A 72089-nucleotide genomic window follows, 5' to 3' on the forward strand; every position below is an offset into this window, starting at 1 on the left:
TGTTAATAAAAAGCATTTTGCACCACTCCCCATGTCTCCCTGCCCCCCACTTGAGCGTTATTGCAAAGATCTTATTTTTGCTCAAGCCCCCAGAGGCCCAAATGTCTCTCTCGAACATTTCATAGCACATAAGCAGTGAAATTACTGCTTATTTCCTTCCCTTGTTTCTAACTTATGGTTCCCTAACATTTGCAATCGAGTCTCCTGTTCATTTCCTCCTCTTTTTATCCCCAAACACTGAGCATCCTGATGTCTGAGGAGCAATGAACTTATTTCCCAAATTCACAATGCTATTATAAAGAATGCAATTATTTCTAGAACTGCAGTTGGCTACCTATTTATTTTCTTCCTTTGTGATCTGCACTCAGTCAAAATTCTTTCATCCTATAACTAATTATTTATCTAATTAAGAAGTTTTACTCCCTCCCATAATTATTAGCCATGCAGTTATTACACAGTCCTGTAATAATTTTGTAACATGCAGGTAAACTATGTAAAGGACTTGCCAGATGCAGATATTTCAATAGGTTTGGGTCCTTTTTACAACCCCCATCTCATTTGTTTCAAATACTGTTATCTTCAGAAATTCAGATTTAACAATGTCTTTTGATGCTTGTCCTTAGAAAGACAGACAAAATTTTTTAAATGTTGCTAAAAACATGTTCTACCTTCTCTGAAAAAATGTCACTATTATTAAAAGGTCTGACACTTTTCTTTGCCAATTTGTTTATGGATGTAAAATATAATCTCTTTTAAACTCCCTCTTTGCTTGTATCTTGTAGCTTTATCTTTCCTACCATCTGGCCTGCTAGTTACTCTCCACCCATGCCAGATTTCTGTTCTTCTGTACCTGGATGATGGGTTTGGATTAAAAATCTGTCAGTTGCATAAAAACAAATAGAAGCAAGGAGGGGAGAAAAGCCCTGGAAGATTTTTTGAGTGTTTTGGGTTTGTTTTTTCTTTTTTGTTTATTTTTTCTTCTTAAGGGTTTGGTTATGTAACTTCTCTAAATTATCACATGCACTTTCTTATGAATTTACTTGAATCCTTTTCCTAAATGGTAAACAAGCATTAGACACTCATGCACCTCTGACAAAACCCTTTGTGTTGTGCATGGGAGTTTTGTTTGTTGGGGTTTGCTTTTGTTGAAGTTTTTAATAGACGCACCATCTTATCCCTTTGTACAACAGAGGACTAAAACACCCCATGTGCTTTAAGTTTGCCATCCAGTCTCCAACCTGTGCCTTTGACAGACAGGTAGCAGAAGCCATAGAGCAGAGTTAATTCATTTCAGCCTAGTGATTTGTCTTCAAAATACTAGATGGTATGTTTCAGATGACAATAAGGAAATTTCTGTTTCATAACGCTGAGTCAGTCACCAATATGTGATAGTTTGATTGTTTTTTTTTTTTTCTTTATAGTAATTTTAGGATGTTTCATTACAGAAACTCACTTTAAAAAAATCCTGACCTTTTCCTCAAAGGGATACAGGCTAATTGAAATTTTTGGGCTCAAACCCCAAATTCAAGTTCCTCGATGATTTGACCACATTAGATTTCTTAAGATTCATTTTCCCAACAAATGAACAACAGTAACAGGGAAATACTAACAAAATACCTATCTGCAGCTCCTCATGGAACCCCAGTATAAAACTGCTATTCAAATAGAGTAGTAGGCGTATTGCACTTCAGATCTGTATTTTTGCACTACTCTTTTTCAAATAAGAAATTGCTTCTCTTCCTCAGCCTTTGCTTATCTCCTCAATCAACAGCCGCAAAAAAAAAAAATAAAAAGGAAAATACAGAAACCAGCTTGCAACTCAGAAATAACACTCATTTCATCAGCTCTGACTACTACACATTTATCTCCCTTCTTTTCTACTATCCATTTTTTAAGCATTCTTGTTCATCTCAACTAAATCTCTCTTGTGAGATGCTGGCTGACCTGAAGACAGAAGATGCTATGGAAAGGAATGTTGTAATCCACAGCCATGCGGATCATGACCTCCCCAAGCACAAGTCATTGTAAATCCCCTCTTTCACAGTGATTCTCTTCAACTCAGAGCTACTGCTCCTGTGAGCAATCTCCTTGTCTTGCATCTCACGATAACGAAATTTTCCCATCACAAGACTGCAGTTCCTTATCTGCCAGGCAGTGTCAGAAGCTGAGGCATTTAGTTTTACATACAAGGTTTCCCTGGAACAACCAAAACACTCTAGTGAGTAACATGTATGTGCTCCTCCAACAATTTCTTCAGAATAAAACAAAGGTTAACAAAGGTTTCCAAACATTTCTACCACAGCTATTTAAAACTAAGAATATTTTCAACAGAAATTTCACCCACTATTTTAACAAAATTGGTGTATTATCTGACCAATCATTAATACTCTTCCTCAGAGTCTTCCTTCTATAGACATTTGAAAAATACCTAACACCTACTTACCCCAGACAACTGAAAATCAAGTTTTTTGTATGCTATCTCATAATATGAATGCTTTTTCTCAAGGCCCAAGTTGTCAGCTTTATGAATACTTCAAGTTATCGGTAGTAGACAAGACTTACAAAAGCTTTTACAGTGGATTTTTAGAAGGATGGAAAATCATGCTTCTGTGTCAGCTGCTGGGCAGGCAAGTACCTTATCAGATGGATGAATATGCTTTTGCTATCTCTATTAACTCTCCAACTCCCCCATGACACATTAAAAGGACTAGTTCTAGTGCCAGTTTTTTGATTCTAACAGAAAAATAATTATTGTCTGAGAAAATTAAATCTTCCATGCTGAGACCCTGAAAAGTTGCAAAGCTGATCACTTGCGAACTACAACCCCTGCATGTGAGTCAATTTGTTCTTACACTGAAGAAGTTCGGAGTACAACCTCTAAAATTACCATTGCTGGGAAGGACATTGAAAGTATTAAGGCTAATTAAACAATAGACTTTCTGGCAATGTGAAAATAACATCTCCAGGACTGCCAATGATACTGGGTTTTAAATGTAAACAATCTGTAGTATAGATTTTCTAAAGAGAACGATACAAGAAGCAGCTTCTGAAAAGTCTTTTTGGTAACACAAAGTCTCCTATAACATGAATCTCCAGATACATCTGCTCTGATGTCTTTTGCTGCAGCACACCTCCTCTTAATACTTTTAATTGTTACCTTTCCCTTCCAAACACAAGATCCCTTCTACTTTCCTTAAAGATATACTTGTCCTTTTGAAAAAAGGTGAAGAAATCTTAAAGACATGAAAGACAGTTTGGCAACTAAATAACTCCCCCACCTGCACAGCCTTCACTCTGCCCCTCCTACTCACTCATCCGCATTGTGCTCAGTTGGAAATTTATTCCCAGTAAAATTTAAAGCAAGTACAGAAGAACTAGGATTGAAAATAGGCAGGAGTATTTTAGTATCCAGATTGTAGGAACAGATTTTCCCACAATGTGAACAATAAAGTCATGGAACTTCTTCAGATAAATCTTCATTTGAGGGATGCTCACTTTACAACGGTCTAAAACACACCCGAGTCATGTATCAGCAAGATTTCCCCCAAACCTTTGAACAGATGATCATGTTTACAGCTCAAATAGAAGCAAACTCAAAACTTTCAAGGTGGGATTTGATTACTGCCTACTGATTACATAGGGAAAGACACAGATATCATCAGTCAGGCTATAAGCAGGAAGCAACAGACCTCATCTTGGCAGATACTTTGTTGTTTTGTTTGGGGTTTTGGGTTCTCTTTTTAATACCTACATGATGCCAGTGAAGAATGGGAAATAAATAAATAAATGAATAAATAAATCAGTTGCATGTACACTTCATCGCCTAAATCTGATGCTTTTTAACCATGAAGATTAGCAACATAGTCCCAGCACTGATATATATATTGTCTTGCAAAGACAAAATAATCTTGTTCTGCAATGTGCTGTTAAAAACTAGTTTGCACACTGCCCATCTTCTTCTAAAAGTCAATGCCATTGTAGCTTTAAAAATCCTCTGCAAAGACCTGAATTTTCCTGCTTGCCTCCTGTTGCTGAGTAAAGGATTAGTCCAGTAATAGAGGATAAGTGATTTTGTATCCAGGATTTAGGAAGGCTAAGGAGAACGAGCTGTAAAGCAGCACAACCCTACTAAATTAAGTACCCCAGAGCTGTTTCTCAAGACCACATTTAAGGACAGACATCCCTGCTTCCTAAGTTGGGATCCAGCCCTTCAGCCTGGCCAAAAAGCAGTGAAGCAAGCAGGAAGGGGACAGAATTGCAGGGCCAAACAATGCCTGAAAGATTTCTCCACCCTTCAGGAACAGAAGCTAAAAACTGTCAACACAGCAAAAATCTTTTCAAGATATTTTAACAAACAAAGATTTGTGCTATTATAATACTGAAAAACTTTTGAGCACAGTATTTTTAAACCTACAGCATAGGACCATAGAATGGTTATGGTTGGAAAGGATCTTAAGATCATCTAGTTCCAACCCCCCCTGCCATGGGCAGGGACATCTCACACACTAAACCATGTCACCTAACACTCTGTCCAATCTGGACTTGAACACCGCCAGGGATGGAGCATTCACAACCTCCCTGGGCAACCCATTCCAGTGCTTCTCCACCCTCACAGGAAAAAACTTCTTCCTTATATCTTACCTGAACTTTCCCTGTTTAAATTTAAACCCATTACCCCTTGTCCTATTACTACAGTCCCTGATGAAGAGTCCCCATCCAGCATCACTATAGGTCCCCTTCAGATGCTGGAAGGCTGCTATGAAGTCTCCACACAGCTTTCTCTGCTCCAGGCTGAACAGTCCCAACTTCCTCAGCCTGTCTTCATACAGGAGGTGCTCCAGTCCCCTGATCATCCTTGTGGCCCTCCTCTGGACTTGTTCCAACACTTCCATGTCTTTTTTATGTTGAGGACACCAGACCTGCACACAATACTCCAGGTGAGGTCTCATGAAAGCGGAGGGGCAGGATCACCTCCTTCGACCTGCTGGTCACGCTCCTTTTGATGCAGCCCAGGATATGGTTGGCTTTCTGGGCTGTGAGCGCACACTGAAGCAGGCTCACGTTCATTTTCACATCAGCCAATACTCCTAAGTTCTTCTCCACAGGGCTGCTCTGAATCTCTTCTCCACCCAACCTGTAGCTGTGCCTGGGATTGCTCCGACCCAGGTGTAGGACCTTGCACTTGGCATGGTTAAACTTCATAAGGCTGGCATCAGCCCACCTCACAAGCGTGTCAAGGTCCCTCTGGATGGCATTCCTTATGCTTAGTGAAGCCATGCTGGCTGTCACCAACCGCCTCTTGTTTTTCATGTGCCCAGCATGGTTTCCAGAAGAATCTGCTCCAAGATTTTGCCAGGCACAGAGGTGAGACTGACTGGTCTGTAATTCCCTGGGTCATCCATTTTCCCTTTCTTGAAAATGGGGGTTATATTTCCCTTTTTCCAGTCATCGGGAACTTCACCTGACTGCCATGATTTCTCAAATATGATGGCCAGTGGCTTAGCAACTTCATTTGCCAGCTCCTTCAGGACCCGCAGATGGATTTTATCTGGTCCCATGGACTTATGCATATTCAGGTTCTTAAGATGATCTCAAATTGATCCTCTACTACTTTCTCACAATCCCTGCATCTGCCTTCTAAATGGCTAGATCACTTGCCAGTGAAGACTGAGGCAAAGAAGCTATTGAGAACATCAGCCTTCCCCAAATCCAGGGTAGCCAGTTCTCCTGCTTCCTTCCAGAGAAGGATATTCCACGAGGGCTACAAAAAGGGAAAGAAATGTTTTGACATATACTACTCAAGTGTGAAAGTAACCTTTAGCTTTAATGGTTTATTCAGGAACTATCCTGAAGTTTTTAATTAGCTAATGCTTCACTAAGATCTGCAGTCCCCCAAAGAACATAATAGTTCCATAAAATGGCTCTGTTTTAATTTCTGTAGTTTTAATGTAGCACGCAATCTCCTATCCTATATCCCAACTGTAATTAGCATAGCTATTTACTGAATCGTAGTTGCAGTTGCTATAATAAGTACATTTAGTGTATTCCTAAGTACATTACTGGTATTACAGAATTTATTATGAAGACAGAGTAAGGAAAACAGGGTGCCAAAGCCATTTCTACTCAAGGGACTGGCAGAGGAAGGTGAGGGGATGGGAAAGTTGTTCTTATGGAAATAGCAGATTTCTTCAATGAATTAGGTGATTTGCAGAGTCCCAAGTGTTTATGAAATTGTTACATAAAAATGTACTTATCGGAGGGGTAAAAAAAAACCAAACAAACACACAAAAAAACCCAAACCTCCTCAAACAACTGGTAGAACACAAATTTAAAACAACTGTCCTGAAAGTGAAGAAAAAATCTTTAAAACACATCAATAATATTATTTCCTGACAGAGCCTATAAAGTCCAAAACCTATTAAAAATGGTTTTCACATCTTTTGAGATCTGATAATAAATTCCAAAGATATGAAATCTGTTTTTAATAGGCTTTGGATATTAGCAGTAATATTTCCTTATAGTAAGGATATAGATATAGATGCTGAATTTACAGATCGCAAACAATTTTAGAATGAGCCTACAAGGACCAGCTCTCCTCACCCAGATCTGTGCAACAGATGAATCAAGTGAACGCTCTAAATTTATCTTGCACTGATAAATATTAATTGGTGTCAAAGGTCACTTAGATGTACAGCGGAATACTAACCCTCCTTCCTTGCAGCTATATCATACAAACTACCCCAGAGAGAAACAAGTATATCAATCTAGCTATACTTTGTTAAATGAAAGTAAAAACAAAATTAGAAATATAGCAGGTAGTGCTACAGTATCTTGGCCCTCCTATCATCATATTCATGAATTACAGATACTCAGTTGTACACCTCTGAACTTGCTTTTTCTTCAAACATAAAGCAACTTTAAGACAGTACCATGGCAAGAACATGAACTTAATAGCTAAGTGTTTCAGTAAATACAAGTAACCAAATCATGCCAACACAGATTCAGCTTCAAGTCACCAGTACTGAAAGACACATCTTCTGGTGAAGGAAAATCTCCAGAATAATTTCCAAGAAAGAATAAACAAACAAACAAACCGAAAGCAAAACAAAACCAAACCAGCAAACACAACATACCACACAAAAAAGACAAAGAAAGACCCACAGACCTGCTGCAGCAACCTCTCCTCCAGTCTCACCAGTTGGAGGAAAATCCTGGCTGACCTGGACACCTGCAGTTACCCAAAACCAACTCCTGCTACGTGGTAAACCCAATGCTATTTGCTCTAAAGCCAAGAGAAAAACAGCAACAGTAGCTTCATGACACCATGTCACTGCTTCCTTAGGGGAGTACTTAGCAGTGGCAAAAGCAGGCACTTCTGGACAGTGTGATGAAAAAACCTTGCAAATCCATGAAACAAGATTTCTATTGAGCAAGGAATATGAAAAGGACCTCATTCAGGAGCAAACTAGAAATGGTAGTGCTGCACTTCATGACATGAGCAAGGGTATCTCTTTCCAAGGGTATTTTTAAATAGTACTTGCACGGCTAGTTGGATGTACTCAAAAGCATCCTGCTTCATTCACACACCTGCCCACTCTGCCCTCTGCAGTCACAGCGATGTGGATCACAATCTATTCCATAAATTAGCATTTTAATTTATTTTAAATGAAGCATGGCGAAGAGAAAGATGAGCAAAGTCAAGAAACTACTAACAAGCTTGGCCAACTTTTCAATACCCCATGCTCCAAAGCAAGATTTTGAAGCAAGACAGCCTTCTTCTGTAGGGAAAAGTTCCTGAAAGGAAAGGGGGTGGGGGAGAATCTTTCTCCCATTGCCTCTCTCCCTTTGCTTTCCAAAACAAGAAGCCTCACTTTTACTAATCAGTAATTAAAGCGTGCACAGCAATGTTATCATTAAGTCTATGTGTATATGATAAAAATAATTGCTTGCTACTCCATGATGCACAGTTGTCCTGTGCTCTAACTTGGAAGTAACAAGTAAGACAACTTAATTTCAACAGAAGATGCTCACATGAAGCTTGCCTCTCTAATAACTTAGTGGGAAAAACAAAATAGCATTTTAGTTCAGCATTACCACACTGAATAGAGTATCTGTTTTCATTAACAAGTCACACAGAAATATTCCAGACCAGTAGCAGTTACCTGTACGTTGCTTTCATCTCACCAACAGTAAATCCATTTCTTAGTCCTATGGGGATCTCTATCAGAAACTGTTGGTCCAGCTCAGCTTTCTTTTTCTGTACCGCAGAACAGCAGAACCCTAAAAGCAAATGGCAGCTCATGTCTTAAGTAAATCTTGCCCTTATCTCCAGATGGCAAGAGTAGACCTGGCTCATCATCTGCACTACATTCATTATAGTCCCTTTCTGTTTATTATTGTAAAACATTTTTAATAGGAGGGAGGGGGAGTGAGGAAGATTATTACCGTATTATGTTGACTCTGTATCAAATTCTTATGCAAGCAGCCTTTTTCAAGAACCAGGTGAAGTTATGCTTCATTGGAGAATCCTTTGGGTATAATGCATGGTTAAAACTATGAAATGGGGCAGCAAGTTGTGACATTTAGAGTTAAGATGCTGAACTGATTAAACACCGATTTTTTCAAAGTGTCAGACATACAAGATTTACTAATTTTCTCATCTAGTATGTCAATAATTCTAATTGATGAGCCATCATTAAGCTCATTATCAAAATTGAGATGCAAGTTGATGTGGAAACATTAAAGATTATATAGAGCTTTTGAAATTATTAAAGAAAAAATTCTATCAAATGCAAATATTTAAAAGTTTAGCATTGAAGAAACAATGTGACTGAAGAACTGAAGCATATAAAATGTGAGACATCAAATGCATAAATTCTTAATCTCTTTAAACTATTAGAAGTATCTAATACATCCCAAAAATCTGTTACTTCTCACACGTGCTCTGGAGCATTTCTAATGCAAGTTACAATTTTGTGATTGATTTTTAATGCAAAAGTTTATTTTTCCACTCAATCTATTTGGGGGATTCCCATAAAGTCACAGTAACCCAGTGACCGTTTAAGTTCTGGGGCATGAAACATTCACAGCTAAATGCAAACTACATTGGTTTTGCTACTACTACAATAATGTAAGTGCCAGTTATCCCTGACATCTGGATTGTACTAGCACAGCTACTGAACCTGAAAATTGTGCTGATATCTGGGATCCTACAATGTTATCTTATGCCTTCACTGGAAAAGACCGGATCTGCTTGTTGCCAAGCAAGCATATTAACTCTTGCAGTAACTCAGCCCCAGGATGGGATAACTATGGATGTGTCAATTCTATAACCTTCCCACATACCCACCGAAGTGCAGCACTGGGAAAGGCAGAAGTCAAAGATAGCCATTTTGACCTGCCATGAATCTATGGTCTTTCAGATGTGTTTTCCATTATTCCTGAACGCATGCTGCCTTTGCCTGGAAGACTAAACAGTTCTGCAACTCTGTTGCTTTTTAGCTGTGGCATGTTGGCAGCTTTTAAAGAGAGACCATCATTGTGCCACATATTCCTGTAAGACCACTTGCTGATTCAGCAGAACACCACTATCTGGGAGCTTTAGAGTTGAACACCACCTTTCATATGGGCCAAATCATGAAAGCTCTCCAAAAAGTAAATCACAAAGCTATAAACTACAAGCAAACACACACACAAAAAAAACCCTGTAATAGTCTATAGCTGCAGTTCCCCTTCATGTCTCTTACTTCTGCCAAAAAGTGTTTCATGAATTGGAGTATTTTATCCATTTGTGCTGAAAACAGCACAATGCCCTATATTAAATAGTAAGCAGGAATTCTCATGCTATCCAGCACGAAGCATGTCCTAACTTGTTATTACACACAGCAATAGTCTACAGCAATTCTTCCAGATCTAGATACACAGCTGCTTTCTCAGCTCTCATTTTACATTAAAGGGTCACTGAATCATTGATTCTCCATCATTCAGGTATCAGTCTGCAGGAAGGGATACATCACAGGGCTACCATGCTCCACAAAGAAGCCTTGCACAGGAGTGTGCAGTGTGTCCAGCCATCTGCAGGAACCCATGCTCTGCATGCTGCACTTTCTATAGGTGTCAGTTCCTTTCCTTTCTGTTGCATTCAACTAGTAAGAAATCAGCAAATGCCTTGAGACAACTTGCTTGGAGAAATATTCATTACTAATTTTGTCTTTGATGACTATAATTTTAAGAGTCCATACTCCTTCTTATAGCATCTGAAATTCTGATTTATTTTATCCTTAGCCTGGAACAGGAAGGTTTTTGTCTCTACAAACCTTTGCTTGTCACTCATTTCCCTGATGCTGCAGCCAGGCCAGCATCAGTCATGCCATCTGCCACAATGCCACAGCAGCAGCACCTTTACATTCAGACTGTGTTTACTTCTCTGTTAAAGGTGTGAGTTTCTGATAAGAGCAATCTCTTGACTAAAGCTCAAAATACCAACCCTGACTTCCTTCCTCAGTGTCTCAGGTAGTGGATGGAGACAAACTGAATAAAACATTCTATTCTGCAGTCGCTGCTTTTGTCATCTGCATGAAAACTCTATGGAGCTATTTTTGTAAGAACTAAGTAATACACCATTTCCCTCCCTCCCTTAAGAACTTCTTCTGAAATCGGATTCTATACTGGCAGGGCAGTCAAATTAAGATTTTCCTAAATAGTCCACACATTGTATGATTTTATAATACAGAATCATAAAACCCGATAGAGAATCATGTTTTCACCAAAACATTTTTCCTACCAAGCCTCAAAGAATTTACAAGCCCCAGTATGTGATTGCAGAAACAGAGAAGTACACAGAATGCACTGGTTTTCACAGTTTGAGTTTAATAACAAAGTATTTCTTGGTAAATTATCCATGCTGAAAAAAGTTTTCTCATTTAAATAGTCAAAAGGTGAAGAGATTCAGAAGTACAAAGAGTTTAGTACTTAATTCAAAATTGCTTTTCTCATTAGTCACTGGGTGTGAAGAGAATCAGTTTCTCAGCTCTCACAACTCTACAGACCAATTGAGCTACTGACTTAACAATGAAGGTATAGACATATTAATAGCTCTTTTCAGAAAAGAAAATTGATAATGATAAAAAATACTGAAGTAGCTCCTTTTAGCTAGTGTCTTGCTGACAGGCCTCCCTTTACTATTGCAGCTGAGAAGGTTTTCTCATGAGCCAGACTCTTAAGCGCCACATTAAAGAAGGGAGAATGACATTTCAGGAGTTGGCACCAGTTTGCATAGACAAAACTATAGGTTCAGCAAGACTGAATGTACTTTACATGGATATTTGCAGATACTGCCTGCTACAATTGTCAGGAATTACTGAAAGCCTTTATGACAATGCATGTTGGGCATTTCTCAGTATCTTCTTCTGTTTCAAAGCTTTGTATAATAGACCAGCAGCAACATATAGAAATAGCAACGTTTTCATACAGTGTGACAGCTTTTTAGTAATTTATGGCTACTTATGCCTTCCTAGCATATAACAGGCTAGGATTTTTTCTTTTTTCCCATTATTATTTGAACAGTTAATCTTAGTACCACAAACTGTGAAATCTGCAGAGCACAATTCACATTTTGTTCTGGCATTTCTTCCAAACATCCTCCAGATTCAGGAAGAGCCTGTCTTCAGAAGGCTGAGCCACCATGAAGGGCAGGTTCTGATCACAGATCTGCCTCTGCTGATCTTTCTGCAGCTAACTGCCATAGATCAGCCACCCTGTATTGTCTCATGAGGAAATTTACACCTGTGCACCGCATTTCCAGCCCACAGGTGCCTTCCCATCCCCCTGCTGCTCACCTGCCTCCAAACAGAAAGCTCACATCAGCACGAATAAGAAAGCACAGAAAAAAATAAAAAGTAATCCCCTGCCTTATACTGACCCTTCTGACACAGTATGCAAATTCTTCTCATTTTTCCAGTGTCTTTTTTTTCCTGAGCAGCCAAGTTATATCCATTCCTGTCAGCATAAGAAAGCCTCACATTTTATGATTTTTTAAAATAAAACACACTCTAACCAGCTGACAGTGTAAATTTCAAAGTGACAGTAAACACTTCTAGCATTTAAAACCCACTGTTCTTGAAAGTCATTCGTTTTGTGGAAGCAAATGAAAGCAGATTTACTTGCTGTGTAATTCCACACAGTTTTCACATCCTCTGTGGGTTTTGTAAGTTCCTTTAGTTATGAAACTCAGACTTGAGTTTTCTCAGAGCCTACCTATGTTAAAGAGAATTTTTCCAATTACTTAAATAGGCAGTGGATTAGGTTCCACATGAGACATACATTAACAGAGCCTGATTAACAGCAGTACTGCACTTGAACCTGGTCTTGTGCTGGTGTCGATACTTCATAGGCAGGAGCTCTTCAGCAAGAAGCACAGCTGCTAAAGAGGGCAAAAATAAACAGCAATTTCCCCCACAATATAACCTGTGAGGAAAAATAAATAAATAAAAGGAATCATGGAAAAGATCAGCTTTCCGTGAATTCATTCAGTCTGCACTGCAACACACAGAGGAAAAACCGACTGAGAATATAAGCTCTTTATCAATTCACCTTTGAACATTTGCTGCCCTAAAATAGATTACTACTGTTTTATGGGGAAATATGGATACGCCTGGTTGGAAGAAATATATATTACAAAGGTAATTTAATTCATTTAGTGATATAAAATATCTTTTTTTTTTAACTTCAGGAATGAAACTTAGATTTAAAAAATAATTTAAGATGCTAGTCTATTTTAACAATAAATGTTATAGCCAGCATCTGAGAAGCTGCTCATCCCACCACACTGTCAGGCTCCAATCTGGCAGAGGTCTATAAATGTACTTGTGTGCACTATGAGTAATATCACTGATTCACAGGGGTGGCTCAGACAATATTGCTAAACAGATGCACAGATTTGGGGCCTTAAAATACACGTCCCTCTGGTAGCTCAGAGACAGTTTGAGCTTCTCCATATTTCAAAATTTGAGTGTTCCTGGCTGGCTTAAAAATTGCAGTGACAACTTTGCTAACATCAGTGAAATGCATGAGGAAAACGTGTACATAAGCCCCAGTTGGGCAAGGGGTATAAGAGCACAGACCTGGAATAAAAACATTAACCGAGGAGTCAGCCACATGGGACCATCATGTCCCTTTCCACTGCACAAAGAGCTCTATTACAGTCCTCCCCTTGCTAAGACCATCAGGATCACCCAGAGGAGGTCATAAAGGTGCTCAGAGGGCTGAAGAACCTCTCCTATGGAGACAAACTTAGAGTTGGGCTTGTTCAGCCTGGAGAAGAGGAAGCTCCAGGGAGACCATAGAGCAGCCTCCCAGTACCCTAAAGGGGCTGAAAAGAAATCTGAAGAGGTGATTTTTACAAGGTTAGGTAGGGACAGAACAAGAATGAATGGCTTTAAACTGACAAAGAGAACAATTCAATCAGATATTAGGAAGAAGATCTTTCCTGTGAGGGTAGTGAGGCACTGGCACAGTTTTCCTGGAGAAGCTGTGGCTGCCCCATCCCTGGAAACATTCAAGGCCAGTTGGATGGGGCTTCGAGCACCCTGGTCTAGTGGAAGGTGTCCCTGCCCTTGGTAGGGGGGGTGAACTAGATGAGGTTTAAGGTCTCATCCAACCAAAACCATTCTATGATTCTATGAGTTGGTAAAAATAAAAAATAACCAATATTCTCCCTCCTCACAGGCTTTGTTATCCTGAAGAGACCAGTTCAATGCTCCCAGCACAGTGTCTTCATCAGGTCTTACAGCCTCCTAAACTCCTCTTTGAGTCAGAGCCTCTGAAACCTTTCACTGAAGACAGAACAAATACTTAATGGTAAAATGTTTGCACAACAAGAACATTTCCATGAAGAGTATTACAAGAAGCCATTTTTTGTTCCACAGACCATCACTACTTGACATGCATTACAGATGATAATGTTTACTAAAACGCTATTTCCATGACACTAGTGTTTAGCTCCTTTTCCCATGCTTGCCTGCACATGTAGTTAACCTCACCCAGTGATAACAACTGCTTTTAAAGAAATAACTTTCTGTATTATTTGTATATTGCATCATTTGCAGTCATGAGGGAGATCATAATCCTGGAATTGTTGAAATTACTTTAGTTTTTTTCTGAAAAATTTCAGGTTCAAGTTATTTGCAAAAGGAACCAAACAGAAATAGTGACTGATTAATGCAAGCCTTTGAGGTAAGTAAACAGAACAAATTACGTATCTCCCCACGCCTGTGGATTCAGATTTTTACTTGATTTGCTTCACTAAATAGTTTTCCCTGTAACAAACAGCAAATAGCCAAGTTCACTTACAGGGAGAATTTCAATATATGTGTTTGCTGGAGAGTGTAATCACATCAGAGTCTGAACTACATGAAAGCGAATATTTCTGTGGGTCACAGACCATTCTGCAGCTGTGTTACTTCACAAATTCAGTTTATGAAATACCTCCCATGGGGCTAGAGCAGCAAGACTTTGACAAAGGCTGCAAATACACATTTTCCATAAACCTGCAGAGATACGTGAAGTTCTGATAAGCTGAGGAATTCCTTCATGACCAGCAGAACCACTTACCTTTCTCTTTTTGGTTATGCGTGGTTATAGTAACCATGAAATCGGTGTTGGACTTCTTAAAAAGTATTAGGAAAAATCTAAAGGGATCATCTCTATTTTTGTATTAGACATTCAAGTAATGTTACTTTTGAGAGTCCACAAAAAGTTGAAAAAAGTTGCACTGAAATATAACTAAAAGCTAAATAAAATGCCATCAATCTTCTACATGGTTCACTAAAATGAATCTCCTGATTATACAGTTAAAATTTTAAAGTATCACACACCATTTTAATGTAACATGTTTTGGCATTTAAATTTCAATTTTTACCTCCTCATAAATGGTGAAATTTCTTTACCTTGGAAGAGAATGGTTAAAACCTGAAGTGTGAGCACTGCAGATTTGGATGGGAGCACTGCATTCTGAAGGAGGTGAGAGAATGAACATAGTTCATTAAATAATGTGAGTAGTAATGAGGGCTTACACAAATCAAACAGTGTGTCAGGTAACTGTAATGTTGCTTTGTGGTAAACCACCTGTCAGGAAGCACTTCCAGTTGAAGCTACGGTGCCTCTAGATGATTTCTAATTAGTGTAAACTTCACTGGCATGGAATAAACATATTAAAAAAGTACCTGGGGTTTGGTTTTTGTTTTGTGTTGTTTGTGTTTTTGTTTTGTTGTTTTGTGTTGGTTTTTTTTTTTCCTGTAGCTTCTTTCACCCTTCTCCTAGCACTGTGGAAAAGAAAACTCTTTTACAGAGAGTACTAAGAGAAGCTGTCCTGGGTTCAGCAATAGCAGTCAGTTTTCTCCTTCTTGGTAGCTGGTGCAGTGCAGTGTTTTGACTTTCGGCCTGGGAACAGAGCTGATAACAATGATGTTTTGGTTTGGCCAAGGACTTTCTGAGCCTCATGCTCTGCCAGGGAGGAGGGGAAGCTGGGAGGAGGCAGAGACAGGACACCAGACCCAAGCTGGCCAAAGAGGTATTCCATACCACAGCACGTCATGCCCAGGATGTAACTGGGAGTTAGCTGGAAGGGCTGGGAGTCTGCAGGGTTGGAGGAGGTATGGGTCGGCGCTTGGTCGGGCTGGGGAAGAGGAAGGGGGGTGAGGTGAGTGATCGGTTGGCTGGTGGTGAGGTGCTGTATTCTCTTCCCTTGTTATTTCCTTTATCATTATTATCATTGGTGGTAGCAGTAGTGATTTGTGTTATACCTTAGTTACTAAACTGTTCTTATCTCAACCTGTGGGAGTTGCATTCTTTTCGATTCTCCTCTCTGTCCCTCCGGGAGTAGGGGGAGGGAAAGAAGGGGGGGAAGTGAGTGAACAAGCTGTCTGGCTGGGTTTAAACCACGACAGAAGCCTACCACACTCATCTAAGGAAAATGGCAGTCCTTCATTCAAACACATGAAGAAAAACTGAGCTCTAGAAAAGACAACTCCTAAAAAGATTTGTTACCAAATCGTAGAACATAAAACTTAACTTCAAAAATTTAAAACAGCACCTACCTCTGACACTAACATGAAAGGGCTCCATATCAATAAACATCATTAAAGTTTTCTGGGGTAGTTTTTAAAGATACCAAACATTTTTAAGTGATGGATGTTCTAATAATAATCAAAACCTCCAGCCCCTCAAAAAACACAAGGTACTGTAAAATGCAAAGATGAGTAACTGAGGGTAGTCCTGCCTGCCTCATCCACAGGACAACCTACAGGACCACAGTGCCACATCCATGAACCTGGAGAAGGCGAAAGCCATACCCTGGCACACACACCATCCCCTTTCAAGAAAAAAGGAACTGTGAGGAAGCAGAAAGTCTGTATTTAAAAAGTACAAGTGTATCTTCTGATATACAATTTTATAGCTTCAGTCTTCTAGCAGTTTTCTTCCTTTATTCCATACCTGGTTACAAAAAAAAACCAACAAACTAAGGTTACAGCAGCGGCCCCCTCTACCTGCCCCATGCTGCTTACTGCTCAGTTGCCAGGCTGCTGCCAAGGAGCTGCCAGCACTCTCAACAACTAGTTTCATAGCAGCAGGATCTTCATAGCTCTTCATCAGCCAATTGACCAAAGAAACATGGATTATATGCCCCCAATTTTGAATAGGTTTGTTGTTTTCTGAAGTAATTAGAGGAGCATGGAACACCCTGGTACTTTGAAAATTAATAAATCTTTCCTCAAAATCTATACATGCTATGCAACGACAACAAAAAGAAACAAAACACAAAACCCAAAAATACACACACACTCCTAAGCAAACAAACAAACCAAACAAACAAAAAAAAAAGGGCAAAAGGGGTTGAGCAGATGGGATAACAAGGTCCAATATATCAAACCAAAGAAAAAAGACTGAAAAAGACTGTTGTCAAAAGGCCATGGAAGGTACAGTCAAACAAGTGCTCTTCAACGAGGAATCTTCAGGTTGGATGTAACCTGAAAACTTTTGGGTTTATTAAAAAAAAAAAAAAAGAACAATCTCCAGATACAACATTCTCTACCTTGGAGCTCAGAAGAGAGACGTAAAACACTGGATAGAGTTTCCTTTTTTTTTAGTAACTGAAAACACCCCTGGAAATACAAAGGTATTTGGATAAAACAGAATCCTGTATGACCATTCATCCATGCTTTAAGTCATCTAACCCTGTCTGCTGTGCTGTTGAAGCATATCTAACACTTCTTTTGCGTTCTTCAGTACTTCCTTATTAGAAATAAAATAATAAAAAAAGGATTAACAACCAGAGTCTAGGAGAACATCTGTTCTAAAGAAACTTTCAGACACAATAGAATTGGAAAGCAGAAGTCTTTCAAGAAACTCGAATATGTCAAGTTCACCTCTTTTTCATTGTTAAACAAGAATGGTAGCATGAACATTAGTTTTTATTGAGTTTAATCAGTGTGGTAAGAAAAATCATTTTGCTCAAACTTACCCATTTTATCTAGATATCACTTAACAGAATAACGATCAGATGCTATCAGATTATTTACTGGGTTATTCAAGTAATACTGCTAATAATTACAAAAAGCCCAAGTTCCTCGAGTCTGTGTAATCTACCTTACCTCTGAGCACAGAGACAGCTAGCTAGCAGTAGGTAGCTAGCTGAGGCATAACAAAAGCTCTCCGAGTTTTTCTTCATCCCTGGAAAGCAATCAAGATGTGTGTATGCTATGAGTTTTTCCAGAATGATTGGTTATGTTCATTAACTTAAGCTGCACAGAGAGTATCTTTCAGTCAATTAATCTCAAAGCATGGGGACAGTACTTGTGAATCATCTTGCCATTTCTCATTGCTTGGTTAGCTATAATTTTATGCTCCGCTACTGCTCACTGTTCAGAGAAGTTAAAAAAATGATGAATGGCAGCAGCTCTCATTACAACCACTTTGGCATTCTTGCAACAACCAAAAATAGGGTCTTTCTAATTAAAGCTCAAGAAAGTAAAGCTTCTCTGGTAATAATAGATGCCGTGTGCTCTGGCAAATAGCTAGATCTGCTCTAAGTTAAGTCTGAACCTGCATTTCTCAGAACACAGACTATTAAATTATTTTAATAGGTCAGCATGTAAGTTCCCACATCCCCAGATACCTCACTTGGATAATCTGACTCAGTTTTGAATTGGTACCTCACTCATTCCCCAGGAAGTAAAAAGCGAGCATCTGTGCTATGCATAAAATGCAACATAACAGCAAGTAGAAGCAGAATGCTGGTTCTGTAAGTATGAGAGCTGTAATACTGAACCAAAGGAAAAACAGTGCCATTGCTTCTAATTCCATAAGAGATAGTAAAAGTTGTCACAGAGATCAGCTGAACCATCGTGCTGGAATTGTGCCAGTCACCTTCCCTATTCCACCACTTTTCATCAGTAAAGAGGCAATTTTTTTCTAGGTACACAGGTGACAGGGTGGAAAAGGCAAGCACTATTTAGTATAGCATCTAAAGAATACATAGCAAGAAGTATGAAACATCCACTTGAACAGACCTACTTATATTTCAAGAAATTAAATACTAAAATGGGAGTTCTCTGAAAGTCCCACCCTCACTTTTGTTTTTTTTTATGTTTTAAAGTTAGATGAAGTAGAAAGTTGGGGATATTTTCTTTCTTTTCAAGTTAGGTGCTGATCTCTTTAGTCAAAAGTTTCATTTCAGAACACAAGAACTGCCAGCAAAGGGTCTGTCCACAGGGCCTCTACAGCAACCTACAACAAGTACCTTTACAAACTAAATTGATCTGAAATAAAGTACTCCTTTTTGTCTATTTTCATGTTGATTATGACTGATAACATAATTCTTGTTTTGTGACATAACAACAGTGGATTTGCTTGTGGCCCTTTCTTTAAAAAATCCAAGATTAAAGCTTCAACCACACAAAATTACTTACATCATGCCCAAATTTCAGGTGTAATAATGCATTTCAGCTATTTGAATTGGTTCAAGGAATCTGCATTTGCGCAAAGCTTCAAGTTCATTCAGTGGCCTGGAGTTTCTGGAACAAGCAAGTTGTGCTCGCTGTCTTTACACACAATCTCACTCCCTACAAAGTAGCACAGCCTAAATATGTAGGAGTAGAAACACAAATATTAGAAAAGTGGAATAGTAGAAATAAAGGTGACAGTTGTTAATATCTTCAAGAAAGATTTTAAATGGGCTTTTAAAATAAACTAGTCCACCTACTACATAAACCAGCACAAGCTTGGCTCTAAGAAGCAACTGATCATGAATTTTAATCATTTTCAGCCTGTGTAATTTTCACAGAAAATTATTTACAAGCTATACAAATTAATCAATCCAAACAGCAGCTTGCAATATTTCCCTGCTCATAGGCAATACCTCTATTTTACCTAGAAAGATGAGATGTAGGTATGTAGCCATCCACTGCAGAGCAGTGATTTGCATACCTAAGTGTGACAGCACCTGAAAACATCCTGGACCAGGGGCACTGTTTATATCAAGGCCAGGGCACTTTCCCAGGCACAGCCTTGGCGCCCCAGGCAGCTTCTGGAAGTTCATTCACAAGTTATGATGGCATTGTGGTGCCAGGATACTGCCGCAAACCCAATAAGAGAGAGATGGAGCCACAAATGAAGCACGGCTCTCAATAATGCAGATCTGCATATGACCACAGCAGTAGTTCCTAGACACAGCTAAGGTTTCCTCACTGCAGGAGAGAACTTTGATCCTCAGCAGCAGATCAGGCAAATCCCAGGATCCCTGAAAATAGTTTTGCAGATTCCCCACCACAGAGTCAAGTAAGAAGACGAATGAGCCAAACATAGCTCAACAATGACAGCTGGATATAGAGTTCATAGTTTAAAAACTTACATCAGTACCTCTCAAGGTCTATTTAGTAAAGAATGGAAACAGAAAGGAGCCCAGTTCCTCACCTGGCACAAACATCCACTGAAGCCAGTGATCTGTAGAAACTGTTTCTGCCCTGCTTTTCCACACATACTTTTCTTGTGGAGCTGCTAGGATCCAGACTGTAATTTTGCCTGACACCCAGCTTCAGCCCACACATGAGGAAGTTATCTGCTTCAGAGAAGACAACAATAAACAGAAGGGACAACGTTTTTTTACAACAGCATTTCATTTGCCAAAGTTGCACAGGAAAACACTGCTATGATATCACAAGATGATGAGAAAATGGTATTTGAAATTATTCAACATGTTGTGCAAGGAACTGTTAGATAAGAGGGACAGTACATCCCAGTGTGAAGATTAAAACTTCCACTTGATAGCACTGAGTTTGTCTTGGTCAGTATTTAAGACAATCTGCTGATATTTTGGGACATGATCCCCTCCCCAGAAATTTGTGGCGTTCCAGGTATGTGACTTTAAGATACAAGGGTCAAACCAAAACCAAACATTTGCCAGATTTAGAAAATGCATGCAATCCCTTCTTCATATCATTCTATCAATGGCGAGACATTGCCATCAGTGTTCCTTTTAAAGGTCTCAGTCAGGTCTATCACAAAGGGACAGCTGCGAGAAGCATCATCCCAAGAGACTCAGGGAGCATGTCACTACAGACAGGAGCACAACAGGTTCTTGGTGCCAGAGACACAGGCCCAAACCAGGCAGCAAAACTTCACAGAATGGAGCTTGAAGGCATCAGCTACTAAGCAGCAACAGCTCCCTCCACCTTCTGGAAACAAAGGCCATGAGATAATTGTGGATTTTCTGGAAACCCAGTGATGTCGCACATCATGTAAACAGCTTTGCATAATACAGTTCTGATTTACCTTGTTGCACCTGCCACATGCACTATTGCTTTAAGGGGTAAGGCTGGGACATGAAGTGAGAAACAAGAGCCTAGGAGAGAAGAGTGTGTCTTTTGCAGACAGCTCAAATTATGGGAAAAATCTCCCAAGTTCTGGTAAACCCATTATGCCTTTATCCTTTGTACTTCCAATTCTTAGTGTATAGGGAAAAAAATAAAAATAAAAAAAATAAAATCAACCTCTGCAACATTATCATGAGCTCAAATATCTTAAGCTTTTAATCTACACACAGGAATCAGTACAAGACAGAACATATTTGCCACATACACTGCATTACAAAAAGCCAGCAGAGATTGAGAAACAGAGGTAAACTAATACAAAAAAAAAATTTAAAAATCAAGAGGTACAAGAGATACCACTATCAGAAGCTGCCATAATTCTTCAAGATGACATCTAGAGCAGAACAGCACCCATGTAACAAATGGGAACTGAGGGGGATGTACCTTGTTCCTTATTTAATGTCTCAAACTCTTCACAGTGACACCATGTAAATAACACACTCTGAACCATCCTACCTCAGAAATACATCTTGCTAAGTTTTGAAACACAGATAGCACAATGATAGGACACTTTTAAGTCAGAGAGTGATAAAGTGATATGAATGAGAAAAATAAAAAAAATATCCATGGCCCTTTTCCATTCATCTGCCAACTTTGTGCAGAGTAAGACAATGTGCAATATCCACTGCCTAGCAGGGGAGGCAAGGAGAAAGGAAGGTTGTGTCTAAAGCAGAGAATTTGGTATCAGATGAAGAATTCTCCTGAAGCCCTTATTGAAGCCAGAGGACAAAACTTCAGGAAAAAAACAAACTTGTTCCTCAAGTGATTTAAAAACAAAGAAAACAAAAATCCCCAAACTTTTCCTGTAACCGCAAGCCAGCCTCCTGCTTTCTCCACATGAATGAGAAAGAATGAGAAACCAGAACGAGACTTCCACCACAATACTGAAACATAGGGGGGTAGTAATATACATTTTTAAAAGCTCAGACTCAAATTAAGGCGCATTTCTCTCCTGAAAATAAAAGTTAAGTCTTCATTTTTGTTACAAACCTGCATACACTAAATAAAATACTCTATTTCACAACAGCTAGCAATTACCTATTTAGTGTCTACCCAAGCTAAAAACACAATCTTTACAGCAGGGTTGGCATGTATGCATTTTTTCTATAACATCCAGCACACGGGCCTTAAATAGAAGGCTGTTGTTTCCAAAGCGACAATAAAATCTGGATTTAGGTCAGAACTGTCAGAAAACCGATACACCACATTTAAGTGTCAGATTTGGAAAAGAACCGTAAGCAATACCAAATACCTTGCATGCATCTGAGCAAATTCTTTAGCCTTTTACTTGTCATGATAAAGACCTATGCATAGACTTTTCACCACAGCCAGCAAGTCAAATGTATATTTTGAAACATACGTTAAAATGTTATTTGGGAAAAAAAAAAGAAAAAAAAAAGTAATCTAGGAATGTATTTGAGTACTGAAAATATGAAGAATTACCAACAATGATGCAATGATTACTTTCTAGTACATAATCCCTCCCATGCTTGCTTTGCCAATAAACACCATTTGTCTGTGACCTAGTTCTCAGCTTCTGTGCTTTGTACAGTTTTTTTGTCTGGGATGCCATTCATTTTCTACTGTATGACTCTTTCACCATATCCAGTGGTCACGATTCACAAAAGTTATATAGCCCACTTGTCTAGCCAGACTTTTGTTTTCTTATGACTCTAACGCAAACCATGCATACATGGAACAAAAACATAAAAAGAAAATAAAAAAAAAAGAAAACAACAACAGCAAAGTCCAAGCCACTCTGCTTTCACCATTCAGTTAATTTGCTCAGAATTAAACCAATTCATTACAAGCAACATATTTTAACATTTCCTTTTAGGTAATTACTTCCTCTACAAAGATTTTTTTAGCACAACACTTGTTAAAAAAACATTTCTGTAAAAACAACATCAAATGACAAAAAAATATGGTAATTATTTCTAGCTTGTGAGATTTTTACTGTAACACAATTCATCATACATGACTGGGAAGAAGAGGGATTTTTTCAAGTTATCATCCGTAAAACCCTGTGCACTACAGGATAACCTCTTAAGCGCTTTGTTCAGTTTTTCGTAGCCTTCACAGTACCCTTTGAAAACTTACCTTTCAATATGCCCTGCTGGTCTCCAAGGAGTGTAAATAGATTCACACTCCAAGATGTCCTTAGTGTCTCTCTCCAAGCTCATGTCCAGTTTAGGCTTCAGATTTCAGTCTGCCTTACTCCTACCTACCCAAATTCAGGATTTGATTTAATTCAATTAACTCCTTTTGCTTGCTTCTATGGAGCAAGAAACAGCCACATGCAAATTCCACTGGAATAAGGAAGAAAAAGAACACCAGTAGCTGAGAACAAACCAGCAAGTACTGTGGCATCTTGGAAAAGTACTCTGTATTCTGTGGCTAAGTAATTACAGCCAACAAGCTTCCTGTTAATATCAATAAAACAGTCTGCACCTCGTTAAAGTGCATGAGATGGTCCAGCATCAGTTTTCCTATTGTTCATGTTTATAAGCCTGTCTTCAGATTTGTATTTATTTCCCTGCCTCTGGAAAATATGGGGTAGACTTAAACACACTTAGTAAGCCATCCCAGTGCTTGAAGCATATCATTCCTTCACATATGTCCCTGGGGTCCTTCAGCGACTGTTTTCACTGCCCAGTTCATGCAACCGTCTGCACTCTTTGGCAGCAGCCAGCGACGCACAAGCTACAGCGAGTGACAATCACGTGTATTTTCCTGAAATTGTATCTTGCTCCTTATGCCCCACCTACAGCACTGCTTAAAGCCCATAACTTCTAGAGAAACAGGACATATCCAGCAGAAGCTGAAAAACCTGTGGGGTTTGATGTCGTCCGTGAACATTAAAAATAAAATATTATATATACGTTGGTGACCTGCACCAAATTAAGGAAGTCAGCATTTAAATGTCAAGCTGCAAAATAACAGACACAAAGAGGTTTCCGAAACAATTCAAGAGGAAAGGAAAGCTATAGATTTCTGTGTTTCTTGTCAAGATGGATCACTTCTACACACTCACACACTGTTTCTCTGGCCCAAAACTCAATAAAATATTTTGTGATATCTTCATGTTGTGGCAGATCTATTTTTCATCCAACCCACGTCTGAGAAGATACAAGACTGACAGTCTGTGGTTTGCATCATCACACAGCACTGAAAATTTTTCCTGACTTTTGCAATGATGTGATTTGTATACGAGATTCAGTGTTAACTACAGAGAACATGTTATAAATTATACACATTTCCTAACCCACTCTGTCTTTATTCTGCAAGGGAAGGTCATCTCATTCATGTCAGGGAAAGCAAAGTCAGTGGGAAAAAGACAAACCTGTGTGTACACACAGTCTTAATCTCATTTGTAACCATATATATATTAAACCACTTTTTATTAATTTCTACTTTCATAATTTTCAGGGAATAACAGGAGACATGCTGAATAACATCTATCATTGCATGTCCTCTGTAATGCCAGAAAGAATACACTATTTCAAGACACATTAAGCAGCTTGCTACTGAGACATACTAACACATTAGCAAAACCAGTATACTAGAATTACACTGAACAACAACAGAAAAATTACTAAATTCACACTGAAAAAAAGAAGAACAGGATCTGGAAAATTCCTCCACTTTTAGTGTCCTCCACAATAGTGATCGTTTAGGTCATTTAAAAATAACTAGCATCTCTCAAAGCCCTGAAATATACCATTTTAGCTTTAGTGGGCGATACACAACTCAGAATCTGGCTGTCCACAAGTAACAGCTATGCTGTAGGGAAGACAACCTTGGACATGATCTGAAGAAGCTTGAAGAACTTCCCAACTCATTTTGGCGAGTGCTGGGTAAAGCCTGTATAAGAATGAGCTCTACAGGGCTTAGGCTCAAACAGAACCTTACAGAGACAAAGGCAGAAGGTGTTTCCTCCTGTCATTTATTTACCCAAAACATAGTTAGCCCTATAACTGTGCTAACCTTTCCCTCCTCTGTGATGACCATTCTCTAATTACCACCAAAGCCATTAAGCCTCTTCAAAACTCAGTATTCCTCCCCAACTGGCAAAAGCATAGATTATTTCATACTACTCCTCATTATTCACTAAACCTCTACAGCAGCTCTGCTATATATTGCAGAATGAATTTTAAAATAAGATTATTAACACCCACACCAAGTTTAACTGATTGCAGGTCAGATGCAGCTGAGCTGCTGCATCAGCATATTTACCAACATAGCAGAAACTGAGATATCACAGAGAGACTTAAAACTTCTTTCAAAGACAAAGTTGAACAAAAAATCCCAGGTTTAAACTCAAATTTTCATGTTCAGAGATTTGGCAACAAATGGCTGAAAAAAAAAAAAAAAAAAAATTGTTCTGAAAAGCATTCTTTCTCTTAGATTGCTCCAACCTGGATATCTCACTTAAAAAGACATTACCTAAACCTTGACCATCTGATACATGACATCTGATTACATTATTATTTTAAAAAACATAAAAAGGAGTGTCTGTGCCATGTGTTTAATGGAATCTCATCAAGGACAACTGTGGCATTACCCTGCAGATGAATCACCTAATTAAATGAAACAAGACGTACCAGGAATTGAAGATGAAGGGACAGTTTCTTTCCTCAGCCACAAATTCAGACAGAACTTCACCAAAATAAAATGCAATCAAAAAGTTGTAACTCTGGAGAGGCTGCTTGCAAATAGTTATGCACAACTGAATTAGAATATCTATTTCAGTACCAAATGAAGTTTATGCTCATTGCACAGCAAGTTGTTTACTCTTTCACTTTGGGTTTGTATGATAAAGCTTAGATTAAAGCATATGGTAAATTCTTGCACTTAAAACACAGTTTCATCACTACGTAGTATTGGACTTCCCAACACCCCAACAATAAACACTGAATTTTCTTACCAGCTGCATACCACAAGAGTTCAAATCATCTTCTCACAACATAAACATTTCTTTTCACTGATCAAAATGCAAACACCCTTAGATTGGAACTGCATGTGTTCTAGCTTTGCTCAACCCCAAACTAACCCACTCACCAAAGCCAATACAAGTTTTCTCACAAACTTCCTTGGCCTTTGGAAAAGCCTTTTACTTCTTCACCACATAAGGTAAGACCCTATTTCTGTATCCTTGATGTGCATTTGAATTTCTTCTTAAAATTCATGAGATTATTATTTCTGAAGGGCTACTTTGTTAAGACTGTATTACAAAGCCACCTGTTGTGGCAAAAATAAAAACAGAAATCCTGCTTAACAAGTTTCATTGTATTATATTCAAATTATAAACTAAGATTGCTTATGAATATTTCCTTTTGAATTAAAATAACAATTTCTCATGTGAAATGGAGTTTATGATAATTCAGAGTTTATCTAAACAGTTTGATGTCTTTGTCCTTCCTTAGATAAACTGTCTGCATATCGCATCAGTGATAACTCTCCTTTGACTTATTCAGGAACAAATCACCTCCCCCCACTGTTTTATTGTTGCCTTCCCTTCAGATTTTCATATCTGATGGAACAGAGGTATTTAACCAGAAAAAAAGCAAGCAAGCAAACAATCCTTGCCACAATACTTGTACATTTTTAACTCACAGCTTTGATCTGCTGCCAGTTTTAAAACTCCAGGCAATGAGCATAAGGACTTTCCTCTGGCAATCTGTCCATGGGCATTTAGGACAAGCCATGTGTGCACTCCTATACAGCACATTCTCACCAAAATTAGACCAAGTCTCATGTTTTCACCATGAGGGTGTTGAGGCACTGTCACAGGTTGCCCAAAGAAGCTGTGGCTGCCCCACCCCTGGCTGTGTTCAAGGGATGGTTGGACAAGGCTTTGAGCACACTGGTCTGGTGGAAAGTGCCCCTGCTCATGGCAGGAGGGTTAGAATTAGATGATCATAAAGGTCCCTTCCGACCCAAGCCATTGTGATTCTATGATTTTAAAGTGAGAGCTCAGATGCAAAAGCCTAAGAGTACAAACACTATTCAAACACAGTAGGATCGGCACTGGTTTTGGCTGTTTTCATTGATGCAACACCACCAAAACTGTTGCTCTTCTCAGCAACTCAGCTTAAGGAAACCGTTTCTCCTTTCTCCAGTAACTTTGGGCAAGATCTCCATCTCTGTGAGGCAGTCTCTTGCTTTATACATGCAGTAACCGTATTTTCATTACAAGTTTTCCAAGAATACTCAACAAAGAAACAATAAAACACATTAAGAACTTTAATTTCCCACATTCTGCCTGGATCAGAAAAGAGTCACTGCTGACCGAAATGAAAGGACCAGGCACACCCTTTGTGCTAGAACAAAACTGCTTTTCTCCTCACACAAGTTTCATGCATCTGCCTCTTAATCTCCAGTAGCTCAGAGACCATAACTCCTTCTTTAATCTCTGTAGGGATCATGCTGCTTCTTTGATAAAACAACTCTTTCTTTGTATTCAACTGTTTTCTACTGTACTAACATCATAGACAGACAAATCACGTCGCATCTCCTTTCCGTAAAATACCAGTCTACATAATTTCCAAGCCATATTCTGTTTATCAAAGCTCTTTGTAGCCCTGATGGAAAACACAATGCTATCCCTGTCACTCACCTTTCTTTCCCCAGCTAAACTGTTTCTCAGAAGCCAAATGATGTTTCCTCTCTGTTGGTTTTGCCCATACAACTCCCCATATGTTAAGCTCTCATATATCTGAATAACCCCCTCAATGCACTCTTAATTACCTAATTAGCAGTATTCAAAGTCCTATAACCACCACATGGTCTCTGGTTACGCAATGGTAACAAAGGTCAAAATAAGATAATTGAAGGAAAAGGGACTTAATAACAGGACAAGGGGGAATGGGTTTAAACATAAACAAAGGAAGTTCAGGTTAGACATAAGAAAGAAGTTCATTCCTGTGAGGGTGCTGAGGCACTGGAACAGGTTGTCCAGAGAAATGGCAAATGCTCCATCCCTAGCAGTGCTCAAAGCCAGGCTGGACGGAGCCTTGGGTAGCATGGTCTACAGTGAGGTGTCCCTGCCCATAGCAGGAGGATTGGAACTAAATGATCTTAAGGTCCTTTTCAACCCTAACTATTCTATGATTCTAAGACAAATAACAGGACTGTTACTTTGATTTGTCATTCAGCTTACATAGATGGCTTAGATTTGCCTATATGAAGTACAAGAAAGATTGAGAAGGCCACATTCCCCCCCCCCCCCTCCAAGTTTGAAATTATAACTTCGCCTCTAGGTTCTCTCAGGCAGCTGGAAATATAGCTAAATAACATTTTGCAAGTAAATTGAAAAGCTGCGAGGAGCAACACGTGGAGATTAGAGTAACAAACAATGAGCAGCTCTACAGGAAAATGAATTTAAAGTTACTCACACAGACTCTTAGTCTTGGAAAACTATAAATCTGAAAAATCATTTGCCTTTCAATTAAGTTTTTGTTTTTTATCTCTCTGAAATGACAAGTCCCCTCTGACCAAGTTTTCCAATACTGAGCAATTAGGAGAAATAAATAACAGAGGACTGCAAAATATTTCACATAAGAAAATTTCAGAGAAGCCAGTCCTACAGTCCTCATGAGTCTCATCAGAGCCAAGCAATTCCTTTTTTAAAGTTAAAAGTACAGATGTGTCAAATGGAAATGTTTCAAGACAGTGTCTGTGTTATGACTAATACTCTGAGGAAAACTCACATCACCTAACTCTCAGTTCTTATATAACCAACTGGGAAAAAGGTTCCTTTCAGAGGATTTTTTAGAACATCTGAATTAGATGCCTGATCTGAACTGTACTCTCATCCTCCCTTTCTCCATCATTTCTGGAGCCTGCAGAGACTCCTCTCCTACCCTGGTTGCCTCATCTCTTCTGCAGGAGACACACTGCAACATATCAAAGGACCAGAATGAGTGAAAATGATGATACTGCCTGCAGAGTAATTTATTTCTATGAACAAGTTTTGGACAATCACAGTTAGTTTCTTTCTGAATATTCACACAAGCCAGGAGATCATGACTCCTTGCAGCAGCAGCTCTGAGATTTCTTCACTGCTTCATGCTGGTGGGAAAGCTTGTTGCACAGGACATACACAAGTTAACTTTGCTGTGTTCAAATGGAGCTTCTGCTGTTCAAGTACTCCATCACTGATTTTCCTAGAAGTTATTTGCTAATTCCTCTCATCCCACTGACACCACAACTTGTAAGGAGCTAGGCTGAATGCCCGATTTCAAATTGTGGCAGCCCAAATTTTTCCCCTTCACACCATGCCAGCGACAGGAGAGTGCTCATAATGTGAGGAACAGCTGCAATTAATAGTCTGTTACTCTGTGTGCACTCACAAAACACTGCACTAATTCCAGTGAGAGGAATCAAAGGCTCAAACTCTCTACTGTTAAGATTTTTCAAAGCTGTTTCACAGTAATTTTACACAGTAGAAGCAGCCGTTAGAATTCACAGATGTGGTACTCACAGTATTCTGGTTGATCAGCTGTTTTTCCAAAAATGAGCTTGAATGAAATCAAAGTTAATGTGAAGGTTCTCAGTTTTTCCCCTAGGCAAAACTCCCACTGAGCTCAGCAAGAACTGAATCATACTCATGAAAGGTTTAACTTCACTGGTTTTATTTGAAAGCAGGGATCCAATCCTATGATTTAGCTGTGTGCACACAAAAAAACGACACACTCCACTTGACCTTGCAGCAAGTTATTCACTCAGGAATACAATGTTGTCTCTAAAAAAAGCTTCAAAGAGTGGAGAGGAATAGATATTTCACCTCATTCACCTCTCTAACAGTAGTAAGAGTAAATGGGAATGATATGTGCAAAAGTTTCAGTAAACCACCAACAAAGACACCTTTCCCTGCAGTAAATTTTGAACTGCACAGCCTTTTACAAATCTCACTTTATCACATGTGAAGACCATTTGCTAAAGAGGGAAGCAGGTTGAATATTTGGGATTTCCTTCCCTCCTCCATATTGCCCGGTCAAAAAAATGACTACAGGAGTTTAAGAGGTAACGGTGGTTAGTGGGATCTTCATCAGGTTTGCACAAGTGTCACACCCTCACCATGCTCTGGAAATCCCTGTTAAGTTAGTTTGTAAGAGCAGACTGGATCTATAATGAAGTTCAGAGCAGCGTGCTAATTCTTGGCTTACAGGTATAAGACACACAGAAGGGAGTAGGGGGAATACTTCCTCCAAGTAATTGCCTGTAAGAAAGCGGAGGAGAAAAAAAAAAAAAAGGCAGCAACATTCCCCCCAACTTCAATGCAAATAAACAAGAAATTTGAAAATGTGTAGGTATACAAGCTTTTCTTTATTTCTGTTAAAGCATCATGTATGTTTACACAGCAGTACCCTGAGAAGTTTAGGTTTCACCTGATTTTCAGCTAACATAACAAAAAATCTTCACATTGTCTCATCTGAATGGTGTTAAAACTTTGCACTTCTAAGATTTATATAAATTAGAGGAGATGTCGTTTGCTTATTTGGATCATTGCTTATTTCTCTAGGATGCAAAGCTCTTATATAGCTCCTGTCAGCTCTGCAGAAAGATTCCCCAGTAGAGCAGGGAAGTTGGAATGCTGTGTAGTATATATTGCCATAGGTCCTCAAAAGGGCACAACATAGGTTCACCTTTTATTTGCCACAGAACTCATCAAACAGGATGAGATACAAGAAGTAACTGTTTTAGGCAAAAGAATTATATACATGTTACATCCAGAGTAAGTACACTTAGCAGAATGAATTGCTGCTCCAAACACAGGGACTGCCTGAGCAAGTGATTCATTGTACTCTATTAGTGATTTGACATATAGCCTCAAGTCATTATATATGCTTCAAGTTATTTATCTGAGGAGTTATTTATTTGCCTCAGAATGCTGCAGCGACACTGTTGTAATAAAAATACATTCATTTTCCAGGGCCTGGTCTAAGCAGAAGCAGCACAGTAACCTCGCTTTCCTCTCCCAATCTTTGACAAGCTAACTTAAAATAAATATGCAAACAATTTAATACATACACATTCTTCTATCAAATGCTTGACCTGACATCCCTGTGATGTTCACACTGCTAATTATAATAGAATACAGTTTATCAGAGGATATGCTGTTCTTAAGAGTTTGTTTATATGCACAACTTTGTGTAGACCGTTGTGTATAATTCATTAGCAACCCAAGATGCCCATGATCCTTCCATGCTCAGCATGCTATACATTTTGACTAACAATTAATCAGAATTCAGTACTGCATCTGGTTTGTATTTACAACCAAAGAATGAACTGTGTTGAAAAAGCATCTGAAAGGATAACACTTCAACCTGATGACTTTGTAGTTGGGCTTTGTTTTCCTGTAAGGAATCCGTTAACATACCATGTTTGAGAAACCAAACAGACATTGAATTTATGAGCCTTTAGGTAAATAAAATATATGGTATATGGTATTTGCTATGTTCCATCTATCTAGTAATCAGTCATTTCACAAGAAATACACAATAAAATTTGGCCAGTTCCTCAAGACATAACATCTGAGGAGATCAATTACAGATTTAATTTAGACAGATTTTTCATGGTAACTTTTTTCCTCCCATTACATTATCTTTCTTGTTCCATGAAGTTTTTATTAACTCCTGTGGAAAATGAGACCTGGATTCTTCAAATCATAATAGAGATATAAAACTCCAAAAAGTCAGTTTAGAGTATGAAATGATGGATTAATCTGAGACATTGACCAGTAATAACTCCAAGTTGTTCTGTTTGTAACTATATTGCCAACCCTGCCTAAAAAAAACCAAAAAAACAAACAATATGCTGAAGACTGTTATTTCGCTATTCTTTTAATTAAAGCTTTTCAGAAGAATTACCTCTTCCCAGGTCTCCATCCTAGAGCAATACCTTCAAACAAGTCCACCCTGGACTCACAATTACGGAAGGGACATCAGGATCAGTGCTAGTCCCAGGGCTTTGGACACCTCCCTGCACTGAGAGAGCCAGAAGCTTAGATATATAAATGGTGAGGCACAGCCACAAAGGAATTCCTTACAGAAACTAAGAGAATTTTCAGCCTAGTCACTTTCCTCCAATTTTTAATCACATCCCAAATCTTTAGAGACAAGGGAAAGGCAGTGAAAAAGTAAGAAAAGAAAACAGGTAAATGATCACTGTATTTTGGTTCTGCTCCAGGGAATGCCAAGTGTTGAAATGTCACTTGCAGTAAGCACCTAAATCCTTCTCATTTTCAGACATGACTGCCACACTACAAGGTCATTGACCTTGTGGTGCTAAGACAATGAATATCCAGTTTTTCCATACACAGAGTAAAAATCTTCATAAAGCAAAAGCGAGAAAATGTCTCCATGAATCTTCTGATCAGATTAACAACCTAGGTGACACTGAGGACCATACCTGAGTGCAGGTGAATATTCTGAGCACTGAGATTTCGAAGGGCGGAGGAACTTGGTGAAGGCAGCAATGGCATCTCAGATATACCCAGACTGGCACAGCAAGGACTGAGTAGGAAGTAATGGTGCACCCTGACAAGTATATCTTAGATCCCAGAGGCCATGTATTATAGGAACCCCTCCAAAGGCCAAGAGGCAAAAAAGAAGTTTAAAAACACAGCAATTTTACAAGCATGTTCAACAACATCAACCCATTCATGATCAAGCAGCAACTGGCTATGAGTCTGAATACAACAGAGATTACTACAGAATTATCTGGAGATTCACGTTTCCCACTTTAAGGGTTCAGCAGGATTTGTATCTTTTGTAAGCCTGTCCCTAAAGCTGCTAAACTGGAAAAATCTGTTGAATGAGATTTCCCACTCATTTCCTCCATGATTAAGCACCTTACTGAATCAAGACAGCTAAATTTATCACTGAGACACGTTAAATAAGGGTGATGACTTGGCAGCCATGTAGAGTATGTATTAATAGGTCCAGAAAATATTTAAAACTCCTATGAAGTAACTCACCTCTATTCCACAGTACATGTTCCTCAGACCTTCTCTCCAAACCCCTGCAGTGCTGAAGCAGGCTTCCAGCTGTAGCATTCTCCAAGAGTTTACATGAGGTCCAGACAGCACCTTCCTGTCCAGCATGCATTGGAAACCCAATAACAGCTTAACTGTACTGTGTCACATTAGACCGGTTAATGCTTTTCTGCAAGAATTAGCAACCAGCTGTTGCTTTGTGTATACATCTTTGCCTCCATTTCCAGCACAAAATCAGATTAGTCAGTTTCATTTATTACCAAGATGTAGAACACTGGGAAATTAAAGATGTGAAAAATAAATTTCAGCATTTTAATTTTGAGATCAGACTCTTCTGCTACTGCAATCTGAGTAACACAGGATACTGCTAAGAGGTCTCTATAAAACAAATTAGAGCAAATGATTTCTTTGTTCAGCTCAACTATGCTTAGAAGATGGTTTCTACATTATATTACATTTAGGTAATTTACCATTAATACTTCAGTAACATAAGTTGGGAACGCAGGAAGATCTCTGGTAATCTACTCAAATCAAGATTTGATCCTGGCTTTATTGTAACAAACTTTCTTTAGAATAGTGTTTCACCAAACAATATTTTTTGACAAACAAGTATTTGATTTCTGACACAGTGTTCAGGAGTTTGGGAGTAAAGGATTACTATTAAATACTGCATTTGATGTACAGACAATGGAACTAGTTTTATATATTTTGTTGTTGGGTTTTTGTTTCTTTGGGGGAGGAGGAGAGAGGTGGTGGCGTTTCTCAAGCATTCACTGGCTCTTTTACAGTGTCTTCCATTCTGTAGAGATTCAGATACTTATATTTTAAAAGTAGGTTCAAATGCTGTAATACAAAAAAAATCTATATTTCAACACATGCAGTCTGTGAGCTTGACATAAAAGATAAGCAACAGATGTAGGTCCAGATGAAGAAGTGTGTCTATTGTGAAGCTTAAGGGGCAATTTGGTACAAAAATAACTGAAGTCAATATGCAGAAGGCAAATCTGTCAGCAAATTTCAATGCTTGACTGAAGCACAGATAAATTAAAAAAGAAAAATAAAAGTCTGAGCTATATGTGGTCTACCAGTTTAAATGAATTAGTACTACAATAGAATTCATCTACTTCAGCCAAAGTATTCACTCTGAGTACAAAAAAAGCTTTTTGAATTTGAACCACAGATCTCTTAATAAAGCTTTCATTTATTGAGCTGCTGAACCTGACTTACCAGCAAGAACACTGTTGCCAGAACCACTCCCTGCAGAACCCCCTTCCACAGAATTCAGCAGACACACAAGAAATATGTCCTCATAGCTGTGACCCAAAATGGGGGGTCCAAACACTTTTCAACCCAGAAAACTTTACTATATTGCCTTGAAAATTCATAAGATTCTGAGAGGCCATATTTATCCTAAGCTTTAACCAATAATGCCTTTCTACAATCTTTGATTAAAAGCCTCCTGCCTTCCTCCATCCCAGCTACTGTTATCTCAAGTTCTAAAAAAACCTAAAAAGTTAACAGCAACCAGAAGGCAAATATGGAAAGCTAACTACTGGTTTGAATAGTTGCCCATCCAGACCAAATGTTTTTTTTTTTTTAAATCATCTTTATTTCTAATCTTACAATTCTTTATACTATTGCCTGAACTGGAATTTTCAAAGACACAAAAATCCAAGTGGCCGATCCTTTACTATGCTAGCAGAATTAATCAAAAAACATCCTGATGAATAGCTCTTACCCAAGTTTCTCACTGTACCACCTTATTACTTCCTAGTTGCCCTGCTTTCAGTTGTAACAGTTTGGGTTTTTTTGTTGTTGTTTCTTTTCTTCTTCCCAGTAGCTGGTGCAGTGATGTGTTTTGGCTTTAGTCCAAGAACAAAGCTAGTAACACACCCATGTTTTAGTTGTTGCTAAGTAATGCCTACTCTGATCAAGGACTTTTCAGTCTCTCATACTCTGCCAGTGAAGAAGTGCACAAGAAGCCGGGAGGAAGCAGAGAGAGGACACCTGACCCAAACAAGCCAAAGGAGTATTCCATACCATAGCACATCATGCCCAGTATAGAAACTGGGGGGAGTTACCCAGAAGGGCAGATCACTGCTCTGGTCAGACTGGGTATCGGTCAGCAGGTGGTGAGCAATTTTATTGTTTGGCCTTTCAGAATCTTCATGAAATTGCAAGGCAATATTGCAAACACATAATTTGCATTTACTGTTTGGTTTGGGTGTTTTTTTTCTTTTCCTCTTTTAGTTTTATTTTCTCCCCTTATTTACCTTACTAGTGGTAGTAATAGTAGTTTTAGATTATACTTTAGTTACTGGATTGTTCGTATCTCAACCCATGGGGTTTACATTCTTTAGATTCTCCTCCCCATCCTGCCTGGAAGGAGGTGAAAGGAGAGAGGTGAGCAAATGGCTGCATGGTACTGAGTTATTGGCTGGGCTTAAGCCACAGCACTAGTAAATATGAAAGCTTTATCCTAATGTCTTTAACATTTTTATTCTTTGGTTGCATTTACTCATCATTTATTCCCGGGTCTGTTTTTAAAATCCCATTCTGCTTTTCTAAAAGACATCAAATATTGTCTCTTAAAGTATTCGGACAGCAGAAGCAGTGTGTCTGCAATGTGTGACACTATAGATGGAAAAATGATTTTGATTACCTTGTTTCATTAGGACTAATTCCACTTACACATGGCTTGGCAAGGGACTCATCCTCCAAGTAAAACTCTGTCCATTCACTGCTTCTGTAATAAATGAAGTAGTCCAGAGAGAAACTACTGTTTTTTCTGAACTCGCAGGTGCTATGACTGAAGATCTTACTACTTATTAAGTTTTAAACACAGACATGAGAAGGAAGCCTGCTTCCTTACCTATGGAAAGCAGCTTTATGAAGGAAGTAAACAGGTTTGATGGGTGCTCAGCATTTGAACACAGGGCAAAAGTATGAAAGATACAGACAGCAATCTTGATTTGAACTACACCTAAATCAAGGGAAAAAGAAGAAAATACCAGAGAAGTAAGTCCAAGAATGACCACCCACCATTACTAATGGATAAACAACGTCTGAGAAGTAGCCACAAAAATCCAAGAGCATAGGGTACTTCTGTTCAGCGCCCATTCTGCAGAAATTAAGAACAAGTCAAGAAAATCTGACCATGATGTAACAAAGATGCTTATTTTTGGAAAGATATATGCCTTACTCCCTTAATGCATGTTGAATTGCACAAAAAAATAAAACAAATCAAACACACATACCTTGCCTGAGATGGGCAAGGTTTTTTTAGACACCCATAAGCTTGACTATGTTTAAACAGCACATTTAAACACCTCGTTTAATAAGCAAATGAGACAAAATATTGTAAAACAAATCTGCTTTCGCAAATTCATATTTTTTCTTGCTTTTTGCTTAGAAACAGGAGGTAGCCTTGGCTGCTTTTTATTTTTGTAATACCAGTTCAAGGAGAATTCCAGATCATTCCCTGCTGCTTGAGGCAATTCCAAACAAGGTCACACACATTTAACAGAATTCTAGTTAGCTTTGCTCTTATGAGTGGTGAACTTGTTTCAGTTCCATTATATACATGTTAATTGTTATCGTAAAGAATAATGAACTTGCAAAAGTAATGGTTGTTTGACATCTATTTAAAACACTAATTATTTTTAGGCCAGAGTGAGGATTAAAATAATTTTGGTTTTGAAATTATTTTTAATTATCATTCCTATGTTACATTTATATTTAATTACTTATGTTATCCATACAGCGTTGTTTTCCATGTAATCACCCCTGTAACAAATTGCCTGGAGTTCTACCAGTGGCAGGGCAGAGACGTTTGTTCCGTTTCTGCAATGCTACTTTTCACTTTATAATACAGGTATTACATATGTGTGTATGTGTATATATAAAGCTCAAAAGCCAATATAATGAAGCACTGTCTTTCACATTTTTCAGTCACTGGGCCACCTTTACTCCCAGTAGCTAAGGTTTCAACATTTACAGCAGTAGCACATAGAGCACATTTCCAAAAGGTCACCAAAACAGTTCTAGCTCTTTAGGAGCTCAGCTAGGTTCCTGCACTGCAATACACAGTGCACAGCCAAGTCTGCAGCCAGACAGGCTAGAAAAAGATAAAAATATAATAACATCAGAATTCTAAATACAGTACCCATGTGACACCAATTGCAAAACAGCAACAACTGGCAAAAAATGTACAGAAGTAATTTTCCTCTTAGAGCTAGGTGAAACACAACAGTTCAGTAGCCTCAAAGTTCATTTCCTAAGTTCTGGGGAACAAAAGGCCCACAGATGTTGAAAACTCCAGAAGTTTAAGAGCGACCTTCGTATGAGCTGCTTCAACCCCACACATCCACGAGGGCCATTCACTGGGCATCATGGTAGAAAAATGCAACCACTTTCCAATGCCATAATTATTCCCTTCTGCCACAAGTCAACTGCTCTTCTACACATCTTTTTACTGGTAAATATCAAGACATCCCCTATGGCGGCTACATAAGGAACAATTATTCACCATCAATTTTTGTTCACCCCCAAGAAGTCACAGAATAATCAACCATTAGAAAACTAACAAGAATGCAGCATTCAGAAAGGCATAGTGCCTAGAAATGAACTCTTGTAAATTCTCCAGGATTTTATTGGATCCTCGAAGAGAGTATGAAAAGCAGTAATCCCAGAGTCTCAATATTTGATACTCCTTTCAATAGCTGCGGTGATAACACAGTAAAAGCATGTATTTTAAGTGAAGAAAAGAAAATTATACCTGAAACAATACAATAGCTGAAGAATTCAGAGCCAGCCCTGACTTAGAATTAGCTCTTTTTTCTATAATTAGGCAAGCCCCAGGAAGCCCTGAAAGAACAACTGCATTTGCCTGAACCAATATGGGTGAACCTGACCTGATTTAAGCACAAAAAAAAGATCCCCACAACCAAACACATGCACAAAAAAAAAAAAAGACAAAAAAACCCCACACTAAAAAAAAAAAAACAAATACAACTGGATTTATGCTCTTGGAAGTAACCCTCTACTGTAATTACTGCAAAGCCTTTGGTCTCAATACATCCAATAAAACATGGTTTTCACATTCACTGTTGATGAAAGTAACATAATACAAAAACTAATATTGTGCTCCTTGATCTTACATTTATTTTATATTTATCTTTAAAAGGTTGGAAAATTATCACTTACCTACTGATTGTGTACAAATGAAAAGGCTTGGTTACATGACTGAGTCAGCCTAACAATTGTGAATGCAAACATTACCACTCTTGAGTAACTCACCATGAAATAAGGTGGATTGGTTGGCTGAAGTCACTGTGAATTTCTGATTTCATGGAGTTACATAGCAGCTAACACATCACACCTTCCCAACTGCAAATAGAGATCTAGAAATTTTAGTTAGTAACAATAATAATAAAGGCCCTTTGGTATTACTAATCTTGCATCAGGTAACAACCCTGAAACAGAAGTTAACCTTCCATAATTCATAAATATGCTTTTCATCAGGAAGGTGTGACAACATGAAGTTTGCCCTCCTCTTTCTCCAGCTCTCAGTTACAGAAGCCAAGAAGGAACTCTAAAATATGCTTTTAAAAAAAAAGTTATATGGGCAGTATATTAAAACTAATTTAGATTTTGAAACAACTAACCTTATCCCACTTCAATAAGAACAATGAAAAGAGAGGGAGGAATTAATTTTGACTGAGTTAATTAGAAGCTTCCTCCAAATTTACTTAAATGCTTCTGATGAAAAGGAGAAGGGATATGGGACAGTTTCTGTAAACATCTAGTTATTGTTCTCTGCTTTATCTCGGCTCATAAAACAATACCAGGATGACCCTTCAAAAACAGATAACAAAATACAGGTGAGTAAAAGCTGCAGAGAAGATATTCCTCCAACTTCTAGAAAGGTTTGGGGGCTGGCATGTGGAGGGTGAGAGAAGAAAGGAGTTGATGGATTATTGCCCTAATAGAATGCAAGTGTCAGATAACATCAACCAGAAAGTGCCTAGCTCTTTATGAAGCAAAGAAAACTTCATCATTTGAGTCCTCTTCCTACTTGGTTAATCTAGGCTAAAAGTGTCCAAGCCACCTTGATGTCATGGAGCCTCCAGCATATCTTACTCTCTCCTAACACAAGTAATAAAATTTACGCTCCAGCTCAATTATCAGAACCCCAAACTTAAAACTCTGCTGAAGGCAGAAACAGGTAGCATTGTAAATGTGTATTTGTACACAAGAGCCTCATCCACAGGCTGCAAAGAGGAAAGTCAGCATAAATATCTCTTACTAACAGCTGTAGAATTTCAAAGTACTGTTAACAGAGTTTTAGCATGTCTGCCACTGCCTGCCTATGGCACAAGGAGATAGGCTGAGACTGTACATAAAAAACAAAAAGCAACAAAAAATGGAACAAAAAAGACATACACAAAGCAAACAAAACAAAACAAAAACAAAACCACACACTTCCCATAACCCATTTATCCTAAAGAATTACTGCAATGAAGAAAACTTGTATAGACACCTTCCCGCCAGCTCCTAGACACAGGAGCCACAATTCCAAAGCAACACCCATCAGAGGACTTTAAAAGTGAGGAAAAATAATTAGGCTGACTCTTAATAGAAAGAAAATATATTAAAAAATAAGCAATAAATGAGCCTTTCAAAATTAAAGCAAGATCAAAACAAGCAAGAAATGAAGTTATATGCTTTTTATTTTTTAAAGCTGTATCCCCTACTGAGCCATCTTTACAGGAAAACATTTTCATTTTACATTCCAATTAGTGCATTAATCTTTTGATTATTTATTCATATCTAAAAGTCTCCTTGGTTTACTTTGTAATTTGGAACTGCATAGGAATGGAGGAGTGTGAACCTGCATATTCACAGGCAGTGCAAAAGAAAATGACACCTGTATTTCCCTTCAGACAGGATCAACCATCTTCTGAAGTTAAGATTGTTTAGTAACCATTTATATAGTGGAAAAAATAATTGTTTAAACCTTCATTATTAATATAAATGAGGAAAGCCCTGGATTTGTTGTCTTGCTTAATGTTACCTTCTCCCTTGCAAGTGATTCTTTCAAAAGATAGTCTCAGCTCAAGATCCATAGACTGCACAGAGATGTTAGACAATGCACAACCAAGAGATGTTAGAAGCCGCATTAACTTGTGCTAGCTGCCAAGTTAATTTTAGAAAGTCACCTTCACTTCTGCGCTGAGAGCCAGTGGAAGAAGGCAATAAACAATGTTAAGCGGCACTGTGCCTCCAGCTACTCACACTAACAAGGCTCTTCCCAGATAACAAGATAATAAAGGTGTTAGCTGGAAATGCCTCTGGAGACCACCCAGAACAGTACCCTAGTAGAAACAAGGCTATGACCAAGACAGGAGACATTCATGACAGGATTCATTCTGCCAAGGTTTAGAGCTTCCCCAGACAAAACATAGCTGGCTCTCAGCCTAGCAGGACACATCCCCCAGGGCTGTCATGACCACCTTGAGCACCTTGGACTACAACAGCAATTTGAGAAATTGCTCCAGAGGTCCCAAAGAAGGCAGAGCTTCAGCCAGTCTGGGAGTTAAGTTTAGGTTAGGATTCTGCTTTTCCGTACGGAAAGAAATAACCAAGGTGTGACATTTTTTGTAATGGCAAGACTGATTTGGAACAGATAAGGACAGAAAAAAATTGAAGTGACTATGTAACGCAACCAGACACTCTTAACATTTGACATAAGCTATCTCAGTAGTCAGCTGCATTTTTAAGATCAGACTACAGTAATTTTAAAGATGTCTCATTTTGTCTCCCTGCAGTTACTCTACATTCTTGGCACCTAAAATATCCTTTCCACTTCTTATTCAGTATGAAGAGACATTCTTGATTCCTACAGAGAACATGGATCTTCAGTTTCTATTTCTATAATTAGTAAAAAGCATTAGTATTCAAATTGATTTCAATTCTTGTCTGAAATAAACAAAAGTAAATAATTTCCTCCAGGAATTTTAAGCATTTTAAGGATCTGAAACAAACAAGTAGGAGGAAATCCATTATAACCCAACTTGAAATAGGCAATCCTCATAAATATAGCTGAACAAACTGATAATAATTTACAATGAATCCCTCCTCCTCCTATCTCCATATTATCTGAAAACAGATGGAAATGCAGCCAAACAAACATTAACTCAATTTTTGCCATGATCTTACAATGCCAAATGCCAAGTGAGAAACCACACAAAGTTTGAGGCTGCTTTGAATGAGTTTCTTGATAAAACAGCACAAGTCAATTCTGACTGAATGCACACTTGGACAGGGGTCCCACCAGCAGGAATATTTTCAGTTTCCTCCTCTAGAAAGATTTTTGTGAATCCACATTTATCATATTATCAGAAAGCATTTGCATATGGCTTCAAATGAACACTGGAGATTTTTGCAGCATTTTCCCAGATGGGTGATTAAAAGTAAGCTTCTAGTGCTTAGAAACCTAATTGCAAGTCGAACAACTTTTCTGTAAAAAATGGTATTCTAGTTTCTTTCAGTACTTAGCACCTGAAGTGATCTGTCATCTGTAAAGTATGATGATAAAACACCATGATCACACAGGTCTTCATAACTCAACTTTCAAAGCACTCTTCAGCCTACTTTGATCAAAATTCTTACAAGGCACTAGCTGTACAAGAAGCTCATGAACATCAATCTTCATTACAGTATCACAGTATCACAGTATGCTAGAGATTGGAAGGGACCTCAAAAGATCATCTAGTCCAATCCCCCTGCGGGAGCAGGAACACCTAGATAATGTTACACAGGAATGTGTCCAGGTGGGTTTTGAATGTCTCCAGGGAAGGAGACTCCACAACCTCCCTGGGCAGCCTGTTCCAGTGTTCCGTCACCCTCACTGAGAAGAAGTTTCTTCTCAAGTTTAAGTGGAACCTCTTGTGTTCCAGTTTGTACCCATTACCCCTTGTCCTATCATTGTTTGCCACTGAGTAGAGCCTGGCTCCGTCCTCGTGACACTCCCCCTTTATATATTTATAGACACTTATAAGGTCACCCCTCAGTCTCCTCTTCTCCAAACTATAGAGACCCAGCTCCCTCAGTCTTTCCTCATAAGGGAGATGCTCCACTCCCTTAATCATCTTCGTTGCCCTGCGCTGGACTCTCTCCAGCAGCTCCCTGTCCTTCTTGAACTGAGGGGCCCAGAACTGGACACAATATTCCAGATGCGGTCTCACCAGGGCAGAGTAGAGGGGAAGGAGGACCTCTCTCGACCTACTAACCACCACCCTTCTAATACACCCCAGGACGCCATTGGCCTTCTTAGCCACAAGGGCACAGTGTTGGCTCATGGTCATCCTGTCGTCCACTAGGACCCCCAGGTCCCTCTCCCCTACACTGCTCTCTAACAGGTCGTTCCCCAACCTATACTGGAACCTGGGGTTGTTCCTGCCCAGATGCAGGACTCTACACTTTCCCTTGTTATATTTCATCAAGTTACTCCCTGCCCAACTCTCCAGCCTGTCCAGGTCTCGCTGGATGGCAGCACAGCCTTCTGGCGTGTCAGCCACTCCTCCCAGCTTAGTGTCATCCGCAAACTTGCTGATAGTACACTCAATTCCCTCATCTAAATCATCGATGAATATATTAAATAATACTGGTCCCAGTACTGACCCTTGAGGCACTCCACTAGTCACAGGCCTCCAACTAGACTCCGCCCCATAGACTACAACTCTCTGGCTTCTCTCCTTCAGCCAGTTCGCAGTCCACCTCACTACCTGATCATCCAGTCCACACTTCCTCAATTTAGCTGTGAGGATGCTGTGGGAGACTGTGTCAAATGCTTTGCTGAAGTCAAGGTAGACCACATCCACCGCTCTGCCATCATCCATCCACTGTGTTATTTCCTCATAAAAGGCTAAGAGATTGGTCAAACATGATTTCCTCCCTAATTAAGGTTATTTACCAACCCTGAAGCTATTAGGGTATACACCTATGAAGTCGTACTTCTAATCCAGGTATTAAATATCCAAGGCTTTTGCACTGCTCTCAGAAGGGGTTTTCATAAAACCAAGAAGACAAAAGACACTATATGGGGCTTCTAAACCTATTTCTAAGGAAAGCCTGAAATATGAACATGCACAGAAAAACAGTTGCTGAGAAAGCGCACATAACTCACATGTACTTTTAGCAAATAAATACAAGAAAAAGAATAATACTTAATGCTTGGGAAACTAAGAACAGACAGAATATGATTTAACATAACATTGTTGCAGCTAACACAGATTAGACTTTGCTTCTCTGTCTTCACAGTTCTGCTTTCAAACACTGCAGAAGAACTAAGATTTCTAGACACAAAAAACAAACAAACAAAACAAACAGAAAAATAAAACCTTTCAAAAAGCCACAGTCATTTTAATTTAACTATGATTCAGCCGGATGACATGAAAGTATGCACACCACATCTAGCTGAGAGAAAACCACCAGGAATACAGTGAGTCACAATGAGACAATTACAAAGCCCTTGGTTGTTCTTTGGAGGGTGTACCAGTAAGGACTGATATAAAATCTGAGCGAAAAGAAAGCATTATAAGGTGACTGCATTGAAGATTTTATTTTTTGATTCTAGTGGCCATTGCAGAACCATTTATGTCAAACGTCATTCTGCAATTCGTCTTCTGAAGTGTCAAGAAAATAAGGCAAGCAGAAGTTTGTTTCTACATAGCAACACGTTAGTCAGAAAAGATAAAAATAACACTCACACATCACTTCTCTTAATTCAGAAGATATTTCAGACTATTTTTCTCTCTCACTGACCAGATCGATTTTAGCAAAGTTGATGTAGGTAAAATGAGTGCAGAAAGGGGTTTTGGTTTTTGTTAAATTGCTTATCTGCTCCATACTTCAGTTTGTATTTTACATACATATAAGAATTTTAGTAGTATGACAGAAAAATAAATACCCCTAATTTAATTCTCTCCGTATCCTCTTTACTTGCCTACTACAACTCTCCCTACCCCCTTTATACCCTCATTGCAGGCTTAGGCTGACAGGCTTCTCTCCTCAGCTCATGCTGATTTAACACATCTGCAGTATCTCTCCCCTCCATCTCTCCTGAAATATTTTCTCACTTCTTAACAAACCCTAACTTTCCTATTTACTTCTACTAGTTATTTAATTCTAGTTGTATCATCTATGGAATTTATTTTGGGCACACATTGTAGTAAATACTATAAAAAGAAAATTGTGCCACAGCAAGAGGAAAGAAGCATAATAGCTTTCCATGCTACTGAGATGAAGCCAGTACAAGAGAAGGTTTATCTACAAGTATTATGCATTAACAAAAGGAAATATTTTTACTGTCTATATTCACCAGTCTGTACTGAGAAGATCTGTTTTCTGATAATGAAAAAAATACTTCTCACAGTCCATATTTGCTTTGTTAGGGCAAGTTATACCTTAATAGATTACAGATTTCCCTTATTGTGTTTTGTTTTCATTCTAGATCTCAGTACATAACACATTACTAAGAGAGATTATTAGGGGACGAAAAATAACAGGCTCTGCAAGAGCATCTCCAAAAACCACCTCATTTTCAAGATCACCATCAACTTGCATACATGCCACATTTCTCTAGGCTATTAGAATATATTTCAGAGATAGAAAATCATAGCCATATTACTGAAATAAGAGACAGAAGCAATTTCACAACAGTAAGGTTCGTTATTTTACCTGAATAGCAAAGTAATTTAGAAAGCAGAAGGAAGAAGGGAAAATAGCACAAGAGATGTTGAAAACAGGGTAAGGTATACATGGGAGTGTGTCAAGTTACCTGGTAAGTCATGCCTAATGACAGACTAGGTGCACATAGGAAAGGAACTAAAATTGTATACTAGTCAGAAACAGCTACAGTCATAAGTACAGACATGCTATTAGATACTACTATTTGACTCCAAACATACCATTCACTCATGTTGCCAGGGCAAAAACATGCTGTCCATTTCAGCTGTTTTGATTTTCCAAAGGATTGAAAGATTAAAAGCTTTAACATTTATACTAAGTTTCTTTTAACCTACAAAAATTTAACATAGTTAACTACAACCTATGGCTATTTTTCAGGAACACTAGGCAATTTAACACATTTAACTTTTTACTGTGATTTTAGACCTTTTCAAATCCAATTGTTACCAAGTTTCTTGTCACCAGTGTTTTGGATGATGCATCCTCATTTATGAAACTAGACATTTTTGCACTTCTCTAAATGCACAGATGCCTATTTGGTCAAAAGGTGCCAAAGACAGGAAGAAAAAATATGCATGATTGCCTGATCATGTTTTAAGCAAAGAAAAAAAGAAAAATCGTAGAAAAAGGACCTGCTTACAAACAAGCTCATGCAGACATGAAAAGACGCAGCTCTTCTGTGAATAAAGACAAGTATGACGGAAGAAAGTGAACTGCAGGGTTTTAACCTTAAATTCTTCTATGGTTTGAATTCCTGCAAGATGTAGGTCTAACCTACACTTAAAGTAAGCTGACAAAGCTTAGGCAACATGATCTGCTTTTATCTACCTGGTACTTTTCCAGAAAGCAATGAACTTACCCTTTTTAAGTCAAGCTCACAGGGGCAAGACCAGACATTCAGAAATCTATTCCTGGCTACCCACCAGTAATATGCCGTTTTTCCCACAAGGATGATGTTTTAACTTCATGACCTTTTTCTCCCAAGTCGGTATAGGCTGCCATAAAAAAGCTTGCCCTTTTAATAAAGGCATTACAAAGGTGTAGAAAGGAGATACACTAAATGCAGAAAGTTAAAAAAAAAAGTGAAACCTGAAGATTTAGAGGTTAATAGGACTATTTTTTTCAAACTTGATTTAAAACTTTTTAAATAATTGCCATTACACCACACAGGGAACAGTTCATCACCACTTACAAAACAGTGTCCCTGCTGCTTTCAGTCACACTTCTCAAACATTATATTTTCACCCATGAAATCAAGAGAAAAAAAAAAAGTTCATATGGAAGAAGCGCAAAAACATATTCCTCTCTTCACTACATGGGACACTAAACACCATCAAACAATTTTAGAAAGCTGTATCATGCTTCCAACAAATTAAATCTTTATAATTAACCATTTTTCAGGGAAAATAGAAATGAATTTTAAGTATAGTACTAAAGATCTTATTTGCCTCATTGTAAGATTCAGCTGCAGGTTGTGGTTTGTTAAAAGCATTTCAGAGCTACTGGTGTGAGCTTGCTGGACTGCTGAAGGAACTCAAGACTGCTGTCACTGTAAACGCAGTTACACAGAAGTAAAGCTTCTGTGCAGATTTGGATAAAACATATGCAGACTCTAGAGGGAGTTCTAACTTTGCCATATTTTCCTTTCTTACCAGTTCAGAACAAAACTGACAACAAGAAAAAAGGCATACTCATGCATGATGTTTCTTCTGGTTGTCTGCTTCTTCCCTTTCCCCTCTGTTAGTGGGAAAAGTGGGAACTGCCTGGCATAAAAATCTGCCATCTGTTGATACTGACATGTACCACGGGTTTTATTTCTTAATCATATAGGAGCTTTTAACGTAGTTGCTCTTGGGTGACTCTGGTGCACCTTCAGTCTGAATACTTCACACAGTTCAGTCATGTAGGAGACTCACGATATTTAATGAGGATGAACTACAGCCAGCCAGTCTTTGAATACTGAACACAACAAAGAATTTCTAAAGGTATTTGCACCAACATAAATTAGCTCCTTGCTAATGGACTAATCCTGCCCATGCGTTCCTGCTGCAAATTCAGAGTGTGTGCATTATGCTGAGATTTGGCAAAAATGCCCCCAGGTTGCAGAAAGAGCTACTGTAGAGGAGCCAACAATGCAGCTGTAGTACCCACATCGCCTGTATTCACACAGCATTTTGAAATAAACGTACTTTCTTTATGGCTCTGAATGAGCTTTAATAGTTCACAAATACAGCAAGCTGACCACAGGATATCAAGAAGCCAAAAGGACAATATGTTTCCAATATTTCTTTATATTGAAGGTAAGCTTAAGCAATCTAATACTGCAGTATTTTTCTGCTTTGAGGCACAGTATCATGTCAGACCATCCTAGCTGAAGACATTTATAACAACCAGAATAAACGCTTGCAATCCTTTATTACTGTTTCTTCCTGTTAATCTAACATCTGCTTTCATTTTTGGTTATCAATTAGTGTTTCAAAAACAGATTAACATTTTCCACCTTTTGGTTAAGATGACAATATATAGCGAGAAGCAAACAAAAAAGAAAACCCAACAAAACCCACAGACACAAAGTATTTCCCAGGAAAGCCTTCCACCGGTCCAACACTTCATTAACACACACCCACAAAAAAAAAGAAGATAAACTGCACATCAAATTTTTCTCAAGAGGATGAAATCACACACTGGACATAACAATAAACCATCCATAAGAAAACTCAGATGACTTCTAGCAACCCTTTGTTGACTTCTATCTTCCATTCTTCCATATGTTCCCAGGGAAGAAAGAAGTACAGTGAAGACCACTCAGAGGTTTCATTTTAATTCAAGGCATAAAAAGTCAAAACCTAGACGCTGGAGTAATAAGGGAAAGAGAAAAGTACAGCAATTTCTGAAGGAGAGGAAAAAACATGTGCCAAGCCAAATACTTTTTAAAGTGCTCTTTCCTCCTATTTCCCTAACTTGACCCTTCATTCAATACTTAGAAGCCAGTATTGTTGGCTACAACTATGCTGAACTTAAGAGACCTTTTCAGGCACCAGAAATGCTCTGCTTGTCAGCATTTGCCTGCTGAACACACTGCAAGTGTGGGAATATTCCTTTCTATTTTTCTGCTCCACTTTGTGAAGCAGTGGATAATTGGAAAGAGACCCGCAATACAAATTCCAGAAGCATTTCTGGGGTGATTTTCCCCTGAATTAATAATGTATCAGGCAGCAGAGAATTCTGGAGGAAGAACTTCAGCTTTTCTGTCTCTTGCTCTTTGCATGTTTTCAGACCACCTCCCCAGCATCCAGAAGTTGAACATTTGTACAACGTACATTTCTTTTTCCTCAATATTGATTTAAAACCATTTTTCGTAACAGGCTCTGAATAGCAGTGGGCAGGGAGGAAAGGAACAATCAAAAAAAACATTTAACTTCTCTCAAAAAGCTCCAATGGAATAATGGACTGGCTGAAAACATATTCCCTAAACGCTGCTGCTCTTGAACAAAGACACTCACATGAACCAGATGAAGTAAATTGCCTATTTGCATAAATATGCCAAATGACTACTTACACACTTGATGGTTGGTCACAAGCAGAAACATTGGTTCCTAACCCTTTATCAGTTATAAATCTTCAAAAAATTCCTAATTCTTTATCAGTCATTATCAGCTTTTTATCAGTGCTGGCACAAACTATAGGACAATAGGAAAGAATTTTCAGGGTACTGCAATGCTGAGAATCGATGCTCTATAGAGGGGAACGTGAAATTGTTTGAACAACAGGGATATTTGGCTGAGCAAGCATCATAGACTCTTAGAGGCAATAAGAACCACTACAGTCAGCAGGCCTTTGTTACCAGTAATTTAAATTAGTAAAATAAACACAGAACATTTACCAGGACTTCATTTTCGGAAAGGTAGTTTTCCTGCTATGAGTTATATTTGATAATATTTTGATTACAAGGAATCATATAATAGTGTTGGAAAGGACCTTAAGATCATCTAGTTCCAACCCACCTGCCATAGGCAGGGACACCACAGGCTAAACCATGTCACCCAACACAGTCCAACCTGGCCTTAAATACTGACAGGAATGGAGCATTTACCACTTCTTTGGCAACCTGTTCCAGTGCCTCAGCACCCTCACAGGGAAGAACTTCTTTTATCTAACATGACTTTCCCCTATTTAAGTTTGAACGCATCATAAGCACTTATAACCTTGTATGCTAAAACTTCACCAGCCCTAACAGTAACTAAGAATGTGCTCTGCTCAAAACAGGAGCAAGTCTTTCAAACAGCACATAACAAAATGCAAAGTTTTTAAACCAAGATGAGATTAATAGGTGTTTTGGGGGGAGTTGGGTTGTGCTGGTTTGAGTTGGGGTTTGTTTTTTTTTTTCCTTTTTGAATCATTACATCTTCAACATATATGGGGTACAGCAGGTCACTTTTTCTCCTGAAGAGAACCACAACTGTACTCAAGTCCAAACCTCCACTGCACTGCACCAGTGTGCAGTAATCTAGCTGTCCACAGTTGTGCTGTAGCATTTTTATCTCTCACAGTACTGAGGAAAAAGTGCACTTAATTTCCAGTTTTCCACTTTTCAGAGGATTAATACAATCTTTCAGAAGTAAATTATACTTTCATTTGAATTATTTTATAGTTACAAGCCAGTGTGTTTCAGTGACCACTGATCCAATTTGTATTGTTTATCATCTGTTATGAGGCTCTGATGGCTGTTGAATATGTCTTAAACACAACCTTGAGACAATGGGAGCTCAAAGCATTTCATAATTATATTCCTCAGTGGGAAGCAAGTTCCACAGTTGACATATGGAAAGACCAAACTTGTTTTTATGCAAAATAAAAATATTTTTTGTTCTTTCAAACTATTTACTGTTTAACATTTCAACTTGTTTCACTGTAAAGCACTCCATGACTTTCTGAAGAGCATGTTGTAATTTCCTCCACACATTTAAAAGCATGCAGGAGAGTTAGAAAAGTCAGAAAAGGACAGAACTATAGCTGAATTAGGGACACAGAAAAATCTTAGCATCCTAAAGACACCTATGACTTATAATCATATCACAATTACTATGCAGCGCTACTAAAATAGGGTAAATAATTCAGTTTGTCAGTAGATCAGACCAGAAGGATATGCTTTATCACTACCTCCCAGCAATCACCCCTTGTCAGTTAAATAGCTCCAAGTGATTTTAGGAGACAATGACCCTTCAAGATGCACTAAATTTTACTACAAAACCTAACCAGCTGCTCGTTATGCAGATTGACTCAGGTGCTTACAAAGGTTTCATGAATAAATGGATAGCTGTGGCTCAGACACCATAAAGGACAAAGCTCAGCAGCTCCCTTCAGTTGGGAAGCAATGGAAAGAAATACTTTGACTTGCATATACATGGACAACTATAAAGTCAGGAAGATTGCCTCTGAGCTTCTCTTCCAAACTTGCACTCAAGTAGTAGCTCATGGGCTTTCTTGTAGAAGGGCACCCAAAAACTTCTCATAATAGGAAAGGACCTGTAGAAGCCAAGCAGATTTACAGACTGAATGGCCAGCTGCCAGAGGAAAAGGCAGTTTAGTCGTTAGTATGCCTCCATATAGAAGACTAAAAAACAGAAAAGGCCAACTATGACAAAGTCTTAATAGCAGTGGTTCAGATTAAAGCTAACCTTCAAACCCTCTTAGCCTCTAAAATACATACTTTGATTTTTAAGGTGTCCATCCTACTTCCCATGCTTTACAGTTGTTCAAAGCAGCATTACAAAAGCTACCTATGCTGAACTTAAGAGGATCTGGGGGACATCAGAAAAACTCTGCACATCCCTATTAGCTAAACCCACTTCAAGTGACAGGATTTCTGCCCTACTTTTCTGCTCCATACCTTTGTAAAGCCAAGGTTAGGCACATTTAGCACCTAACTGCCAAGCATGAGCTGTTAAGCTTGGCATTTACCCATCTTCAATAGCAGAGACTACACCATATTTGTAAAGATACAAATCCCCAGGGAAGGTAGTTGCTAAACAACAAAGCCTAAGCAAATCATCTGGTGAGTGTAAGCAAGTAGGCTTGAGAGAGGGACACTAATAGCTCTAGAAGCTTGCTTTTTTAAGAGATTCAAGCAAAATATAGTCAAATAATAAAGAAATAAGGAGCTGAAAGGGTTGTTCAAAGGACAGGAGTGACTCAGAAAAAGGGCAGAAAATAATAATTTCCACTTCTGTCATAAGACTACAGAAAACATTCAGAAGTTGCGAGAACACCTCCCCAGCCAAGGTAAAAGCTATCGTCCCTCTAGCTACGTCTGCCACTTCACCAAATGGACCGACCACTCAGACTATTCATATTTCTCCAAAAACTCAGAAGTAAAGGAAATACAGGCCTCATCCTGAGGAAGTCACTTTCCCATATGCCCGTAAGGCTACATAAATCCTTATTTTCATACAAACACACAACACTGGCAAAACAAGGCAAACAGAAAAAACAAATCAACCACCAAAATATGGAGAAGATAGTCAAGTATTCCCTTAGTGAGGTCATGAGGAAAGCCCAGGCTGCCCCAGCCCAGCAAGGAGCACCTCCATCTCCGTATACTCGTGCATTAGATAGCTCAAAATATTAAGCAGAATGCTAACTGCATCCTCCCTCTGATTACCTCTCTTGGGCAGCTAAATATTAACATGATGCTGTTCTTCCTGGCTAATTTAGTGAGCAAGAGCTAATTTAAATGAGCATATCCTTTAGGAGTAATCCATGTGAATAATGATCCTAACTTGTTTTCATACAGCAGTAGTGACTTATTTAGGCTTTCACAGTACTTTAGGGTTTCTAAAAGAGGCACTATGCAAATTACCCTGCTTAGTAACAGCATGCCGGAGCAAGTACCTCCTGTTCATGTGGTTTTTATTGACTTGTTTTGCACCACTTCACCAACACGTACTCCTATGCGTAGGAGGGAGTTCAGACACGCCAAATAATGTCTTGTAACATCTTCCTACTCAAGCATCCTAAGAGATGTTTTCCTTTCATTTGTCCTTTACAGATAAGCATGTTGTTCTTTTTATTTTCCAATATTAAGACGAGACACTTGATGACTCTAGTAATGGCAACAACGCTGCGCCCATGGAGCACACTCACACTTCCCTCAAGTCCAGGATTTACTTTGTTCATTTCGCTGTACTAATCCTACCGGGGTTCAAAACCTGACACCACCTCATTCCTTCACAAACCCCAAAACACAACATAGCCGATCTGCCCCAGGCCCAGCTGGGAACACGCACCGAACCGAACCGAGCCGCACCGCTCAGTCGCCTTCCCCCGCAAGCCTACCTGGGCTCCTGGGCACTGCTCCCTGACACATCCTCCCTCAGAAAGGGCAGCGTCCCCCAATCCCCCAACCGGCATACTTGCCCCCCTCCCTCGGAGAACTGCAGCCTCCACCTCCCTAGGGCGGGGGCCAGCTGAAGAGGGCGGCAGCCCTTAACTAGCTCATCAAGGGCTGATGCGGGCCCAATGGCATAGCTCTAGGCTCGCTGCTCTTCAGTGTCCCAGTAGTCGCTTCACAGGAAGTCTGTGTTTCCTTTTTCTTTTCACTACCGAGACCCAGCCAGCCCTTTTTTCACTAGCCCCTGCTGCCAGGCTCCCCGCAGCTGGGCCTCACACCCCTGCCCCTGCCACATTATCCCTCTGATACAAAGCTCCCCAAAAATTAAACGGCAGCTGCATTATATTTTTTTCCTGACAATATTCAATTTAAGTAAATTATGAGCCAAGTTTAACAACCCCTTTGCTATTGTTATGATGGCAGAGGCAAGAATTGTTGATTTCTAAAGCATAACCACAACTACAGGAAGTACAGAACTCAATCCCATAAGGTATGTCAGATATGCAAAACAAGGGTCTATCTACATATTTAACCTTGTTTGGCACTTAGGATGGTCTACTGCTACAGTACGAGTATTTATTTAAATCGGGCTAGTCCAACCCCAGGACCAAGAGGACACCAGCAGCTTGTAAATAGCAGGTGAATTGCTAGTGAACAGCAATTCTGGCAGCCCTGGGGAGAGCCCCAGCTCCAGCAAGGTTGGCACTAGAAAGCAACAAGGCAAGACCCATAACACGTATGTCAAACCTAACACAGATTTTACCACTGCAAGTAGTTGGCAAAAGCAGGGCAGCCTTTGACCTGCCTGTGTTTTGGAGATCTGGGCTCTACTTTGCCTCCCCCTGCTCAGTTTTGGGTTTGGTTTCTTTTTTTGTAAAAATTCTGCTTCCATACTCTGATCCAGGCTGACTTTGACCCTTTAAACTACAATTTAGAGTGCTGGAGTTTCAGCTACAGTACACATTAAATGCACAAACTGCCATTACAGCCATTACACCAGCGATTTGTTTTCAAGCAATTCTTTCCACTTACTCTGTCTTTCATCAAATACAGTTCAGCTGATCCCCTAAATCAGGCAGTCTGCTTTCCTCTCATGGCTATTTTCAGACTCCTGTTCACGGAGGAGGCCAGATTCCACACAGATCTCACTACATTGACAGCTTGTTTCCATGTGATGATCCCTGGCCAGAAGCAGGGCTTGAAGAAGGAGCTGTGCCCATTAGGGGCAGAAACTAGCCCATTAGGGGCACAGAGATGAGCAACAGACCTGGTAGCAGTGGAGGTGGAGACAGATGAAAGGGGAGGAGGAAAGCAGTGTGGAACTGGGGCATCAAACCCACAGCCAGCACTAATGCACACAGTTGAAGAAGGAGGTTGCACAAGCAAGACAGAGAAAAAGTACAAGCAATGCCTATAAAGTACATCCCTAAGTGAAAAATCGATGGCCATCACACAGGCTGGGCTCTGTGTCGCACAAGCTAAACTACAGTAGCTATCAGTTTTAATAATCCAGACTGCGTTTTCTGTAGGTAGGTGCAGAAGGCTCTCCTGCGGCGCTGGATGAGTAGCTGTGAAAAGTGGGCATCTGCATGGAGCTGGAGATACAGCTGGGGCCACGGTGTGGCCAGTCTGATCATGCAGCTGTGTTTAGAGGGAAATCGCCGTCATTTGGGCAAACACAGAGTGGAAGCCCAAGACAGGATATTGTAAGTAAGTTATGACACTGGAATTTTAGCTTCCAGTCAAACTTCACTATGTCTACGTAGTGCAGTGGAGGCAGATACCTAAGGGCAGCAGCAGAAGTCATAGCCACTCTGGAGGAAGTCGATTATTTTAGTCCTCTTCAGGAGGGCCAGTTAGCCCAATGAGGGCTAATGTGGCTCCGTGGCACTACCTGCTGTAGCCAAATTGCTCCCTTGGGTCTAGCTTGGGTACCTTTGCATATTGCTGCATTGCAGTGTGGTGGGTGTGATTGCATAAGAGCAGCCAAACTCACAGTGTACACGCTGTCAAGAAAGATTTGAGCCCCACAGCAAACAGAGAGCTATCAGAGAGTCATTGCACTATTACTTTCCAACTAACTTAATATTCATTATGAAAAACAATACTTTTTGTATTTTACTCAATCTCCATAACAAAACTTGTTCCTTCTAATTTGGCAAATTGTGAATGTGGTGCTCTGCTATTTACATTATGTAGTCTCATGTATCATAATTTTTTATTAAAACAAAGACTAATTTTTTAAGGCAAGATTGTCATAATGGCAAGAAAATTATATTTCCTCTTGGTAGCTTATTTAAATATTTTTAAGCCATATTACCCTAAAAAATACTGCTCAAATATAGCATGCAGTTAATATTTAAAATTTCAAAACTCAACCTCTATTGACCAGATGAAATAAGGACCAAGCAGAGAAGAAAAACTTATTCTTGACACACTAAATAAAGGACTAAGCATTTCAGTTGCTTGATCATCTGATGATCTCCTCTCACCTGGGCAAAACTAAACCAATTCAGAGCCCACATTTTAACATCTTTTCTAAGTATCAGACTTTGGTTTAGCAAAGTTGTGCCACAGTACTTTAAAAGGCATTAATCACTTCTTTTGATGAGAACAGGAAAAGACTTGCATTTCTAAAAGTTTCGTCATGTATACTTCTTTTCATTTCTAATGCAGGAACAGCAGTTTACCTACCCTCGTTCTAGCCTGGCATTTTAAAGTGTGACTTTCATGTTTGTCTCTCACTGTAGGCTCTTATCCCAACTAAACTTTTCTTACTGAAATACTGTAAAATTAGTACATGATTGGAATTAAAAATAATTTTGCATGAAATTTTTAAAATCTAAATATTAACAGAGACTATACAGCTTCAATAATATGTGAAAAGTAAGATTATGAAAAATAGCTACACATTTTGCTAATAACATTTTAATGTCTTTTTCATCAGGTCACAGCATAGAGCATTAAAATGGTAATCAGTAGTCTTAATTTTATGCAATTCTATACTCGGTTTTCAGAAAGTTTATTAACTCTAATGAGCAGTTTATGCAACTGCAAGCTAACATGCAGTGTTTCTTCCTGTGACATTTGAAAAAACCAAAAACTGAATCCCAAGAACAGCTGTCTCCTCTAAAATAAACAGCTGTTTGGCACAAATTTAGTATACATATCCATATATTACATATTATAAATATACACATTTGTGCTCAAAAGTCTGACTCTTGCAATTAGCCACTCAGGTAGATAATTGTATTGTTCTCATTGGGATTGTAATGGGGCTACCAGGTGAATATGCAGCTGCTTTCATTTCTTTTAAGGAAAGAAACACAAACCTTCAGCCTTAGCTCCCACTTCTGCAGTTTTGGCCAGGTTTCCAGAAGGGGGTTAGATCAGTGGGGCAAATACTGTTTTTCTACCCATTTAACCTGGTACACCAAGGGTTACTAAACACTTTTTCTGAAAGTGGACCCTAATCTAGAGTTCTGGACAGCCCTTTAAAGCCTCCCAAAATTTTGTGTGGGAATCTAGGTTTTTCACCGAGGAGCTGAACTATGTTCTATCTTAAGTTTGAGTGCTGAAAACTTTTGAAAAATTGGACATTGTTTGAGCTCAATAGCTGCATATGTGACTGGATTATATTATGTGCAGCTGCCCAAGTGGCAGCAGGGACATTGTGAAGAAAGGAGGTAATTGTGACATCTACGCGCCCAGAGAGCCAAAGGAAATAAAGGGAAGGAGCTGTTTCTTCCCTGTTCTTGTCCAAATAATGAGCATACTGGCTTTGGTGCTAAGCTAATACAATTCTGAGAACAATTTTATATAAAAGAAAAAGTGAAGGCACTAAAGTGAGGAAGATTGAAATTTGAGTTATAAGGATAGTATGTTTATACCTTGCTGCTATTCTTGTGTAAAGTAGTAATATCAGAGAGATTCTGCTGCCTGCTACATTAGGTAAAAGTCAATAGCTTCATGTAGTTCTTAGTATACTTAACTGTGAATTAAAGAAAGAAACTAACTTCACAAAAAGTTTCCTGATTTTTTTTCCCAACTCTACTTTCAAGATGGAAGATTTATCACATGGGAGAGAATCCAGTCACTTCAAGATAGATTTTCCTTTCCCTTTCCTTTTAAAAGGAGATGACCCCAGAAGCAGAGCTATAGCAAATGTGCTCTATCCCATTTGTTTAGGAGTGGTGATCTAAGGTGTTATTACCCCAGCTTCCAATGTAATTGTCTGTTGGAGAGACAGCACAAATCATCTTAATTGCACGTTGACCAACATAAATTCCCACCCTCCCCAAATAAGTCATTTTAACAAGGAATCAACCCTACAAATGTTTAAACTAATACATTGGATGGTCAACTAGATAACAGGTATACAAGCGTGTTCAGGTTTCTGGTGTTTACTATAATGGAGATAGACAGAAAAAGGGTTTCAGGAAGAGCTCTGGGCTCAACAATATCTCTTGGTGACAGCAAAATCCTCCTCAGATCTCCAGTACCACCTTCATACCTGAGATATAAGGCACCAGCTGACAATTTTAGGCATTCTGTCTCTTTCTGTTATTTAGAAAGTAATAAAGAAAACTTTTGTATTTCTTTATTTCAGGCCAAGTTTCCCGTCAATCTGTTTCTTGTTACATTTATAATGGAGTAGTATTTGCTCTTTGAAAAATATATTTTTTAAAGGCTTCATTCAGGCTTCCTTTTTCTTGCAGAACAAGGAATATTAGGCTTGGTTTTCATCATCATCCATAATTTACGATACCTGTGAAAAAAGCATTTCCCTTCTTTGTATATGCAAGACTTGTTAGTTTCCAGTATTTCAAAAACTGCTGCTTCAGTATGTAATTCCCAACTGAAAATTAAATGTATATAGCACTAAGAAAATCAAGACAAAACTGTTTTGAGGCCATGCAATAACATTTATGCAAAGCAGTTTCAGAAGTAACAAAAGTAATAAATAGCCAGCTCTTTTAAGATTTTTTTTCACTGAAAAATATACTAAAGAATGTGGGGTTTCCCATTTGGAATTAAGCTAATTTCATAAGCAAAGAAGTAATGGTTTTCTTACTTGCAAGTGTAATGTATATAAGTGATATCCCTATAATTGATTGCTTGTTCTGTATTCCTGGTAGGTGTAGCAGCACATTGGCAAGGTGACATAACTATTTGCAAGTCTACATGCTGTCTGATGTTACCAAGGTAACTAAATTGCACAGCAATCTGCCTGAAGTCCCTATGAAGATAAAGTGGTCAGGGCTGCTGTGCTTTGAAATGTCAGGTACTGACCCTTTTGCATATTCCTTGGGATCTAATGAGAAGAGAAATCATTTGGTCACAATATTACACGTAGCTTGCAGAAAACCTATTACATTCTATATTTCTTCTCCTGGTTTTTCCAGAACAGTCGTGACTGGCTGAAATGTTACACGAGGAAAATTCAGTCTTTACTTGAAGCTGCTCAGACGAACGGGGCAGAGGAAGATACATTGAAACCGCTTTTGCAGCCTCCCAGTCCTAGGCCAACCTAGAGGCAAATCAGCTCCCTGTAATGTAGGATTTGTGCATTGTGTTGTGAAAAAGTACCTGCCCTAGCAGCCCCTCATCCTGACCTGACCACTGGAGGAAGGAAGAAACATTCCAATATGAGCAGTAATGTCTGCAGCTGGCACAGTTCTAGCCTAGGCAAAGTGAACTGAAGCCTTTCTCTTTCAAATGGGTTTTATATGGTGCACCTAGTGAAGTTCAGCCCTTGAAGATTCTGTACTTTATATTAAGTTGGAGATCAAGGCTGCTTTAGCAAACTATACTCCTGGATTTGGCATCAAGGGAATGTTGTTTATCTATGAGATGTCTCCTGCCTTCCATTTGAAGAGCCATCTCTCTTCTCCATGTCCTGTTTCAGAAGCACAGCAGCAGTTCTCAGTCATAAAGACAAATTCAACATCTGATCATTTCAGCAGAGAGGGATTTAGATCACAAGCTCCTACCAAGCTGGTATGAGTAATGTGCCATAGGAAGGACCTGGAGTGGCTGCATTACCAGCTAACCAGCTAGAGCCATGGTGACACCAACTGCTCTGGGTGTGCTTCTACCTTGTGATGCTCCCTGTTCACTGTTATTGGTCAGCAGCTATTATACCCACTGATTTGCCATCTGGGATCCCTGTGTTAGGGATTGAGTTGAAATGAGTCAAATTAAGAGAAAGTGCTTAAAATAATATAGCTAACATGGCTGGTGGGAGGTCATGATGGCAACTCAGAGCAGCTGCAGCAGCGCTGCCATGGCACAAAGAAATTAGGAGAAGAAACCCTAAGATAGCAAAAAATGTCAGATGAGTCCTTCTGTCCTTCTTCCCTTTTAGAGCATGCTCCAAACTAAGTCCCATGCTGCTCCAGTATTTTTCTCTAGGGGTGCCTGTGATGTTTACGGAAGGGTTAGTGTCACTTTGCCTGTCCGTGAGATCTGCTGTCATTAACGGGTCCTGCTGACAGGGTTCAGAAACCCAGCAGGAGTCTGAAAAAACATGAGATGCCACCTCATAAATGAGTATGTAATAGCAAAGATGGAAATCCAAACAGCAGTCATTTAAATAATGACCAAAGTCATTACATTTTGAAAAAGTCACAGTGTCGATGCAATGTACTTTGAGCAGATTGCACATCCCAAGCGTTTTGCTTTATGGCATCTTTCAGTGCAACAACTGCTAGCATCCACGGAAAATCTTCTACTGGCACATTTTATGAATAATGGTATAAAATTTTCCAGTGATGTTATTTACACAGGCAGATACCCAGTAACAAACTCCAGACAGGGGTTGGGAAAACCAGAAGGGGTATGCATGTGTTTGCTAATTATTCTCTGGGGAAAAAGTTGGTAAAAATGGATATTTTGCTAGAATAACAGCTGTGAGGCAAAAGAGATCTTGACAGGATCTGGGAGAATATCAAACTTTTGTTCATTTTCTCTGACTACGTAAAATACCCATCAGCTGTTCATCCTTCGATTAGGTGCCTCTGTGTGCCATGACTGACTCTTCTCCTCACTGTCATGGCTGAGGGAAATCTGGGTTCAGAGAGGACACAACCCCTGCTCCAGACACACCTCCTGCCCTCTTGGCTTTCTTTAGCTATCTTTTCAGTCAAAGGCTGCCCTGCTTTTGCCAACTACTTGCAGCGGTAAAATCTGTCTTAGGTTTGACATACGTGTTATGGGTCTTGCCTTGTTGCTTTCTAGTGCCAACCTTGCTGGAGCTGGGGCTCTCCCCAGGGCTGCCAGAATTGCTGTTCACTAGCAATTCACCTGCTATTTACAAGCTGCTGGTGTCCTCTTGGTCCTGGGGTTGGACTAGCCCGATTTAAATAAATACTCGTACTGTAGCAGTAGACCATCCTAAGTGCCAAACAAGGTTAAATATGTAGATAGACCCTTGTTTTGCATATCTGACATACCTTATGGGATTGAGTTCTGTACTTCCTGTAGTTGTGGTTATGCTTTAGAAAACAAAAACCCTGGAGATGTGTTATGCTCTGTTTTCTCCAAATGGATGCACAAAGTTATGTAAAATATATAACAGTTTTTAAAATGGCTGTAAGGCACTTTAAATATCCTATTACTTCATAAACTAAAATAAGATAATTTATTGAGGCTGTTCCTAAGAACTATGCACTTAAAGCATTTTTACTTTTGGACCTTCCTTCAACATAAAAAATGACACATCTGTGATTTCTATTTTTAGTCATAATTTTAACTTTGAAATAGCAAAAATGCAAGCTGTGTAAATACCAGCAGTGAAAACAGGTTTCCTACTTCCATCCTCCTCACACTTCATGGGTTAATACTTCATTAGTTTGATCACTGATGTCTAAATCATAACAACAAAAGGAAGACAAACATTAATATCTCATTTGGGGAGTATTTTAAACATAGAATCATGGAATGGTTTGGGTTGGAAGGGACCTTAAAGAGCATCTAGTTCCAACCTCCCTGCCACGGGTAGGGACACCTTCCAGTAGACCAGGTTGCTCAAAACCCTGTCCAACCTGGCCTTGAACACTTCCAGCAATGATTTATTTAAAGTGATATTGTTCTAAAAGGTCACTTAAATGCAAACATTTACATATATAACAGATACAGTATTTTGGCATGGATCTCCATGACAGCTTTTAATGTACAACCTTTTTGCTTTCTTAGCAAAAGTTCAAATAAAGTTCAAATACAGGCTTTAAAGTTGAAATGTTGGCAAAAGCTGTGGCAGCAGCTTTACTATGTAATATAGCTAGATGTTCCTAGAGGCCAACCTTTCAGCCTTGGGCATGCAGGAATATAAGTCTGATCCTGGATATGCACTTACTAGTGGTATCAGTTTGAACTTAATTGCCTGTTTGCACTTTCAATTACCTGATTAAGCATGTGAGCATAGGATTTTATGCACACGGCAGAGTGTGGGTCAGGACCTTAGTGACCCATGGGAACGCTGTGACTACAAAGCAGCAGATGAAGAGACACATTCGCATGTTGGCCCAGCTGATTTCTTCTTCTATTTTCCAATAGTCTGATAATTTCAAGAAAAAGCACTCAGTATTTCTTTCAGTTTTCATAGCTTCTTGGCAAATTTATTTTACAGGATTATTTTGTGATTGAAGCACTGAACTGAAAGGCAAATGAGTTCAGTTCAGCTCTCAGTTTTGCTTCAGACTGTTTGTGTCATGTCAGAAAAGTCATTTAACTTCATGGTATCTCAGGTTCCACCTGTACAAAGGGAAAAACACAACCTGCCTAAGACAGACTATGAGAATACAACCAACCTCAGGAGATTCTCAGATGCAGCAGTAATATGACCTGAATAAAATACACGCAGTGAAAACAGGTTTCCATTCCTCTCCCATCTATAATTCATATGTTGTTACTTCATTACCTTTAGCGTTGAAGGATAATTTATATCAGCACAGAAAGGATGTTAGTATCCTAGTTCTGTAGCATTTTATACAGTTTGCTTTAAGATGGTATTGGTCTAAAGAGTCATGCAAATGCAAAGTAACAAGGAAGAAGATCCTTTGTTTTTAGCTAATTCAATGCAAGCGCTTACTTCCTAGCACTCCATAAGGCCACTTTCCTCTTAAATCCACTACATTTAGCTTTAAAACCTGACAAAATATGAAAAGTAAATACCTAATAGCATGTCTGTGGTACATTCAATGCTGTGATTCCTAAGTAGCAGAAGCTTTTGTGAGATATTTTATAACTTCCAGAGCATGCTGCAACTGGAAGATCCCCCACAGCTGCCTTTTTTTGGTGGTTAATCATCTCTTATAATCCAGTGCAGCCTTGGCCTATTGATCAACAGATTCAACTAAATGAACCAGAAGCGACAGTTCATTAATTAAAGGCAAAGGTGTTTTAGGTGAAGCTGCACTACTGCCATAACTGAAATACAAAAAAAAAATTAGGGGCATATACAGACCTAGTTACTGCCTCTAAACCATACAGCAGCCGCTATCCACAGGCAGTCCAGTGATCCCAGTTCCCAGGTCAGAGATGTGTAAGCCTGAAGACCAGTGCCTGTCTCTTGGCCATTACCTAATGAAATCAAGCTGGGCAGTGCCCAGGAACAAACGAAAAGAGATCTGGATGTTTACAAACCTGGTAAGGAAATTCAAATTGCAGGCATCAGCCAGGCCCCCATACAAACTGGACAAACTCTTGTGCATATGATGAAGCAGATTTACCCATGGGTCTCCTTGTTGTGGTGGAAGCTTCACACTGAACCTAGTTAAATGAGAGTAGAGGAAGGACATGTAGGACACGAAGTTACAGGCTATCACTTTACTCTGCCTCTTCTATCCATCACCTGCTCACAAATGCTGGTCAGAGGGAAGGGCTGTGTCCATACCTGAAAACCAGAGACAGAACTGGAGGTTTGTAAGTTGGTGGGGTTTTTATAACCCAGAAGCCAATGTAAAAATAAGCCTGGTAAAAGAAGTAAAAATGCAGATGAACTTCTCAGCGTTATGCTATTAGTTACTGGTGTTGGAACTGCAGTTCCTTTTGAAGAAACCACAGAGACATCTGGGGTGGTACATCCAGAACAGCAGTCTGGATTAAAATTAAAACCTGAACATCAGCGCTCAAAAGCAGCCTAACAAATACCTGACTCAGACTGGGAGATGTGAACCATCTTTTGTAACACATACAGAGAGAGCACTGCAGGAAGTTGTTTTTATGGAGTTTCGTAGGAGTGTTGTGATTTAAATGTAATATGCTACTTTTTCTTTGCATTTATTACATTTCAGAATGAAACTAGCATTGTTTTTTATTTTGTTTCCCTTTTCATACAAAGTGTGCCTTGGATTTCTTTTTCTAATGAATTATTCTAATTCCATTGGTTTTATTTGTTATCCTGGGTTGCTGTCTTTTCTTCAGGTTTTTGCTTTGTTGAGATAAAAAAATGGTATGTCCGATCTGGATGTATCTTTCTTAAAATTTGATTATGGTAATTCAGTAAAACTCATGACAACTGATAGCAACTTTTTAATATTTTGCACTGCAACCACGTATGTACAAACATTTCTTGTTGAAATCACCAAAAGGTTTTCAAGATTTTAAAGCCACAATTGAAGATTTGAATTTTAAGAGAAGTATTACCATAGGTGGCACAGAGCCTGAAATACTAGGGACTAAATCACAAAAAGCTGAATGTAAAGAAGCAAAAAAGCAGCAGGAACAGGAGACAGAAACAGGGGTGTAATGTAGGTATAGTGTTTGGTAATAGTAGCAGTGGCATTTTGGAGAACAGCATGGAAAAGGCTGTACTGTTTGCTGCCAAAACATGTTCAAACTAAGTGCTTCTGCTTTAAACAGAGAAATGGAGATAATTTTTTATTATTATTACTATTATATTTAATAAAATATATTATGGAAGAAGCCAGAAGAAAAAGGAATGAAGCTGGAGGGCTGATTTACAGTGACATTTAAGGAGAAAAGAATGCTAATAAAACAGCAACCTTTTTTCGGATGGTTGTGATTTAACCCCAGCTGGCAGCGAAGTATCACACAGCTGCTCTCTCATTCCCTACCTCGCCCCAGTGGCATGAGGAAGAGAATCAGAAAAAGGTAAAAACGACGGGTTCAGATGATGTGCTGTGGTATGGAATATCCCTTTGGCTAGCTCGAGTCAGCTGTCCTGGATGTGATGTCTCACAGCTTCTTGTGCTCCTCCTCACCAGCAGAGCATGAAAAACTGAGAAGTCCTTGATTTAGAATAAGCATTACTGAGCAACAACTAAAACATCATCATGTTACCAACATTATTCTCATATTAAATCCAAAGCACAGCAACTAACTTACCAGCTACTAAGAAAAAAAAATATAATTCAATCCCAGGCAAAACCAGGACAGGGGAAAGAAAAGCAAAAACAAAAGGAGTAAGTGGGAAAAAAAAAATAATTTGAAGGTAAGAAGCAAAAATAAAATACAGCTACCTTATAACTAAAGCAGACAAAAAGCATAACCACACTGCTGTTCGGAGCTCTTCATGAGTTCCTCAGCTGTGTGCTTATCTGAGAGACATTGCAGACTTGGCATTGACATAAATGGTTCCCACCAAACATTTTATAAGGCCAAAAGAAAACTGGTTCAAATACAGAATGAGTATACCTGGCACAAAGACACCACATGCACCAAAGCCCTTGAGCAAACACTGATCAGGGAGAACACAGCTCCCTTACATTCCTCTTCAGCAACAGGCCTGCTGTGCTAGAGACATTCCAGAAATAATTCACAAATCGACAAAGTTTTTTTGACACATTCCATCAGGCCCGACTGCAGACGTGATATCTTTACAACCAATAATAGATATTCACTCTTCAGGGTTGAGTTTTTTATCCTTTCTTATATTTTTTTCCTCAAGGATACATACCCATTTTGTAGTAAACTATAGAGAAACATCTTTTCTATTCATGAGTTTTAGAAGATTATGTGGAATAAGTTAGCAATATAAGTCTGGACTTAATAACTTTGTTAAATGCACTGCATGTACATTTCAATCTCCAGTGCAGTACCCTTTTCCTAATTTTTATCATTTTTAAGTAAAGATATAATTATAGAATCACAGAATGTTTGTGTTAGAAGGGATCTTAAAGACTAGTTGCAACCCCCTTGCCATGGGCAGGGAGACCTTCCACTAAACCAGGCCGCTCAAAGCCCCGTCCACATGGGGCTTCACCTATGACCTATTTCCGTTTCCCATCCTTAAGTCCCAAATTCCAGCATTTTGACCAGTGACAAAAAATTTAATCATCTACCCTTTCTATAATACATATCTATTACAGTTTCATCTTTCAGGATGTATCAATCACATTAGATTGCATTTCAGATGCTCAGCAGATGTTGACTGGCTCTATAGGACCTGTGAGATATACATACGCAGTTCTATGCACTAATGCCACTATCAGTGAGGTAACTAAAATAATGTTCATACAGGTTCACTGTTAACCCTAACAATGTGGCAGTACTCTGCTCAATACATCTGCAGGGTCCAGCCAAGCCTTGCCAGGAGCTGCCTTACAAAGCTGGGAAGTGAGATGTCATTTTTATGGTGTGATGGATTTCCTTCATGAACATTAATTAAACAAATATTAATTTGAAACCTTTTTAATTAAATGTTTGCAGTCCATTAGTGGAAATACTGTTCTCTGATGTTATGGTATCAGCCTATAATTATACAGATCAGGCGATGAGCCTTTCCTCATCGCCTGATCCTTAATATCCCATTTTGCTGCTACTGGTTGCTGATGTTTCTCTGTATTAAAATAACTTACAGCAATGGGATGTATCCAGAAGTTATTTATATATTCTAAAGAAGGAATGCATTTACATATAACAATGACGAGAAATGGATTTTTTTAATGGATCTGTAACACCCTAGATATTTTGGATGGAATTCACTATGTTGACTACAAATACATGTGGTCAACTCATTCCTCAGCTCACAAATTACAAATTATTCCCCAGGTGTTTTCTTTTGAGAGCCTTACATTCCCTGGGCCCCAAAAGGGAGAAGAAAACATCACATATATACATATCACAAACACAACTACTGCAATATATTACTCAAGAGAGATAAATTAGTTCTAGTATCTTCACTAATGATATGGGGAAAAAGGAAGAAATAGCAAATGTCACCCAGATGAAATCAGGAAATCATATCCAGCAGGGAGCAAACTAGAGACATTAAAAATGTGAATGGGATTGAACTTCAAATGCTTCAAAATAACATTTCTTTGCGAAAAACAATTGAAAAAATGTTAATGCGGGGAGACAGAACATACAAACACAGATGTGCTGGAGCAGTCAGCAATGACTGATTAAATATTCCTTAGCTATGACAGCAAACAAGGCCATGACAGCAAAAGGAGAAGAGTGCTCACATAAAGACTAAAATGTTTGGCTGACAAAATGAAGTTTTCATGCCTACAAAAGTTTTCAGAATTCCATGTTATCTAACCTGTTTTGTAAATGCAGTTTATGACAGCCATCAGTAAAAATTAAGGATAAAACCTAATTTTACTTGACAACATATATAGCAACATTAAGGAGTTCAAGATTTCTTTTTATAAACAGAGTAATACAAGATGAAATCTAATGTAATTTTATACACTGCATTTTTAAGATAAGCCGCGATCATAGTATGAAATATTCTTTGCACACCGACAAAAATCAGACGACCACAGTCTATCCAACGACTCCAACTATTTTCCATCATGCAGTAAAGAATAATTACAGAAAATACTTTTGAGAACTACACATGGCTGGTCAGCTCCTGAAGGAGAAATATTATTATTTAAAGGACTATAATACATAGATGAGGACCTTCTGTACCCAATGTATCCAGCTGCTTCCACATCAGTGATTCTTTCCTTCAGCCTCCTTCGAACAATCTCAGCCACAATATTTGGTTTATGTGTTTTGAAGGTTCTGCAAATAACTATGCTTTTTATTTTATCTTAGGGATTTGCTGGGCTGACATAACTTGGTGTTGTGCTAATATTTGGTTTAAGGAATAGGAAGTATTTCAAAAGACACATAAAGCAACTTGTTAGTAGAAAGTCAACACATTCTGGCTTTGAAGCACTGATGATTTGTGTTATTTGGAGGACATAATTTTGATCCTTCTCCAGGAAAGTTGGCATTAGTGATTATTCAGCATAGCTGTGAAAATATATGCTTACTGACAAAGAACTAGATATATTTATTAGAAAAGTAATCCAGAAGAAAGATTGTTCAGTTTGAGGGTTAGAGATTGAAAAGTGGTAATTAAAACACAGGAAGCATCATATTCATTGTTTTACTTGTAGCGGGATTAAGATTTGGGTGAAGTGCTAAAGGAATAGAAAAGAACTAGTAACTTTGAGTGGAAGCCAAAGTTAAATCTCATGAACAAGCAGCAGCTCCTGCCAGGCTTGACAGAAGGGACATAAAATTGCAAAACTGGAAGATAAAAATGTGAAACAGAATGAGACAAACTCTGCACGAGTGGTGTTGATAGGCCATCATGTATTTACTAATTTACAGATGTGTTTTTTCTACTTTATCAGGAGATTTTATTACAGTGAAAATGCGAGAAAAATAAAATGTTTTCTAGTTTATGGGTTAAAAATTTAGCTCAGAAGAACCTTCAATATGATCCCAAAAAGCTGCATTATGATTATTTTACCAATAGTTCAATACTAAATTTAAGATGCTTCCTGTTTTTTATAAATAGATTCTAAGTAAAACAATACAGAACCTACAGTGCTCATTAAAATAAGAGCTTCAATGAGCAGCATGAATGGAATGAAATTAGACCTTGAAGAAATCAATAAACCTGAGAAGATATCTCAGCAAACCATGTAATCCTTACATTAAGCTAGCTGTATTTCAGGCTTTAAGATGAAAAAGACTATGGACCCATTTTGATGCAAAATTCGTATAATCTGACAAAATCATGTCTAAGAACAAAGTATAAAATGAAGCCTTTTTCACCTTGAAAAGAGAATACATAAAGGAAAAGCAAAAAATTTCATGAAATTGATGAAAATGTAGTACCATTAAGGAGTTCAAATTCTGCTCTGAACAAATTCATCCTCATCACTAATTCAAATGATACCTACAAATTAAAACACATGAAATCTACTTTACAGTTCTGCAATGCAATAGTCTTTCACCTCTGATCAAGAGGCTCAACCTCCTTAGCAGACTGATTAGCAAGCACTATGGTAAATAAACCTAGTGATTTTTGATTTTTAGTGAAAATATTAATTTCTTTTGTTTTCAAGGAAAAGATACTAAATAAGATTTAACTTAGGCTCCTGTAACACTTGTTTATCAAAGGAAGATGAGAGAAGTAACACTTCTAGAGAACAGGAATGTACCATTGGTTAAAATAATAGGAAATATTCAGGTACATAATTATCTGGCTTAAAACTGTTTTTGTAAATCATAGCTCTGTAATAAAGACAAAAATGGTACAGAAGAAAGCATCTAATTTTAAAATGTGGGGTTTTTTTATTTTTTTTCTTCATTTTCTTGTATTATATATGTAAAAAATATATTCATTAGATTAGGGAGGGCTTTTTTGTTCCTCCCTTACCTGACAATAGCTTGCCAATTTTTAAATACTTATAATCAACTTATATTCATTAATGTTACTACTTGTTCACAAATTTAGCAAGGTTCCTCAGATAAGGCAATAATTTGCACTGTAAAAGGTCAACTCATCTTACTCAAAGGAGTATTCTCTCCAAGCATCAGACCTTATAATCAAAAACCATAAATTAGTAGTTCTATAGGACTCTAAGGCTCCTATTAACTGTTCAAGGATAAAGTAAATTATGTTTCTTGTGCAAGTACCTGTGTGCTGAGCCTGTGCAGTGCTTACTGAAATAGGCTGGCTTGCAGAACCAACTTACAGATGAGCAGAAACTGCTTAGGAGACAATTGTCTTGGGTTCATTGATTCTTGCATGTGGCACAATGTAGGGATGCCAAGACCCTGATCTGGACCTGAGATCCAGTACCTCTACTATGACTTCAGTATTTTAAGTGAACTGAAGAAGTTTACATGCTGATTCGAGAAAGGGTAACATGGGTGTATTTAAAGATGATATTTATGGGTTAGTATAAATGTGATCGCGTATCTATGTTTAATATGTTATAATGTTAGGGTTTGGTTTTCTGTTGTTCAGTCAGTTTCAATGTAAATTTTATTTTCTATTTTGTTACACATGATAAACTGGCTTCCCATTATGGCAACCTGATATTTTTCAATAGAACTTTGAATACACCCTAAAGAAATAGTTTTCTATTCCACAGAAAATTCAACATGGCTTTTCCAAGGCAGTGGCAGGGAGAGTAGGAGGATGAGACTTCAGAGAAAAGAAATATTCCCAAATTGTTAGAGAGGGCAAAAAAAGTCATTTTTTTCCAATTCAAACCACTAGGAATATCCAAAAAGTCCAACAGAACATTTCTTTCTATTTTAAATTCATTTCTCACAGCACTGACACAAAATAAAGTTCTCTTGTGTATTTTAATGTCAAAAAGAATTTTAAGATCATTTTTCCACAACCTACCTGACATTAATTAAGTGTAGAAAATATTCTCTAATTTTTTTTTTTACCATACAGCTGGCCTAATTGCAACATATTTCCAGGCTGCTGCATCACTAATTTGGGGTATTCAAGCTCATAATAAAATATATATATATATATATCTTTTCCACTATCACAGTACTATCTGCTAGCAAAATACAAAGTACAATAATGGACATTAACTTTCAGTGCAAAAAGGTGACTTTAAACTGTTATTCCTCTGTGCATTCATTGCAGGTCTAGACAAACATCTCTGCTGTAACATCAGAAGCTGCTTACTTTACTTTCTGTTTTGCTAGCATTTCACCAGGATGCTTGAAATTACCTATTAGAAACATTTTATTGCCCATTTGCTTTTATTAAGCTTGAGATGGAAACATATGTGTATTTAGATATGGGCATGGTTTAGAAATAAGCAAAATAGAACTCCCACTGATTATGGCTGAATCAGTTTGGAAATATAAAAGCCATTTTCTGGAGAGAAATGAAGAAATAATTGAATCTGCAGACTCCTAATTTCCTTTCTGTCCATTAGGTCTGCAGCAGAATTGATCTGTGTATACCCTCCACCTTGCCACAATTGCTTCACCAGAGCCTGCCCATCAAGGTCCCAGACACTGTTGCTGCAAGCTGGCCCCCACCTCTCATATTTCTAAATCTGGAGTCATAAACTTAATGGATGTGTAGGAATGGGCTTTTGTGGAAGCATCTGTAGGATTTGTAGGAAAATGATGAGATTCCACTCACCCTGCCTATTGCAGGCTTGAGATAGATGTAGTCTCGATATATGAACTTCTTCCCTGAGATGGGGGAGTAACTTTTGGGGGTAAAAAAACAAGGAAAGCCTGATGTTTATTCCTGAAGGAGCTCTTTGTTGCACATAGGCTGATATTGAACTAAAGGAATGTCTCTGCTGTAAGAGGTGCGTAACCAGTCCTACAGTAGCTTGACTGCATTGGAAAGAAGGTGTGGAAATAAAGCCAAGAAATAAAGCCAAAAAAGAGAAACAGAAGTGAGTCATTACATTGCTTTCAAAACAAAAAAAATCCAGCACATTTAGGGAGAACCCCTGCCTGGAAACCACATCAGTCAGGGCCAGCAAAATCTGTCTCTGAACCCCCAGAAGATGGAAAAAGGAAAACACCTTGCCTAGGGAAATACCCTGAAGAAAGGGTCAGGGAGGACAACAAGGAGTTTAAACTCCCCCAGAGCCACCTAGAGCAGATTGGTAGGTGAGGTAAAGAATTGAGCTGAGCAGATTTTTTTTACTGCAAAAAATATCTGGGGCCGAAGCTGTCATTGTGCTCTAGTATAAACTCTGAATGTTACAAAGTTCTCAAACATAGTTGTGGATGTAGCATTACTTTTTAATTATCCCTTCTTCAGATAACTTTTTAATCTTGTTGGAATTTGTTTGGGTTTTTCACCTTATGAAGCAGCTGAACTTTTCAGCTTACACTTTGGTGGAAGAATGCCCTATGCTCTTTGAGATGGGATGTTTGGGGACCTCGTCAGTATCCCAGAGTTGGAATAAAAAAAGTTAGAGTCTCTTAGGGATTTTACAAAAACCAGGAAATAATGTAAAAAAGTGGAAATGGCTGGACCAGCTCAAGCTGAACATCCACATAAAGTCCAGTGTCCTCCAACGCTGACCACAGCCAGTGTTTAGAGAACACCACAAGAAAATTCCAAGAACACAGTATTTCCCACAATACATTCCCCAGCATGAAGCTACTTGTGGTTCAAGGATTCCATAAAAAGGGATGCATGGAATCTCTGCATGTGACAGGATTTTTTCCTCCAAAGTTTTTATTCAGGCTTGGGGTTTGTTTTTTTTTTTTTCTCAGTCACTTTTTGAATACCAGCATATCCTGCATCTTGTAAGATGGAGGTAACACCTTACAGTAAGAAACCAGTGAATACAAGTAATGTTACTAAAACTTGAATTTGCAACTTAGGTTCCCAGGGTTTAGAGAAAAAATTCAACCCCCCCCCTACTTTAATGATTGATAATTTGCAACAGCAGCTAGTTTTCTACATATGATCTGTTACAGAGAACTCACATGCTTCTTCATAAATGCCTTTCTTTGATGCTACAGGAAGAACTCCCTGACTATGGCAAATTGTCTGTGTGGTTTTCAAAGCATCAACAGCAATTTGGGATAACGTTATGACATTGTACATGTAAATAGTTCAGGAAAAAGGAATATGAGTAACTAAAATTTAATGTGCTTTGAAAATTGAAAAATTTGAAAGATAACACTAAGTAATGGTGACTTGCTGGGTTAATTACCATATGACGCTGATACAGGAGAAATATAAAGACACATATATATGTCGTGTTTTAAACCCAGTCAGACAGCTTGTTCACTCACTTCCCCCCCTTCTTGCCGTCCCCCTACTCCTGGAGGGACAGAGAGGAGAATCGAAAAGAATGCAACTCCCACAGGTTGAGATAAGAACAGTTTAGTAACTCAGGTGTAACACAAATCACTACTGCTACTACAATGATAATAATGATAAAGGAAATAACAAGGGAAGAGAATACAACACCTCAGCACCAGCCGACCGATAACTCACCTCCCCCCCGCCTTCCCCAGCCCAACCAAGCGCCGACCCATACCTCCTCCAACCCTGCAGTCTCCCAGCCCTTCCGGCTAACTCCCAGTTACATCCTGGGCATGACGTGCTGTGGTATGGGATACCTCTTTGGCTAGCTTGGGTCTGGTGTCCTGTCTCTGCTTCCTCCCGGCTTCCCCTCCTCCCTGGCAGAGAATGAGGCTCACAAAGTCCTTGACCAAACCAAAACATCCTTGTTATCAGCTCTGTTCCCAGGACGAAAGTCAAAACACTGCACTGCACCAGCTACCAAGAAGGAGAAACATGACTGCTACTGCTGAACCCAGGACAATATATTATTATTATAAGCACTTCTCCAGATTCATAGCACAGCAAAACTTTCTATCTTGTGTAGTTCATTAATAATCAAAAAATATTTTGGCTAGGCTCAGCTATTTATTTCCAGAGCTACCTCTTACATTTCTTAAATGTTTATTAAATACCTTATAATTTTTTTTTTAAATTTAAATTACATTTTTTTTAATTACAATTTACAATTTTTAAGAAAGAAACATTACTCAGATTCAGCATGAGCACAGCTTCTAAAGGGTTCCTCCTCACACAACTACATCACAGGCCTGGGAATGATTCCTATAAAAATTGCTGGGTTTCAATACACATAGAAAAGTTATATATCAAAGATTATTTCCATTCAGAGAGGAGGAAACTGTTACTTCAAATATAATTGTACTATTATTCTAAATATAATTGGAGCACAGAAAACAGCATTGATGGTAGTACTTCTGGTATTGTTAAGGTAGATAAGTTAGAGCT

This window comes from Pezoporus flaviventris, unplaced genomic scaffold, assembly GCF_033815535.1.
Source record: "Pezoporus flaviventris isolate CSIRO_AGI_PZ_B2104156 unplaced genomic scaffold, CSIRO_AGI_Pfla_v1 ptg000013l, whole genome shotgun sequence".
NCBI classification, from domain to species: domain Eukaryota; kingdom Metazoa; phylum Chordata; class Aves; order Psittaciformes; family Psittacidae; genus Pezoporus; species Pezoporus flaviventris.